Source organism: Ictalurus furcatus, chromosome 22 (assembly GCF_023375685.1).
Source record: "Ictalurus furcatus strain D&B chromosome 22, Billie_1.0, whole genome shotgun sequence".
In the NCBI taxonomy this organism is placed as follows: domain Eukaryota; kingdom Metazoa; phylum Chordata; class Actinopteri; order Siluriformes; family Ictaluridae; genus Ictalurus; species Ictalurus furcatus.
This window is the reverse complement of record NC_071276.1, coordinates 11,868,135-11,939,958: the sequence shown is the minus strand read 5'-3', so window position 1 is coordinate 11,939,958 and position 71,824 is coordinate 11,868,135. Positions and strand designations below refer to the sequence as shown.

The 71,824-nt window shown below is 36.8% G+C and overlaps 5 protein-coding genes across 6 annotated transcripts; 3 read left to right on the top strand and 2 right to left on the bottom strand.

Annotated features, from left to right (window-relative positions):
- Nucleotides 1-2,357: 2,357 nt before the first annotated feature.
- si:dkey-245n4.2 (uncharacterized) lies at nt 2,358-12,211 on the top strand. Its single transcript, XM_053610242.1, has 6 exons — nt 2,358-2,697; nt 2,891-3,051; nt 6,383-6,844; nt 7,197-7,301; nt 11,237-11,327; nt 11,546-12,211. Exons 2-6 carry the CDS (start codon nt 2,994-2,996, stop codon nt 11,751-11,753), a joined length of 924 nt encoding a protein of 307 aa, XP_053466217.1. The 5' UTR covers nt 2,358-2,697; nt 2,891-2,993; the 3' UTR covers nt 11,754-12,211.
- A 7,269-nt stretch (nt 12,212-19,480) lies between these two features.
- On the bottom strand, nt 19,481-24,858 carry aqp3a (aquaporin 3a). The gene is made up of 6 exons (XM_053610243.1): nt 24,686-24,858; nt 22,126-22,252; nt 21,796-21,933; nt 21,608-21,711; nt 20,802-21,019; nt 19,481-20,721 (listed from the first exon to the last, which is right to left on the bottom strand). Exons 1-6 carry the CDS (start codon nt 24,791-24,793, stop codon nt 20,544-20,546), a joined length of 873 nt encoding a protein of 290 aa, XP_053466218.1. The 5' UTR covers nt 24,794-24,858; the 3' UTR covers nt 19,481-20,543.
- Nucleotides 24,859-40,849: 15,991 nt separating this feature from the next.
- Nucleotides 40,850-52,290, top strand: polk (polymerase (DNA directed) kappa). Of its 2 annotated transcripts, none has more exons than XM_053610160.1 (15): nt 40,850-41,062; nt 44,664-44,817; nt 45,669-45,788; nt 46,166-46,318; nt 47,334-47,465; nt 47,572-47,722; nt 47,896-48,093; nt 48,180-48,304; nt 48,392-48,558; nt 49,060-49,092; nt 49,279-49,375; nt 49,539-49,710; nt 50,560-51,720; nt 51,855-51,894; nt 52,073-52,290. In XM_053610160.1, exons 1-15 carry the CDS (start codon nt 41,013-41,015, stop codon nt 52,173-52,175), a joined length of 2,856 nt encoding a protein of 951 aa, XP_053466135.1. In that variant the 5' UTR covers nt 40,850-41,012; the 3' UTR covers nt 52,176-52,290. The 2 variants fall into 2 exon arrangements, with proteins under 2 accessions (XP_053466135.1, XP_053466136.1); XM_053610161.1 differs by lacking the exon at nt 40,850-41,062 and adding an exon at nt 44,458-44,544.
- A 120-nt stretch (nt 52,291-52,410) lies between these two features.
- Nucleotides 52,411-59,779, top strand: ankdd1b (ankyrin repeat and death domain containing 1B). The gene is made up of 15 exons (XM_053610164.1): nt 52,411-53,166; nt 53,654-53,754; nt 54,404-54,502; nt 54,609-54,707; nt 54,802-54,906; nt 55,714-55,818; nt 56,053-56,151; nt 56,350-56,448; nt 56,585-56,683; nt 57,124-57,222; nt 57,705-57,803; nt 57,893-57,988; nt 58,336-58,537; nt 59,295-59,426; nt 59,601-59,779. The coding sequence occupies exons 1-15, from the start codon at nt 52,995-52,997 to the stop codon at nt 59,654-59,656; spliced, it is 1,662 nt and encodes a 553-aa protein (XP_053466139.1). The 5' UTR covers nt 52,411-52,994; the 3' UTR covers nt 59,657-59,779.
- A 1,289-nt stretch (nt 59,780-61,068) lies between these two features.
- On the bottom strand, nt 61,069-69,382 carry poc5 (POC5 centriolar protein homolog (Chlamydomonas)). Its single transcript, XM_053610162.1, has 13 exons — nt 69,259-69,382; nt 68,779-68,862; nt 68,492-68,639; nt 68,243-68,347; nt 67,974-68,149; nt 67,297-67,473; nt 66,983-67,087; nt 65,345-65,524; nt 65,033-65,198; nt 63,405-63,553; nt 62,624-62,743; nt 62,311-62,496; nt 61,069-61,527 (listed from the first exon to the last, which is right to left on the bottom strand). The coding sequence occupies exons 2-13, from the start codon at nt 68,860-68,862 to the stop codon at nt 61,384-61,386; spliced, it is 1,740 nt and encodes a 579-aa protein (XP_053466137.1). The 5' UTR covers nt 69,259-69,382; the 3' UTR covers nt 61,069-61,383.
- Between the last annotated feature and the right edge of the window lie 2,442 nt (nt 69,383-71,824).

Genomic DNA, 71,824 nt, shown 5'->3' with positions numbered 1-71,824 from the left:
GGCATTCATTCTTTTCAGTATCACAAAGAGCTTAAAACTGTGAAAGGACAACAGCTTTGTACACTCACTCAAATGGTTCGCACTTTTACATTTATTAATATTGGCATTGGTGTATGAATATCATTACGTGGCAATCTGATCAATTGCTCACTACATTACTTTTTTAAACTAAGTAACAGTCTGAATGTAAACTGGATTTATTTTTCTTCACTAAAGTGCTCTGACTTATTGGCACCAGAACAATGGAAGGCCACAGCTTTTCTCCTTTAATTTAACATTGCAGCAACAAAAGTACAGCCTTCAAACTCTCCACCAGTGGATTACAGCAGTGACAAACACATTAACCAGATTACTATAAATAAATGTGTTGTCAAGTCTGATTTGTCCACTATCACGAAAAAGACTTTATTATTATTATTATTATTATTATTATTATTATTATTATTATTTAGATGCATAGCACCTCATTAATCTGACTTGTGATTTACTTTTCAGATTAGACACAATCTGCTGTTACTAAATAACAATAGTGTTGACTCACTCAGAGTAGCCTTTCAATAAAAACATTCACCGAGCTAATCATACATGATAAATCACTTAAATTTTGCACTTTTTGCACAATTGCAGAATTATTGGCAGCCTTAAAAAATAAGGTACAAATATTACACACATTTATTTTAGAGAAGCTACTTGCCTTTCCTCTAATAAAAATCATTCTTATTATATATCTCATTTCATATATATTTAAATATATGAAATACAGCAACTTCACAAAGTGTCTCTGGAAATACAATTGAAATCTTGCATTTAGGTTAGATAAAGCAGAAACATTTTGGTATCATTTTGTTTGGCTAGATACAAGGAAAAGTCTCCAAACTCACAGTAAAATACAGTGATGGGTCTTCAAGGCTTTGGGACTGTTTTTGCATCTGAAGGTCCAGAGCATCTGTATGGCATGATGCTTTGCAATGCAAAAATGTGATGAGGTACATTGTGGAAATGTGCAATATTAGCATTCTATGAATTCTATGAATCTTTGGAGCAATATTTATAGTTAAAATAACACCTCGAAGTGCATTATGTTTCAATCGATCATTTTCCACAGGCTTTGTTTATTCCAGGGATGGCTAAGACTCTTTTAGGGGAGTCTGGGCATGCACACCCCAAAATTTTTTAAAGCCACCAAAACATCTTCCTAGTCATGTATATTTTAGAGTAAAATCTATAGAAATTAGGTTATTTTTGGTCAATAATTTGTGTTAGAGACTGATCTAATATGACATATTTATTTCAATTATATCAAAATAAAGAAATTAAAGTCCACTTTGTCCCCATACATCCAACACCAACAAAAGGCAAAAATGGTTGTACTATGTCAAAATACTTTTTGGATTTTATTTAGAGTGAGTCAGTGAGTGAGAGAGTCGGCAATCAAAACAACACTACTGCACATTTATGGGGTTTCGTAATTCTAAATAAATAATAAATAGATCCACAAATAAATGTAGTGAGATTTACAAAAATTAAACAAATTCACAAATGCATTTGGAATTATGAAACAATTCTAACCCCATACCTGTGTGTGAGTCTACAGCAAGTGTGTGAGTGAGCAGTGATAACTGTAACCGTGATAAGGTCAGCATAATTAATAAAACCAATATAAAATGTTTAAACAGTAAACCGTGTCGTATGTTGATTCGCTGACCAACAGAACGGCTCGATTAAAGTGTACAGGTTGAATATGCGATGTAGTCAAACCGTTGATGGAAAAAAAAAGAAATCAAAAAGAAAATATATTTGGTGATATACTGATTTGCTTAGGGGAGCAATTAATATTTTGTGGGACACTAAACCCCACCAAATAGGCCTAGCGACGTTCCTGGTTTATTCAATTAATTTGTGGGGAGAATTTATAAATTATTCATTTTTAAGATGTGGTAAATGTCAGTTTTTTATTTATTTAGTTTTACATTTTAATCGAATCAAATCGTTACATTCATATTATTTATACATGCATATATCCTCTAGAAATCAGGGAAATCAGTGGGTAAAAGAAAAAAAATAAATTATATATATATATATATATATATATATATATATATATATATGTATATATATATATATATATATGTATATATATATATATATATATATATATATATATATATATGTGTGTGTGTGTGTGTGTGTGTGTGTATATACATATACATACATATACATATATATACATATACATATATATACATATACATATATATATATATATATATATATATATATATGTACATGAAACACTAAATCTGGCAAACGGAAAATATAATGCAAAAAAAAAAAAAAAACTTTCCGAATGTGATGCGGTTACTCAACGCTGTTGTTGTAGCTGATACTGTAAAGTAGTTCTTGTAGGAGTTGTAGTTGTTGTTATGGACTGTAGGGGCGCTGTTGTCTCTATTCCAAATACTGCGCCAGAAACACTCCGTTATATTTTATTTTTTTTTCACTTTACAGTTGAAGACTTTTTTAATTACCACAGCAACATGCATGGATTACGCTTTGCTCAGTTGAGATATCTGAACAGGGAGTCCACAGGCGTTTTTGCCTGTTTGAATGACTCATGCTTCTTTTACTTAAAAGGTCTGTTTTGGTGAACAGGTTTTTTTTTTTGATTGAATGCGCTCTTTTCCCACACACTGAAAGGTAGTTTATCGCCTCCTATTATGTCTTGTTAATTAGTATTCTCTACAGAGTCCTGCGCTTTTGCTGTCACCAGCCATAAATCGCTTATCTTTCTCCTCTCTCCTCTTTCTCCTCCTCTAGAAAATGTTGCTTAGTCCTTTTAAACCAGAGCGTCTTTTTCTTTTTTTTTTTTTCTTCTTCTTTTTTTTTTTAGTGAATTCCTCTGCGCGCAAATGAGACACTGAACGTGTTGTTGAACCACAGCAACACATCGGAAAGTTCTGTGCTTTGGATTTGGACTTGTTATCAGCGCTGTTATGGACGGACACTGGATCAGGATCTGCGCCTTCACGCTCACCACAATTTTCCTTCAAGGTATAAACAACAACAACAACAACTAACTGTATAAGAGATGAGTTGAACTTGTTGAATGCATGTTGTAATCCTCAGGATCCCAACCCTGGTCCTGGAGAACCCCCTGTCCTGAACATAATTTCACAGCGCTTTTGGGGTTGAAGTGGTTGTGTTAGTGCAGGGAAAACACTAAAATGTGCAGGACATGGTACTCCATGACCAGGACTGGGAACCTGTGCTGTAATCAGTTATTTTATTCTGCATTGAACTGATCACCAACTCTGGAGGTCAAGGTGGGTAGATTTAGGAAGATTCCATGAAGGTTCTGATTGCATGAACAGGCTCAAGAGCACCACTGGGAGCAAATATTGTACAGCTGTACAGCATGTGTGTACAGTACAGTGATATTCCTTCCTTTGCATATCTGAATCTGGTAGACTGAGCCACTATACATTGTAGTAGCTATAGAGCAGTGAGGGTTAAGGACCTTCTCATGGGCCCAACAGTGGCAAACCAGTTGTGCTAGGATTTTAACACAGCTTTCTGATTACTTGGCTAGAACCATAATCACAATGCCACCTCCAGCATACATCACCATTGTAACTTAATCTGAAAAATCTGACCTGCCTGGGGCAGTTTAATCCAGTATACAAACAGAGACTGTATTTTAGCATAGCACTATTCAAACAAAATGTGCCATTTGTCCTCTCATGTCAATTCTCAAGCAAAGCACTGCTGATACTTGGTCCTTGTAATTAATTGGACATTCTGCTGTTTCATTTAGAATCACTGACAATGACTTTATTGCTTTTGCTAAAAACCTGTAAGTCAAAAAGCTAACCGAATATTGATAATTGTTTTTTTTTTTAAATTTCCACAGTAGATAATACAACAACTTATTGTAAGAATGTGGCAAATAGTTTCATATATCATTTATAGTGAATTTGATCCTGAGCTTCGGTTACTGTCTGCATGTTCTTCCCACGTCTGCATGGGTTTTTGTACCATCATCCAAAAAACACATACCAGAACTGGCTACACATATCTGACAGAGACCTTATGGACTGACATTCTAGTTAAAATGGGTGCGCATCAGCTACATATGATATAAATGCTATAAATGCTATAAATGAGTCATTCCACCGAATATGTGCCATTTCCATCCCCAGAACATTATATGTATAAATATTCATGAAAATGAATTGAAAAAGTGTCCTACACATTAATCTAATTGTAAATTTAAAATATATAATTTAAAACATTAATAAAAACTACCTAGAAGCACTTTAAAAATAGCATTTGTTACCTGTCCACACTATCTAAATATAATGAATAAAATCCTTCTTCTTTTTTTGCATTGTGTAACTCCATATCTCATCTAAGTGTTAAATATTTTTTTTTTCATAAGAAATCCATAATATTTTGGTTAAAATATACATTTTAGTCATGTCCCCCTCAGTCCTGTTACCCTAACACAATTCCCCCTCTGAAAAATATGGAACATTTCACAAGTCACATGTTCAACAGGAAGTTGTATCATCTGGATCTTCTGAAGGTCATGGGAAGACCAACAGTAAGTTCTCTCATTTTCTTTTATTTATATTTGACGATATTGTAACTGTGACGGAGAAGGTTAATCTCAGCGTACAGTCTTGTTACCTAAATTATTTCTTAGATGATATTTGTTTATTTTTAAAATCCTAATTTTTGGTAAATCACTAGAATGTGCTCAGTGTGCTCATGCTATTAGCATGTAAACCATGTGGCATTATTTGATGTATTTGCTAATTCTATGCTAAAAACTCAGTCGTGTTACTTTCAGTCCTGTTACTTGTATAAAGAGACGGCTTCTTAGAAAAGGTCTGGCAAGTTTGTTTTTTTTATAAATTTAATGTAATTCTAACTACAACACTATTATATGTACTGTAGTTTGCAGCTGGATCATTTAGTGTTTTGTAGACAAGCAAAAATATTTTCAAACTGATCTTAGGTACTGGTAGCCAATGCAGAGATCTGAGTACTTGCATAATATCGTCAACTTGTTGTCGCCTTTGTCTTTCGTACCTTTTGTAGAAGATGATGGAGAGAACCCGTACTATGCAGGAGCCAGGAACACCCACTCATGGCATGCTGCAGGGGAAGGAGCGAAACTCACCCACTGCCCTCTCTATCTCCCCTCTCTCTGTCACTCCCTCCATCACTCTCTCCCTCCATCTCTATCTCTCCCTTCCCCTCTCTCCTTCTTTCTCTTTTTTCCACCTCCTTTGCTGTGAAGAACTATAAGCACATAGCACATTCTTTCAATACAGAAATCTCACACATACATGCACACACCCGCACACATGCACACACAGCCATGCACACTCACGCACACACAAAAATACACGTATGCACACTCACACACATGCACACTCCCACGCATCTACGTGTACATACACATTCCATGTTACCCAATGCTTATTCCTGTTACTAAATTTGTTTTTTTTTTCTAAAAAAAAAAAAAAGTTTGGATCTCCATTGAAAGGAAAAAAATGGTTTTGCATAAAAATAAAATACAACTTGTGTGCATATACAGTGTTTTTTTAGTCACAAATATCAATAATTTGAACATGTAACCAATCACTTCTTTAAAATAAATCCTTTCTTGAGGGGAAAACAAAGGAATTAGTTTACATTCTTTTAAATATGCTTTTTAAATGATATTAGTTTTGGTAACAGGACTGATAAAAATGCAACCATCTTCCACTTAGAAACCTTGAAATGAAATAAAGTTACTTGAGATTGACCAGTACACATTTTGAATAGTTAAATATGTGTTATTAGCTTCAGTGTTGAAAAAAAGATAAAAAATGAAGTTGAATTTGGAAGAAATAGAACAAGCAAATGGCACCCGTTCGGTGGAATGGCCCTTTAGAAACGTGCTCTGGGGCTTGTCATATGTAAAAATGTTGAAGAAATTAAGTAGGTCAGTGAAGCTGAGAGATGGGAGACTGAGGACATGCATGCTCTCACCAAAGATAATCTAAAAGATATACAAGATTTCTTTTTTACTGTTACAGTAAAGAAGTTGTGCTATGAATGAATAAATGTGATCAGTATGACAAAAAAATACACTTACTGGCCAGTTAAAGAGAAATACATCTATACCTGCTCATTCATGCAATTATACAATGAATTATCCATTTTTTAATGAATTAATGATGGAATATAAGGGATTATGTACAACATGTTTAGTTTTCTTATATATTTTTTCCTATATGCCATATTTTGCATCAAGTAGCCAAGTGGTAAAATTTCAGTTTTTCTTTTAAAGCTGCTTCCTTCCAAGCCTTATTCTGTCTTCCCCCTTTAGACTTAGCAGCTCTGAACCTGAGGAACGAGCTGTTGGGAAAGTGTGTGCAGGTGCAGGATGGAGAAGCCAATGAAAAGGTGACTTTGGAGGAGTGTAAACCAGGCTCACTCTTTCAGGAATGGCAGTGGAACCCTGAGACACGCTTCTTGATGAACCCACACACAGGAAAATGCTTGACAGCTCTCAAAATCCAAGATCAGGGAACTGTGGGCCCCTTAGCATGCAGAGCTGAAGATGATGAGACTCAGGCTTGGAGTTGCTCAAAAAAGGGCCACCTCACATTGTACGGCAAGGGCTTCCATTTGAGTGTGCGCTATGACTCGTCCGATATCTTTCTTTCCACCGAGCGAGGGAAGAATGCCAAGTGGAAAACACTGAATAAGCGAATGCCATGTGAGGAGCCACCGAATGAGCCTGAGAAGATAGAACCAAAAATTATTGCTAAAATTCACCTGTGGCAGCGTAAGCATGTCTTGTCAGTGTGCCATTGTCCTCATTTACGTGGAAGTTTTAGACTTTGCCATCATTACACCTAGCTGAAGCATAGTATTTCATCCATTTTATTAAACAAAAAGCTCAATTTTTAACATATTAGAGATCATCAGTAGGTTATGATTTTGCTTTCTATTCAATACATTGGTTGATAAATTGGTGGTTTTGCTGTAATTATTTTAACGCCCATTTTAATGATGCCTCATCAATTATTCCTGATTTAATAGCCTAAAATATATTTGTGATCTTGATTGTTTTTAACAGTCATTTTAGTCATTGTACTGGTGTTATCTGCAATGCTGTCTTGTGTCATCTCGTTTAGCTCAAGTAAATGTGGACCTTGATGCACCGAAACCCACTCAGTCAAACAGCAGCACTGATGATGGGGAATCTGGTGCATTTGGGAACCCTCTCAGCATAGAGAATGGTGAGTATACTGTACAAAACATTTACAGACAAACATACTTTTACCTCTGTAATTCAGTAATGTTTTATGGCTTTCGAGTTTTAGCAGTGAAGTTTGGCAAAATCAGATTACCTGTGTCATATTTTACTATTTATGATGTAGGATTTTATAATACAAACACAAATAACATTGTCAGTGTCACTGTAGAGATGAAACCATCAGAAAAAAAAAAAAATGAAGTTCTGAGTTGAAGTTGAAAGAGCAGTAAGAAGTAACTGACTTTGAACATCGCTAATCACATTGAGGGCTGTTAACAGATAGGCCTTTAATGCTAGCATGAAAAACAAAGTGAAGTTTAGGAGTCAAAAGACTATTAAAAAGAAGGAACAAGAAAAAGGATACGATATTCAAAAGCGTTCATTGTTTTCTCAAAGAAAAACTTGTAAACGGTCTAAACTGCTTAGCTAATATCATTATTTGAAGACTAGAGTTGCAGTCCAGTCAGGCTTGCTAGCTTGCAGATATTTTTTACCACAGCTAGTATCAGGGATGCTAACTGTCACACTTTCAGGCTGTATCTCACACTCTCAGCTACCAGAGATGCAGGTATTTTTATTTTTTCTGAAAGCTTGCTATGAAGATTCACAGGGCATCTGGTTGAGACTAGAGGTATGTATTGGGACAGGGGTCTCACAAGATGCAACACAAATGTTGTGCAAGTGGTAGTTTTTTACTTTCATGTGGACGTGAGTGAGAAGATTGCTGGACATGCATTTACAGCATCCTTAGTAACTTCCTAGTCAGGGTTGTGGTGGTTTAAATCAGACTACTAGCTTGTTCATATTTTGGGAAATAGGACCACTTCAATTCATTACAAAATGTCATGACCATTCCTGTGAGCAGGAATAACTGCAAGGTCCTCAATTGAGAACTTGAGGAACTGTCAGAGGTAGAATTTAGACACTACACTGACATTGTTGTAATGTTTTCCAGTGTTTCTGCGTCTGTATTGCAGCACGGCGGGTGGGGTGGTGGTGCTGGGCTTTCAGAGGAGTTTGGCAGGAGGCAGGTGTGTGTGTGTGGGGGGGGATTTTTGTTTGGGAACCCATATTTATCACAATTTATCTTGTCATTATGGCTGTATGCACAAAGCTTCAGTAAACTCCTCTATATGTTCCTGTGTTTTGTGGCTGCCTGTGCCTGAAATTAGAAACGGGGGAGAACAAAAATGATTTGTGACAACATTCCTATTGATGCTCACATGGGGGCAGCAGAGGACAAAAGCTAAGAACATAAAAGAAGCTGCTCAGGAGGATTCAGTCAACTAATTCATTATCTGGATAATGTGGGTTATTTTGTTACATGAATAATAATAATAATAATAATAATAATAATAATAATAATAACATTATTATTATTATTAATAATAATAATAATAATAAGAAATGTAATACAGTTGCACACAGCTTTAAACACTTTTTCGACTGCTTTCATTTTTAAAATGTAAATAAAATACTTTAGTGAAGTCAGTGGTTAAATGCTGTGGATATACATTTGAACATTTGATATCATTTTGATATTGAACTCACAAACAATGGACCTTTAAAACATATAGGACCTGGACTAGTCAGGAATTACTTAAGGGGGACTGAGGAAATGTGCTAAATAAAATCACAGTTGATAGTATGATAAGTGTGACACACTTGTGTATTTTGGGTAGATGCCAGACAGCAGTAGAACCATGGATTACCATCCACCATTATTATCTTATTAATAAACTTTCCAGTGAATGTTGGAAATACCTGTATGACTGTTCCACTGAAAATTATTTTTAAAAAACCCAAAACACCCCAACATGCTATTTATATGACGGAAATTACATCTAGCCTTATAAAACCAGATCTACCAGGAAAAATATTTGCAGTGGGTTAAACCTGTTTCATTGCATTTCTCATTTGGTTGATGTTTTTATCCAAAGTGACTTAAAATTGAGCTTAAAAAGTTTGGCAGCTTTGGTGATGCTGTGATTTCAACTCACGACCATCTGAGCTACACATCAAAACTGAGCCACCACTTCCCCAATGGGTTCTCACCATAGTGGCTTGTAGCGATTAAATGTGAACAAGTTTTTTGTTTGACCGTTTATGAATATCATTACTGTGAGCAGAATTACTGTGCAGAACAATGTTATCTGATGGATGTAATGTATGTGTATGTTATGTTAACCACCCACGAATAAGCATTTCTACCTGCCATAAAATATTTCAGGATCCCCCTACAGCTATGTCTTTGTGACCTAATTATAGTTAGGTTTTAGATTAAGAGATATCTTGAATCTTGTTTTAATCACATTTTAATGATCCTTATAATAACATATACATAAAAACACTCCCATTGGCATCCATGAACCAAGTGAGCCCACCCCACACACACCTCATAAATCCCAGTTTACCCCTCCACAAAAACATGTCGCCTAGAATGCTGTGAAAAAGTATTTGAGTTTTCTGTTTTCTGATTTCTTCGGTTTTTGTGTACTCAGTTGTTTCAGAAATTAGAACAAAATCTAAGATAAAACAAAGGCAGCCTGAGTAAACACAAAATACACTTTTTAAATGATAATGTTATTTATTGAAGCAAAAAAAGTTATCCAATACCAACTGGGCCCGTGTGAAAATGTATGTGTTCCAGTAGTTACTAATTCCCCAAATCTATGAAACTGCATTCATAATGGAGTTCAGCGGGACTAGACACAAGCAGGCCTGATTACTGCAAACCCTGTTCAATCAAATCAACATTTAAATAGAACTTTTTCAACAGTATGAAGTTGGTTAAAAGGTCTTACCCAGTAACACACTGTGCCAAAGTTGAAAGAAATTCCAGAAATGATGAGGAAGATGGTGATTGAAGTACATCAGTCTGGGAAGGGTTACAAAGCTATTTCAAAGGCTCTAGGACTCAAAAGAACCACTGGTGCAACTGGATTATGCAGCAAGACAATGATCCAAAGCATTGGAGTAAATAATAGTCCTAGAAGTGAAGGACTGATCTCCAGTTATCGGAAGCATTTGGTTGCACTTATTGCTGCTTGTGGCACAACCAGATTTTAAGTTTAAGGGGGCAATTAGTTTTCACAAGGGTGATAGGTGTTGGATAACTTATTTTTTTTGCATCAATTAAAAAATAAAAACTGTATTGTTTGTTTACTCAGGTTGCTGTTGTTTTATGTTGTATTTCGTTTGATGATCTAAAACTATTTAGTTTGTCACACCCTCTTCATCTCTCTCCACTGGCTTCCTGTAGCTGCCCACATCAAATTAAAGGCCTTGATGTTCACGTACAAGATCAGCACCCCCCTACCTCAACACTCTCCTTGAGGTTTATGTTCCCTCACGCACCCTTATGATCAGTTAACGACCGACGCCTGGTAGTGCCTACTCAGTGTGGCTCAAGGTCCCTTTCCGGAACCTTCGGACTGACTGTCCCTCAGTGGTGGAATGAACTTCCAACTTCAGTCCGGACCGCACAATCTGACACTATCTTCAAAAAACGGCTAAAGGCCCACCTCTTCCGTGTGCACTTAACTAACCCCTAACTTGCCCTTCCCCCCTTATATATTTAAAAAAAAAAAAAACATTCTGCACTTACATTGGCTCTTATCCCTCTTGTCTGTACATTTTGCTTCTCTTTGTACACTTTGCATGGTAGGTACTTTTTTTCTCTGCTTTGTTCTCTGCTTTGTTTTTTGCTCCGTATTGTTCTCCGCTTGATATATTGCGTTGCTTCTGTTTCCTCATTTGTAAGTCGATTTGGATAAAAGCGTCTGCTAAATTAATAAATGTAAAAGGGTAAATGTATGAGATGTACACAAAAACAGGAGAAATCAGGAAATACTTTTTCACAGCACTGTACAAATGCCAAATTATAGATAAACAACTATGTGTATGTGTCTTTAAAAGGAATGGAATGGAAGGTGACCATGCTGGTACTGAGCTCTCTTGCCCTCATTATTGGGACGGTCATCCTTTTCCTGAACATCTATCAAAATAGGTGAGGTTACTTCCTTCGTCATTCTTATTTCACGTAATGTGTGACTGATGTGTTGACAATTATTTTGAGTTTTTTTCAGCAGCACGAGTTTGTTGTTGAGCATGAGTAGCCGTTATGCAATACCTTATTTACAATGACAGGAATGTCAGGTTTAAAACGGTACAGGGTATTCCTGTTATTCAAGCCCTTCCTTTTAATTTCATTGACTTGTTTGCCAGGCAAAAGAAGACTGTTGTGGTTCTTAAGTCATACACATCCATTGGCGAAACCAGTCTACCTGGCTCCCCAGTTTCCAGCGAAAGATCTCCTCTGACCAAACATCCTATGAAACCTCCCCGGTCTCCGTCCATTCAGCGTGGGGAGATCCTGGTTGAATGGAAGGATGGCACTGTTACGCCACTATTCGACACCTACCAAACCTCCTAAAGAGCCGGATTGGTGCCTTACTGCAACACAAATGCTGCCATACAGTACTCCTACTTCTGTTATATGAAACCTCATCTGCCGCTTTTCACACTAATGCATTGTGCTGCACTTAAGCATGTAGTGTTTTTCTCTTTTTTATGTAGCCACTGCACTATTTATTCTTTCATGCATATTTCATGCAGAAATTGTAAACAATCATAACGACTGGCCTCGTCACTTAGAAAAAGCATTGCCCCTCATCCTCCTTCCCAAGATGGTAGAATCAGTATCAGTTGATGTTTGGGTGGAGGTGCATATGTGCCCGTGTGACCTGTGTGTGTTTGTGTGTGTGAGAAAAAGTGTGCGGATTTGCAGATCACAAGAGAACAGGTTGAGCTACAGTATAATTAGGCAGTATTTCAGGGAAATCAACAAAACTGTCACGAGACAGTGTTTCCATGAAAGACTTCATGTCTAGGAACAAAGTGTAAGATTTTGTGATGCTACATGCTTTGACTATGCCAGAAAATGGAAACAGATTGTTAACAGTTACTTAAAAAAACAACAACAACGTATGTCATGTGCAGTGTGTCCATGAGGGTGCTTGTGTACTTGTGTACATGAATGTGTCCATGTACTCAAGTACACAAGAATGTGTGTCCATGTACACAAGTCTGAGCACAACCTGAAGCATAATTTACTAATCAACAGTGACAAGTTAGGTTTAATGCAATGAGTTACATTCCTGCAGGTGCTCATACCTGCACTAGTCCCAACCTGCCATATTAGAAGCAAACTCTTTTGTCTCAATTATAAGTTAAACCTGGGTGGTGTAGCCACTCTGTTCAGGCATTAGCATGTAGCCCTTTTGTTAGTGTAAGAAGCCTATAATTTATTTACCAGCAAATCAAAGCAATAACCAATATCTCATATATTTTAGAATGTATCCATCCATCCATGCATTTTCTATACCGCTTATCCTTCAGGGTTGCGGGGAACCTGGAGCATATCCCAGGGAGCATGGGGCACAAGGTGGGGTACACCCTGGGTAGGGTCCCAGTCCATCGCAGGGCACAATCACATACACATTCACACATCCATTCATACACTACGGACATTTTGGACACAATCAGCATACCATGCATGTCTATGCATGGGGAGGAAACTGGAGTACCCAGAGGAAGCCCCTGCAGCACGGGGAGAACGTGCAAGCTCCACACACACAGGGCTGTGGCAGGAATTTGAACCCCCAACCCTGGAGGTGTGAGGTGAACATGCGAACCACTAAGCCACCGTGCACCCATATTTTAGAATGTAATAAATATTAATGATAGGCCTCCATGTCAGCTATATTTTTATTAGCGTGTATTATCTCCAACAATCTCACTATATTAGACATGTTCTTGCTTGACTGCTGTTCAAGCATCCTTTTTTTATCTTATAAAAATACATTCAATCCATAATATGTTATTGTAGCCTTTTTATGCCTTTTTCCTCCTCTCTTATACCAATCTTCATACATACATACAGACCTTTCCATCGAAATACATGATTACAGCCTTGTCTTTGGAGGCCAATTTGAAAAGTTATAGCTAATTTTAATTTGGATTTTCATCAATATGTATTTTTACTTGCTCTGTAAAATTCTTAGAAAGACATTAAGCAGTTGAATCATTTGATCAAAACTAGTACTAGTATTGAGTTTTAGTGTTATAGGAAAAAAGGGCATAAGTGCTGCTATGTTTTAACCTTAACTACTTTCCTTGAAAACAAAATAATGAATGTTTTCAGAGTGCAGGATAAGATTTTACCTGATTATTTATGCACTCCACCTCCTCACTCTGTGTCTGGACATAATCCAGTGCTTCTGAAAAGATGCTTATTTTCAGTGAGAACAGACCATCACCTCACCTTGCCTGGTTTTATTTATAGGCATGTATTTATAGTAAAGGTATTTATCTAATTCTATCTAATTTCATGTAACTCTGTCTGTTTATCTAGTTCCTTCATCACAGCACAGTTGCTTAATCATTATTATATTGAACTGTGGTTGGAAGCAGCTGGGCTTGTCAGAAAACGTGATACATTTTTCAAGTGGCTTTAATATATAATTGCCATGAAACTTATAGGATAGACAGCTAACAGACAGTTTTGATCCTCTAGAGATTATGAGTACGATTAAGATAAAAGATAAGATAAAAAACTACAGTGGTGCTTGAAAGTTTGTGAACCCTTTAGAATTGTCTATATTTCTGCATAAATATGACCTAAAACATCGTCAGATTTTCACACAAGCCCTAAAAGTAGATAAAGAGAACCCAGTTAATCAAATGAGACAAAAATATTATACTAGTTCATTATACTTGTTCATTTATTTATTGAGGAAAATGATACGATATGACATATCTGTGAGTAGCAAAAGGATGTGAACCTTTGCATTCAGTATCTGGTGTGACCCCCTTGTAACTGCAGCTAAATGTTTCCGGTAACTGTTGATCAGTCCTGCACATCGGCTTGGGGGAATTTTAGCCCATTCCATTTAGTTGCTTGGAAGTTACTCTGGGTTCCTTTGTGACCTTGTGGACTATTACATGTCTTGCTCTTGGAATGATCTTTGTGGTTGATCACTCCTGGGGAGGATAACACTTTCCTTCATTTGTACACAATCTATCTGACTGTGGATTGGTGGAGTCTAAACTCTTTAAAGATGTTTTTGTAACTTTTCCAGTCTGATGAGCATCAACAACTCTTTTTCTGAGGTCCTCAGAAATCTCCTTTGTTCATGTCATGATACACTTCAGACTTCAGATCCCTGTTCCTTAAATAAAACAGCATGCTCACTCACACCTGATTGTCATCACACTGATTGAAAACACCTGACTCAAATTTCACCTTCAAATTCAACTGCTAATCCTAGAGGTTCACATACTTATGCCACTCACAGATATGTAATATTTGATCATTTTCCTCAATGAATAAATGACCAAGTATAATATTTTTTGTTTAATTGTATTCTCTTTGTCTAGTTTTAGGACTTTGTGAAAATCTGATGATTTTAGGTCATATTTATGCAGATATATAAACAATTCTAAAGGTTTCAGAAACTTTCAAGCACCACTGTACATAAATGATAGTTTACTTGTGATTTGTTTGTAATGTTTAACCCTGTTTTGATCTTGATATATATATCTGTATGTTTGAGAGCTTTGAGGTGAATAAAGTTGGACTAATGAAATGACAGAATGAAAGCTCTGCAGATGATTGTGGTCTGTTTGTTTACTGTTTCCAAGAGCTTTCTGGAATTAGACAGTGGCGTGTGAAGACCAGTCTCTTCCATTCCAGAGTGGAATCCCAGCTCCATGTGCTAAATTCATATAGAACATAACAGGATTGAAGTAGGAAAGAGGCATGTAAAGACACACCTGTAGCTTGCAGTCAGGGAATGTCTTGATGTTTGCAAGTCTGAACAAAGACCCAGATTTCTGAGTGAGATCAGTTGCAAACGTTCGTGCGAGAAGAGTTTCCTTTACAAACCTGTTTTGCTACTATTTATTTTTTGCAGTACTGCTCTATTAAATAAAAAAAAAGACACAAACAGCTTCACAAGCTATAGGGATTATACAAAATGGGACAGGGATTTGACAAAATGAAACAAAATTACGAAGTTTACTTTACTCTTGGTTTACAAATTTTTATAGTATTACAGTGCAAAGAAACTGGCAATCACAGTGACTTACACTGTCAGTGTAAACATAATTTGCAGACTAATAACCCAAACTAAACAATAATAGTTACTGTCTACAAATCTTCCGTCTATATTGGAAGCTTTCTTGGCATTAATGGTAGATTGGTGGATTGGCAGTGGAGATGCGGCAACCTAAGTGAGGATCTGCTCTCCCACAGGGCAAAATGTCCTGATAAGAGAACATAACAGATCGTCTCCACCCAAATAATTGGGGCTGTTTGGATCCAAGCCTTATAGGGTAGAGACTGTCCTAGTTCTGTATACATATCTGCTGCCATGACGTACTTGATTTTCTTTTTTACCCTGGAGACTAGTGGTATAGATATCATATGGGGTCTTTAGACACTGGCAATGCATTTTGTCAAAACTGAGGTCGTCTGATGCTGATCTGCAAAGCACATCACAGTTGGTTGGGTTTGTTAGTTACTTTGGGCCGGAACATCTGATAATGCTTCCTTTCAATTATGTCTCCTCTTTAACATAAATATAGTACAGAGGTGAAGATATAATCAGAGCTTAAAGCCTAAAATAGGTTTAGGAAATTGTTTGTTTCAAGCAATGTGCTTTGAGGATTCCAGAGAAAAGGGACACTAATGGATGGCATGCTGGTTTTCAAATTCTCAAAGCGGAAGTGGCTTATAGAGAAGAGCTAACAAGGAAAAAAAAGACATACAAAGCAGCGATTCATTGTGGAAGCAGCACTTGTACTGAGGAAGGGTAAAATGAAAAATATGTTATAGGAATAATTTGGATTTAATGCTAGTAATCCTACAGTTTGTTTGTCAAGACCACAGTATTCATGAAAAATGGACAGATTAGATTATAACAACAACAACAACAACAACAATAATAATAATAATAATAATAATAATACTAATAATAAAAATCTATATCATATAAGCACAATATTTGTTTTGCTCATATCAGATTTATACATGGACTAATAATTTCTGCAAAAAGAAGGTTCTTCCTTTATTTAGCAAAACAACATTATTTTTGTGTTAGATGAAATCTAGCTTTTCCTTTGTAATTCTTCTATTGCATAACTAGTCTTTTCCCTACTTTTTATTCTTTTCTTCAAATGTGTGTCCAAGAAACCAGCTATCTGATAAGGAAATGACTTTTCTCCAGCCAAACCTACATCTACTGTTACAGTAGATTATGACTTTTTTTTTTTTTTACATGAGTAGTCAGTGTTTTATAGAACCTTTGCAAGTGACTCATTAAAAAAAAGGAAGACCACAAAAGGTGACAGAAGTTAATATACATTTTGTACCACATGGTTCTGATGAGCCATATTTATACAGGAGGCCAACTTCTTTGGATGGTAGTGGAAAAAAAAACCCAGTGGTATTCTGTACTCTAAACTCTCCATCTGGAGGTAAAATGATGAAAGGAGTTTTACAGCCTGGCATTCATGACTTTGGAAACATGTTTCAGGACTTTATCTCACTACAGATTTCCAGGTCTGTGTTTTTCACATATGGGCAGCATATGGCTGACCAACACCCTCTAGGTGTCCACGGCTACAGTCTTGGCATGAGAGTTTACTACTGGAGGATGGTCCACTAAAATGCCTTTTATGGTGCAAAGTAAGCAAGCATCATAAATCTTGACATTTGGTTCTTATGTCTTCAATTTCCCAAGGCAACACAACACAAACATTATGTCAACAAGACTCAAATATGATAGCTTCGGTGTGAGCATTTTGGGCTTTCAGCTGAAAGACAGTTTTAGGGCACTTGCACCAGGTGAGGCTCATCCTACAGAACCACTTTTCTACTTTATATCCTTAAATATACATTTTCCTTTTTCTACCAAATTAAACTCTCAAAAATCAGTAGTGACAATGGCCACAATCACTCAATTAAGTAACTGACTGAAGATAAAGATGTATGCCAAATTCACAGTGTGATAATTATGCAACCTGATAAAACTTTTCATTATATGCCAGTTTTCATTATATCACAGTATAATGCAGTTATGAGAGGAAAAAAAAAACACTCGGTGTGGTATAAATTCTATACATAGCATGTATGAAGGGACCACACCTTAAATGTGTTAATTCATCTTCAGTCCGTGCTTTATCTTGTCATGGTTGTGTTGGATCCGGAGCTTATCTCAGAAACACTTGGCATGAGACAAGAGTACATCCTTCATGGGATGCCAGAGTATTCCAGGGCACCATGCATAAATGCATTTACACACTCATTCACACCTAGGGACAGTTTAGAGCAATTTATTTGCATGTTTTAGGAACCCACAGAACGTCAGACATTCCCTGTGTTAACTGTGCTCTGATGTCATTGACACCACATGTTTGGTGAGCATGTATAGATCCTCATTCAGAGTCTACTCTGACTTGTGCCCTGCAACTTGAACAACTCTGTAGATGCCAACGCCTATGCCTAACAATAACTGATAAGCATAGAAGTCTGACTTCATTTCTAGGTGAATTATTAACTTGGCAGCTGAAATCGATTTAGGAGCTGAGACCACAGGAGCTCATGTTCAGCAGAGGCTTGCAGTTGGAGTGCAATGTTGAGCTCTGATGTCAGTAATATCTGAAAATGGATCTGGGTTGCTCCCCTCTAAGGGGCTGGGTAGTTTGCCACTAACAGACACTAATCTAGCCATATCAGCCACTCCTTCAACAGCAGCAGCCTGAGTAGGAACAGACACCAAATGTGCATTTGTGCTATAGAATGCCACAGTGCAAGAACTTTATTAAGAGCTTTAAAGGTTGTTTTTTTTTTTTTTTTTTTTTGACAGACAGCTCACCTGTACCCAAACTCTGTGACACATGTTATAATGAATATGATGGGTCACTATCAGGTCCAGCTGTGCCACCTGCCTGCTGTTGATGCACTGATGATGCTCTACTGAGAACATACAATATTACATTGCATGTGGCAAGTCCTGGAAATAAATTAGCCATTTCACTGCCAGCAGTAAAATAATCACTTTAAACTGCCAAAGTTGATCCAAGAACACCTATCTCCTATCAGTGAGACATCTAGGCCAGGATTCTTGGTTTCTTCACCAAACAGGTTTACATGCTAGGGCATTAGCACTGTTCATGGTGGAAAGCCTCTGATATTCTTTTATTGTAGTACCATATGTAGTCAATATTTTCCCAAACACACAAATGCTTCAAACCTGGATTTTCACACTTCAATAAAGATAATATGCCTTTTATATATAAAAAAATCCTTATAAGATAAAGTTCATGAAAAACAGATGTCCACAGGAATCCATGGAAGGCATGTGGACAGATTGCTGCCCTGAAGATCTTAGATGAAAGATAACAGGCATGAACATCAGGCTTCATTATGGAAACAGTAACCCTGTGAAATTGTAAAACTTCACATTTACCTGGAACTACTGATGCATGCAGTGGAAACGGGGTGCACACTACTGCATGTACAATGGGAAAGGGAAAAAAAAGGTAGCCATGCAAGTCGAATTACATAGTATGAGGAAGCATTTTAAAGTAATAATGAAACAGTACCTAGGTAAGAAGTTGTAGTGAAAAATTAGACAGATTGTTTCTGAAGCGTGAACAAAAAAACGTTAATAATAGGAATAATAAATCCCAAAGTCTGTCATTATTGGGTCAAATAACCTCTGTAGCAAGTAGAATCCAATTCATGATCTTTGCATTACTTCTCAAAGATTAAATTTTGTCCTCATTAGTCCCAAAAACATCATGTGTACAAGCTTGCCAATACTGATGGGGGTGAATTCAGAGCGTTGCTGATCTTAATAGTGGAAATTACAACATTAATTTTATATGAATCTTAAGGCATGTTATTTAACTCAATTTACCAATGCTCCCATACTCCAATACCAATGCTCCAATACTCTCACTGAAATAATGCATGCATAATTCATGACTGATAATTCTAATCCTGCTTATTTATTTAATACTACATGTTTACATCTGATAGAAAACATGACAAAATTGCTATGTAACAACTAATAAATCAACAAAAGAATTAACAAAGGTTTAAGGTTTTTATTTACATGTTTAAAATGGCATTAAGTATACAATATACAAAATGTGGATGAATGCAGAAGCAAACCTCTCTGGCTTCAATATTAAAAGTAATTTGCATAATAGTGCCCATAATAAACCTAGAAATGTATAATAGTCTGATAATACATTTAAATGTACAAGGCCATGCAAATTTAAATGCTTGCTCAATATGGGGAAAAATGCAGTAAGAAAAGCCGTGGACCACAGTCAGTATAAATGCTGGTAAAAATCTAAATAGAGTAAAAATGCAGTGCTCTGGCAGGACAATTTTTTACTTTGTTTTTTTTCTCTTATTAACAGTAAACCAAGTAAACAGGCATTTAAATGTATATGGCTTTGCCAACTATATAGCAGTAGTGCCCAAAGAAATCACATTTACTGTAGAAAGAAAAACTAAAAACATAGCTTATGGTGAATTCTTCACCTATGTTTATTAAATGTATATTAACATTACTAATATACTAATAAGCTATTTTAGTTCTAATGGAATAGCTAAGACTTCTCCTCAAAAAGTTCATCACTGACCTATAGGTTTCTTGCCTTAAAGAATGCTGACTGTAAAAAAATGATATAAAAAAATGTAAGCCAAATGTAAGCAAGTGTGCATACATGTACTATTGCACACACAGCCATAACTGACTTAAGTACAAAAGTATCTCTGAATTTTTAAAAATGGCACAAAACATATTGAAAATGCAATGTTTGTTGTGCTCTTCCATAATTTGAAATTTGTTTCCATTATTTATTTCCTTTCTAGAATTAATATAATTCGTCATGAAGAAAGAGAACTTAGTCTTGAAGATGTGCAGAGTGTAGAGCACAGGGTATAAAAGACATACAGAAATGGTAGCACTTTTGGGAAATGTAATTAATTTGAAGAAATACAGCCTTGTTCTTCATTACTCTCTATATGCAAATTCCCTACACGATAGGTGAGAATACCTCTTGAAAGTGTATCATTGTTCATAACCTATTGAATCTTGAGTAAAATGGTGGTAGAGCTAGTTGATATGTTGATCAATCTAGCTTAGGGAACTGAAGAATCCATATCATTCAGCTTGACATTCGATTCTTCTGCTGCCTTTTGCTTGTCCCGTGTATCCCCTTCTGTATGCCAGCCCACCATCAATTGGTACAAAATCACTCCAATGATGGTACCCAGGAATGGGGCAAAGATGGGCACTAGGAACCAGTAGTTCTTATGACTGTTGGAGAGAAACAGTTTCATCACATCAACAGATTCATCACAAGGTTGTCAGATGGTTTGGTGTTGAGGTTAACTTACGTGAAGACTATGCTGCCCCAGCCTGCAATGGCAGTGAAAAGACGAGGTCCCAGGTCTCTGGCTGGATTTACAGCATAGCCACAATTGAAGCCCATAGACAACCCAATGACTAGTACAGTGAAACCCACAGTGAAGGCCTCAAGTCCTTGTGGGATGGGGTTGTTGAAAGGGTCTATAATCGCCAGGACACACACAATCAGTGCAGCTGTGCCTATCACCTATAAATTATGTGGAAAAGAATAACAATAAAGAGGCAGTGAGATAAAGGTACAGTGTCAGATCCATTTGCTTTAGCCGCACTTGGTTTGAGTGACTTGACAGACAAAGAGGGACAGTACATAGCTACATACACCTAGATTTTAGATTATAGTCATACTCATTGTTGGTTATTGGGTGAAACTTTTTTGTGGAAATTGTTCTTATTATCTATTAACTTGCCAGCCATCATTTGACGTGTTGGCTGTTGTGATGAAGCTGTAAATGCATGCCCAATGATACATTAAAATTACTATAGTCAGAAATGGTGTGAAGTTGTTTTATAGAGCTGAAGGCATGACTTCCATGTGACCAGCAGAAAAAAATTGGAGAGTTGGGGTCAGTGGTATGTTTACAACTTGGCAGATGCAACTTTGAACTTTTTGGTTTATGCATCTGCCAAGTTGTAAACATACCAGTGACCTCAACTCTGAACTCAAAAGAATTTGGAGAAATTGGGAGTTATATGAAACCATGAACTTAGACATCACATAAGCATACTGTTTATAGAACATCAACTGATATTGTAATGCAGTCATGTAATTACTAACCTGATCAAAAAAGCCATTGGCGGTGCTAACGTGGTCATTGGGGTAAGTGGCGAAGATTCCCATTGGTAGTTCATTTACTTTTTTATAGTATGTCTGGATAGCATCTTAAATATGGGAAAACAATGATTTTAAAAATATGAACAGCATTTTTGAATTCTATTACACTGCATCAATCTTGTGATACTTACCATAATACATGCCAAAGATGATACCAGCCCCAAAAAATCCACCAAGTGTCTGGAAGAGAAAGTACACTGGAAACTTTCTCCATTTCTCCCTTCCGAGAAGGCAGAGGGCAAAAGTTACAGCTGGGTTCAGATGACCTCCTGTGGAGTTGGTGGCAAAAGGCCTTATATTTAGGAAAAGTGAATGATAAAAACACTTCAGATGCAATAAGAGCATTTTTTAAAAACTATTTGCTTTGATTCCTAAGAACATCTCTGTCTCTAAAATTATTATTTTCTTCATATCTACACAGTGGGCAAATTAGCATTCAATATCATAAGAATTTGTGGTACCTGAGACTTGGCCGCACACCAAGATTCCAAGTGTGGCTCCAAAGCCAAAGGCTAAGTTTACAGCGAGGAAGATGCCATGAGTTCCTGAACTGAGCATTAACTGAGCCACTGAACCACAGCCAAACATCTGCAGAGGGAAAATAGAATGGTTTAAGCACCAAAACAAGATAAACTTGATACAAAGAGTATTTTTATACTAGAACTATTCAAATAGAATGAAGATATCATCAGAAGGGTGTAGGTCAAGATGGTAGATATGGTTGAAACTTCGGGAGTCAGTCTTTTTAATTTGTCATTGAATTTCAATCTAACTGCATCACTTGTTTGATCCTGTAGCTCTTGACAGATCTAGACTACCTTAAGTAGTATGCCAGAAGAGTGTCTGGTTTGTAAGAGTAGTAAGTGGACATTAGGTTGGTTGTAAACCTAGCCAGCGCACAGCCAGTTCTCTGAGAAACACCAGGTATGGAATCATAGTTCATATGGTCTGCATAAATTGTTCCATTCTTTAGGTGGTCTGGATCACATTAATTTCACTCCAATCTTGGCATCTGCTGGACACATTTGTCCTTAAACATTAGTAGTCAAAATGCCTTTCAGTTATTTTCTGACAGAAATAGTAGTCAGGGCACAACCACACACACACACTCACACACTACAGAAAATATAGAGATACCAATCAGCCTACAACACGTCTTTAGAGTGGGGGAGGAAACCGAAGTACTAGGAGAAAACCCTGAAGCATGGGGAGACCATGCAAGCTCCACGCAATCAAACCACCAGCCCCGGAGGTATGAGGCAATCATGCTAGCCACTAAGTCACTGTATCCCCATATACTGTGTGTGTGTGTGTATATATATATATATATATATATATATATATATATATATATATATATATATATATATATATATATATATAAACTGTCCATTGTGTTTGTGTGTGTGTGTGTGTGTGTGATATATAGAGAGAGAGAACTATAAGAAACCATTTAAGTCAGTTGATGTTTCCTGTTATTTTGAAATCGCTCTGATATTGCACACCTGCATCACTTCAGTCACCCTAGTAATGGGGTTAATATTTTGTTAAACATTACACATTCAAATGATTCATTTTACCATCATTAGTAAAATTATTTGCTCTGTCAGCTGTGGTTTGGTAGTGTGCAAATGTCGTACTTCCAATTTAAATATCTATGTTCAATGTTATATTATTCATACATTTTACGCTTCTTATTTTAAAAAAAAATTGTTTGTAATCTTGAAGAGTTCCAAGTAGTTTCACTGATATATTATACAAAACTGAGACCATGGTAAAGGGTGGAGTGTCATGATTTCATGATTTCATGAGTGTCATGACACTTGAGCAATATGCTTTGTCCTTGTTGTGTTACATCTCCTGTACATTTTTTTGCAGGCCCTGTCAAGACCAACAGAATCACAGTGTGCATTGTTTTCTATTTTTTCTGTTTTTTTTTTGTTGTTGTTTTTTATTGTGAATGTTTCATTCTTTGAATCTTTGTCTCTGACACAACATGTACCAGATTTAGAGTCATGTTTCAATTCTCTCCTTCTAGAGGTAGGAACCTATAGCAGTGTCTCCAGCCACTGCCACACATTCCTAAATCTCCCCTCCGTGTCTTATAGTTTCAATGGGTTAACCAAAAGTCTTTGTATATTACAAATATACTAACAAGAAAGACTGCATTTTAGGAATGCTGTGGTTCCAAGTCACCTAAAGCTCTTTCCCACAGTCAGATTTAGACACCACTTAAAAGCAGACATGGTTAACCATGAAATTTATTATTCTGGGACAAGGCTTGACCTCTGTCAAAAAACTTATTGTGTTGGGGCACTCCCTTTACTCATGGATGTATGCAATTGGTTCAATGTATGTGTCTTTACACAGGTAGTTTAATAAGGAACTGCTTTCCACGGTGTGCAAATGCCAAACAATATATTAATAAAAAATAGAAATAAAGAAAATTTAACAGGCCATCACTCTAATAAACTCTAGAATAAACTCTCTCTCTCTCTCTCTCTCTCTCTCTCTCTCTCTCTCTCTGTATATATGTACACACACACACACACACACGTATATATATATATATATATATATATATATATATATATATATAGAGAGAGAGAGAGAGAGAGAGAGAGAGCGAGAGAGCGAGAGAGAGAGAGAGAGAGAGAACAGAAAAAAATAACATTTTACAAATTAAAGTGTTTTTTCAAATCTATCAACCAGTCAAGGCAAACAGTGTCAAAACTAGTTACAGCTATTTGTACACTGTATACGTATCTGCTCATAAAAGCATTAATTAGGTAAACATTATTTACTGGCCTTTCAATACTATATATAACCACAGGCTAATGAAAATAGCAGCAATGGAGCAAATACACTGAGGTATATTTTAAAGTCTTTCCACAAATGCTATTAAAGGCAAATGATGTCAGAACTAGAGAAATTATACAAATATTAACTTTATTAGTTAATGAAAATTTTTTAGCTTTTTTAATTAATAAAAGAGAGTGCAAAGAAGAGGAGGACACTTACTACCAGGATTAGTGTGCCCAAGCATTCAGCCAAAGCCTGGCGCAGTAGCTTATTACGAATTTGGAAGGTGCGAGCAATCCTATCCAGCAGAATCTTTTGCCTACCCATCTTCCTTTTGAGTTCTCGACTCCAAGTGAATGCTGCACTTTACGTCCCTCAGTAGAATGATTTCAGTTTGGTCCAACATCCTTCTATTATACTTGTGTAAGCCTATGCCCAACCCTCCCTCATGTTTCATGGCCAGCCTCTACACACACCCCCTGCTTAGTCCTACTAATCCACTTGTCCAGAATGGCTGCTTTCTTTTTCCAATGTGGACATGAAATCAGCCCCACTGACTCATCGTCTTTCTGATATTGACTGTAATTTTGTGTAGAAAAGAGTCAAATAACCTCAGTCAGAATTAAATCCTTTTAATGACAAAAGCTTTTGGTCTCAAGTCCCATCAGTACAGGGTATGAAGCGACAAAAGTGCATTTCCTCATTTGAGTTGGCCTAATATAGTTGCAAAAGCATCCCCTTAGAGCTGGTCCTGAAGACAGAAGTCTGTCTAGTCAGCAAAAGTCCATCCATCAATTTTTTGTACCATTTATCCTTACTGGGTCACAGGGAACCTGGAGCATGGGGCACAAGGTGGGAGACACCATGGATGGGGTGCCAATCCATCAGAGGGCACAATCACACACACTATGGACACTTTTTGGACATGCCAATCAGCCTACATTGCATGTCTTTGGACTGGTGGAGGAAACCAGAGTACCCAGAGGAAACCCCCAAAGCACGGGGAGAACATGCAAAGTCCGCACACACAGGGCAATGGTTGGGAAGAATCGAACCCCCAACCCTGGAGGTGTGAGGCAAACACGCTAACCACTAAGCCACAGTATGCCCGTCAGCAAATGTCAAATTTCTGAAATGAGGAAATTGCTAAAAAGACAAAATGTTAAGACAAAATGTTAAGTTCAAACACTGGGCTACAGGAGTTTAAGAAAAACATAAAGTTTCATAAAAAGATACAGCATAATATACAATTTTCCATTATTATTAAAAAAACAACAAAAGTCAGGTTAGACATTTCACCTGTAAGCTTTGGCGTGGAAGAATGTAATAATGCTGTTAATTCACCTGAAGGATATTTAATCTGTTATCACTTCTAATATAAAATCTGAGAACTTCAAAAGTACACACACACACACACACACGAAAACACATGTGCACACATGCACACACACATGCACACAAATGCACACAAACGCAATTTGCAGCTTCATACCTAACCACAGTTTCCTCTTGGCTTGTTACAGTTAAAGTTTACTCAGTTATTACAGTTATATTTTCAAGCACTGCTGTCTTAGAACAGAAGGGTCCATATTTAGATTTTCCCTCTTAGTGGACCCTTTAAAGTTCTCTGTAGAACCTTATGTAGAACAGAGACTTTCTTTAGAAAGATAGAACCATAATCCATCCAAAGGACCCTTGAGGAACCATTTTAAAAGTGTATTCATGCTGCAGTAAGCCAAAAGCATTTGTCCATTTTATCTGGGCTCATCAATAGGTCTTATTATCCGTTCTTATAGCCATGATTTTAAAATTAGGATCCATAATTTTGCAATGGTGGATATCAACTGCTATTAAAGTTGCAATAGTTATTATTGAATTATTATAGTTATAAGCTTGAATGACTGGTCACTTGAACTGATCACTTGACTACAATGAACTTGAACATTAATGGAAACAAGAATTTAATTCCAGTTTTAGCAAAACCAGGCAAAATGCGGTTACTGTGAGAGACGAATCTAAAACGTATCACAATGTAATTTGTCTGTCTTCTGTATGTGGAAATGTCAGGAAAAAAAAGCTAAGTAATAAATATAATAGTACATATTTGCCTAATGTAGCTACTATTTAAATAACTGAATTATGTAAATTGTTTGAAAATGGAATTTGGCACCTTGAATATTTCTTTGGAGCACGCTAGTGCAGTAATGCTACAGAATGCGAGTTGCTGTCTGTGAAAAAGTTTACAATGTTGCTCCATGCAGTGAAATGTTAGGATTAAAAACAAGCACCCACAAAAACATAACTGATAATGTCATAATCAAAAATGCATAAAACAACAGACTTAAGCAAATGATCAACACAGGGTTACCGCTACGGTTTCAGGGTCTCCGGCTTAATCCTGATAGTGGGTTAATGTCTGTGTGGATTGTCACAAGTTCACCCCATGTCCATGTAGGTTTCCTCCTGGTTCTCTCTGGAAACCCACTGGTTCTCTGGTTTCCTCCCACCTCCCAAAAACATGCATGTAGGTGGATTGGGTATGATAAATTGCCCATAGGTGTGTGTGTGTGTGTGTGTGTGTGTGTGTGTGTGTATAAATAAATAAGTAAGTAAATAAATAAATAATTTTGCCAACGAGGAGAGGATGCCTTAAAGCATTTTAGTTTTGTTTGTTATGTTAAGAAGACTTACTAAGGCATGTGTTTATTCCTCTCAATGGGCATGAACTGATTTTTTTCCCATGCAAGTTACAGCCAGCTGTACACTATATGCATATCTGTACATAACAGTATATTAATAAATTACTCAACTGCACTATATTGTGTATGTTCTTTATTTTTCAGTTCCCCCTATAATACTATCACCTATAATGTCTAGCTATTCCCCCTATAATGTCTATAACTTTAAGCTAATTAAAAAGATCAACTGTGGAGCAGACAACAAAAGTCAGGTTAGACATTTCACCTGTAAGTTTTGGTGAGGAAGAATGTAATGCAATGTTAATTCACATGCAGGATATTTAATTTGTTATTTACCATCCTGGAGTACACTCCTTAATCTACTATCCGTTGTCATGATAAACTCTCATATTCTGAGAACTTTGAAAGTGCACGCACACACACACACACACACACACATACACACACACACACACAGACAATTTGAAGCATAACCCCAATTCCGAAAAAGTTGGGACAGTATGGAAAATGCTAAAAAAAACAAAGAGGACTGATTTGTAAATGTACTTTGACTTGTATTTAAACAAAAAACGTATAAAGACAAGGTATTTGATGTTTTGCCTAATCAACTGCATAGTTGTTTTTAAGATGAACATTTTTTTTTTTTTAAATTGATGCATGCAACACGTTCCAAAAAGGTTGGGACAGGGGCAATTTAGGACTAATAGCGATGTGACTAGTTGAAATAAGAAGGTGATGTGAAACAGATGAGGTAATCGTTTAATATATAAGTAGTATATAAGGAGCCTCCAAAAAAGGCCTAGTCCTTCAAGAGCAAAAGACATTTTTGGCATGTCACCTTCTACACTGTACAATATAATTAAAAGATAATAATAATAATAAAATAATTAAACCACTTCTGAATGTGCGTGATCTCCGACGTCACTGTCTTAAAAACCGTCATGAGTCTGTAATGGATATTCTGAGCTCGGGAATACTTTGGTAAACCTTTGTCAATCAACACCATTCGCCGCTGCAAGTTAAGGCTTTACTATGCAAAGCACAAGCCATACATGAACACTGTCCAGAAGCGCCGCCGACTTCTCTGGGCTCGGTCTCATCTGAGATGGACAGTAGCACAGTGGAATCGTGTTTTGTGGTCCGACGAGTCAACATTTCAAATCGTTTCTGGACAAAAACTATTCCTCTTTGTTCTCCAGGCCAAAGAAGAAAAGGACCATCCAATCTGTTATCAGCGTCAGGTCCAAAAGCCAGCGTCTGTCATGGTATGGGGGTGTGTCAGTGCCCATGGCATGGGTAATGTGCACATCTATGAGGGCATCATTAATGCAGAAAGATATGTACAGATTTTGGAGCAACATATGCTGTTATTCAGAGCAAGACAAAGCCAAACCATATTCTGCCCGGATTACAAGCACATGGTTGTGTAAGCAGAGAGTACGGATGCTAGCATAGCCAGCCTGCAGTCCTGACCCGTCTCCAATTGAGAACGTGTGGCACATTATGAAGCGCAAAATAAGGCAACAAAGGTCCCGTACAGTTACGAAGTTGAAGAAATGCATAATTGATGAATGGACGAAAATTCTGCTTACTAAGCTTAAACAACTGTTATTTTCAGTGCCCAAACTCTTAATAAGTGTTATTAAAAGAAAAGGTGATGTTACACAGTGGTAAACAGTCTTCTGTTTTTGGAGTGTGTTGCGGTCATCATATTTGAAATTAGTGTATATTTTCAAATAAATTAAATTCACAAAGTAAAACATCAAATAATGTGTTTTCAATATAGTACCGGGTGAATTGAATTTTCAAATGACTCTTTTTGTTTGTTTTTTTGCATTTTCCATACTGTCCCAACTTTTTCAGAACTGGGGTTATATAATGAGCTTGGTACACTGAGATGGATTGGCATCCCATCCATTGTAAATGGTGCACTTATATAGCGCTTTTTTATCCAAAGCGCTTTACACTGTGTCTTATCCACCCATTCACACACACACACACACTCGCACACCAATGGTAGCAGAGCTGCCATGCAAGGCACTAACTTGCCATCGGGAGCAACATGGGGTTCAGTGTCTTGCCCAAGGACACTTCAGCATGTGGAGTCATGTGGACCGGGAATCGACCCGCCAAACCTATGATTAGTGGACAACCCGCTCTACCAACTGAGCCACAGCTGCCCCATTGTATTGCTCAGTGCTCCAGATGAGCAGATTAGATAATAAAAGATTAGATAATAAGATTAGCATGCCATGAGACCCTCTTTCCTTGATCAAGGTTTGGACAAGCCAAAAGATTCTACCTGAATAAATGATTGCAATGTATTTGAAGATTTTAATGTCAATGACCCATTTAGTTAAAGCTTTAATTTTTTTTTTTTTTTTTAAAGTTGCCTGGGGCCTTCCCTTTTCGTTTTTGTTTGGACTCACACAGAAGATGACAGAGGGTGGAAATTTGGATAATCTCCATACTCGTGTGTGAACATGAAATTGCTGGGGATGAATAACTTTTGGCAAGCTCTCAATAACCTTGCTCAACTTATATTGAATATTGAAAATGAGCACTGGAACAGCAAGGCCAATTTTATTGTTTTTGCTATACACTGAAAACATTTGGGTTTGAGATAAAAAAAAAAAAAAAAAAAATGAGATGATAGATCAGAATTTTTGCACTCATTTCCTGATATTTACATCTAGATGTGATCATGGCACCTTTGGTTTCAGACCACCCAATTCTTAGGTGAGCAAAAGTATTAGAACAGATAATCTTATAGTGAATTAAAGTAAACAACACTTAATATTTGGTTGCATATCCCTTGCTTGCAATAACTGCAATATACAATACTGCAATACAGCAACCCACAGACATCACCAAACTGTTGCATTTCTCTGTAAATGGTCAGAGAATGTTTCTGTAGGCTTCTGAATTCATACTGCTTCTACCACCATGAGTTACATCATCAATGAAGATTAGTGAGCCCATTTAAGAATCAGCCATGTAAGCCCAATCCACGACACTACACACGACACAGTGTTAGACCAATGAGCTCATATGTTTGGATCATTAGCAGATCCTTTCTTTCTTCCCGCTTTGGCCTTTTCATGACTTAATCTTAATCACACATAATGTGTGCTATAATCCTGGTTCCAGAACTTTTGTGGCTCATCTCTGCATATCTTTGTGGATTCCAATCTGGCTTTCTCATTCTTACTGCTGATGAGTATTTTGCATTTTGTTGTATGGTGTCTATATTTCTACACTCCAAATCTTCTTTGAGTGGTGGACTGTGATACCTTCACCCCTACCCTGTGAAGGTTGTTGTTGATGACACTGACTGTTGTTTTTGGGGTTTCCTTCACAGCTCTCACAATGTTTCTGCTATCAGCTGCTGTTGTTTTCCTTGGCTGACCTGTTCAATGGCTGGTTGTTAGTACACCAGTGGTTTCTTTCTTTTTTATTGGCTAATTATTGTAATACCCAATGGCTGTGCAATGATTTCCCCTCTTTTCTCAGTTTCAAATGGCTTGCATTTCTCCCATAGACAGCTCTACGGGCTTCATGTTGGTTTATCCTTTTTAAAAACAAATGCAGTCTGCACAAGCAGAATCCAGGGCTCTAGACATTCAGAACTATTAATCATTTAAACAGTCAATCTAACAAGGCACATATGGTTCCAATATTTTTGATCACTTGAAAAATGGGTAGGTTCAAGCAAAAGGTGCCATGTTATTTAACACATCTAGATCAGGAAATGAAAACTGAAATTATGAAAATCTCAAACCCAAATGTCTTCAGTGTATAGCAGATCCAATCGAATTGGCCTTGCCATTCTAATACTTCTGGAGGGGACTGTACACACACACACACACACACACACACACACACACACACACACACACACACACACACACACACACACAATATGGCTAAACCTACAGTTTGTGGACTGTAGTTATGTTCAATAAGCACAAATCACACCCATTGTGCTTGTTGAACATCCAGTTCCAGATTTAGTCCCCTTTGCTGTTATAATAACCTTCACTTTTCTGGGAAGGCTTTCCACTAGATTTTGGAGCATGGTTGTGGGGATTTGCCCATTCAGCCACAAGAGCATTAGTGAGATCAGGCAATGATGTCAGGTGAGGAAGCCCGGGGCATGCCAACATTCCAAAGGTGCTCATTCTCATCCCAAAGGTGTTCACTTGGGTTGAGGTACCACTCAATTTGTTCCACTCCAGACAGCAGCACAATGCATAAAATCATGCAGATACAGGTCAAGAGCTTCAGATAATGTTCACATTAAACATCAGAATGGAGATAAAGTGTGATCTCTGCAACTTTAACCATGGCATGATTGTTGGTTCCAGATGAGCTGTTTTGAAGAAGATAAAAAAAACAGAGTAGTACAGGAACTCTTAATATGTAGAAAATCACATACACCTAATTATTTATAATTCATTACAATAAATGTTTTCTAATGGCTGCTGGTATACCAGTGTTACTCAGAGATTTGATCTTGGTTTGTGAGTGCCTTTAATTCTAATACTATTGCCAACAGCAAAGGCCTGACAGTCTTCCCCTAATCCAGAAATGAGTGAGTAATAGAAACATGCTTGAGTACTTAAAATTCCCTGGGTGTAGAACTGTGCAAAGCTTACAATACATAAGACACTATGGTTTAAAAAGCCCCAAGACACATGTTCCTATAACATATGTGCTGTGCAGTCACTGTATATAATGGTAGTCAGTAAATTTGAATGCCTCATTATAATGGTAGTTACCTCACTGAGTATGAACCCCAGGGAAATCCCTGTCCAACATAAAAGCAAACAGTCTAGCAGCAAAAAGTTTGGGCTAATGACCAAGGCTGCATGACTGAAGTAAAATATATAGTATATCTTATGTCATCAATGTGTAAATTTCAGCTGAAAAAGATAGGCTATCCTTTGGTAAAGAAATGTTATATTATGAATCCCTAACAGATGTTTGCATAATCTGTCCCAAATTGACTGATACTGACCAATTTGACAAAAATACAGCAAACAACCTGGTTGTTTTAAACTGTGCTAAGAAATTTGGAACCAAAGCTGTTTCTTTGTAGCTCACTTTTCCTTATTGTCATGGATTGGTAATGGAGGTGGATGAAAGTGCAGATAATTTATTCAACGAACTACACATAAAACATTCAAAAGGCTGAGCATAAGAACCATAAACATGAACTATAGACACATGGCAAACAGCATATGAAAGAGAAGCAATAACATAAGCACACACAGGACAACAGCAAAAGCTTGACAAATGTTGAGATGTTACAATAGACAGGACTTTTGTACAGTGCTTTTGTACAGGACATTTATACTGTACAAGCACTAATTAACCCACAATGTGATACAGATGCGCTTGATCTCTCGTGGTGTGTGACATGGCCATGTGCTGTGCAATGCTGATGGGCATTGTAGTTCTGTGCTTTTGGCACTAACCTGACACTTCCATCCTTTAATCCATTTTCCATACACTTATCCTACACAGGCCCGTGGGGCAGCCATGAGCCTATCCCAGGGAACTCGTGGTACAAGGCAAGTGACACTCTGGACAGGGTGCACACACACACACACACACACACACACACACTATTGACAATTTGAAATGCCAATTTGCCTACAACGCATGTCTTTGGACTGTAGGAGAAGAAACTGGAGTACCCAGAGGACACCCCAAAGCACAGAGAGAACATGTAAGCTCTGTGCACACAGGATTTGAACCCCCAACCCTGGAGGTGCAAGGTAAACATGCTAACTGCTAAGCCACCATGCCCCCAACGCTGACAGTTTATAGTCAATAAAATTATATTTATATTTAAAATTATATTCAATTTCTTTGCCTTTTTTTGCTTCTTTCCTCTTTTATTTACAAAAAATGTCATATGAATATCTTTCAAAAATATTTAATTATATATTTTTGTTTCCATAGTGCCTTTACAAAAGAAACCATTTGAAACAATACTGACAGATTATTCAGCCACCAAAATAGACAGAAAAACGAGACAGAAATACATATATCTATGATATATACGGTATGGCACTTAGATTAGATAAATACACGATGAATGTAAAAAACAAAGGCTGAAATATTATACATCATAGTATTATGTGAAGAGATGTGTTTTGACCTGAGCTATGAAAGAGGTTAGGCCATTAAATCATGCTTCTTTGTGCAAATGTAGATTGACAAGGAATGTGTGAGAGTTTGGAATAGGTTGGGTTGGGTTACAGTACCTGTTTATTATATTGTAGAGGCTTGCTTTGTCATGTAGAATCACTCCCCTTCCTACTGACTAAAAAAATCCCTTATTACTATAACAGGGAAGTATAGAAACTCTATATATGTGTAATATCACAGAAAGTCAATGATTTATAATTCACAATAATAAATGCTTTCTAATGGCGTCTGGTAAACCACTGGTACTCAGCAGTGTGATTTTGGTTTGTGAGTGCCTTTAAAGCCAATAACTATTACCAATGACAAATGATTTTCTCTTTTTTTTATAAGCATTATAAGGCACAACAAGTGGAGCCTATATGTCATAAGGGAATGACAGTCTGACTGTTCTTAAATCACAAATGAGTGAGAGGTAGAAACATGCTTAAGAATACTTCAAAAATGAAAACAATGTAGAACGGTGCAAAGCTTGCATTACATGAGTTACTTGGGTTGCAAGTTTATAACCTTGCTGGTACATTGTACACAGATTCTGGCTCTTATTTCATTCCTCTAACCGTTTAGATTAGTGAAAGAGGGCAAGTTCCTCTTGTAAACCAATCATTTAATGCTGACTTGCTCTTCTCTAACTGAAGAAAATGCACTCCTTGTTAATAGAGAATGTGACAACCCCAACTGACAAAAAAAAGAACAATCACAGAACCAGAAACATAAGTACAACATATAAAGACTTGTTATTAGCACTTTAAAATAAAGACGTACATTTTCCTCAGGGGGAAATAAAATGAGGGTTTGCTACATGAAAAACCTGTTGACTAGCAGATATGGGAATAACTAAAAAAAAAAATTGGGGAGAGGCTGCTAGAGGCAAAAAAACACAAAAAATGTAAGCAGTACAGACGTTCTGTCTGTATAGGACAGGTGTGGCTTTATGGGATGAAATTGCTGAGATACATTTTACAGGTAGAGGAGGAGACAAAGAGGGTGAGGTGAGGTGAAAATGGAGACAATCACTAAGTCTTGGCAAACAAAAAAAATCCCTCCTTACCCACTAGCTATTTTCCTGAGAGGATTTTTCTTACAGGGGACATACATTGTTAATGCGTTTGAATAAAAATATTTTGAATCAAATAATGACTTTGAAAGCTTTTGCTTTTGATTACAAGCTCTGTATTTCTGGATATCTGCATCTGACTCAATTTCTGCATGAAATTGAGTCATGCAGACTCAAAGCCACCAGTCTGCTAATAGAGTTTGTACAAAGCATTAAGTTTTGACAGGCTTGTAATTAACTTCTCTCCAGTCAGTGTAGTTGCTTTATTTATTAATTGTAAATTTACTCTGACTGGTTTGGAGATAGGTATGTACAATATGTACAGCAATTTATTAATGCGAAAATGCTGTGTGTATAGGTATGTGCAATTCTCAGTCCTGATTCCTGCTAAATAAGCAACAAGCTTGCTAAATCCAGAGAACAGCTTGCTACAAATGATGTCAGTATAAAGAAAGAAAATCTAGACATAACATTCACTTAATACATTTCTGAAAAATATATTAAATCATTATTTTTGAAATGTGTGATATACAGTACTTAGAATTCCTTCAATAAAGTAGTTTTTGGCTTTGTTAAAGTAATGTTGGTGTTTTAATACTAAGGGCCCATAAAGAGGGATAATCCAGAGAAAAGTCATGGAACAGATATAATACACACAGAGAGAAATAAAAATACATTATAATGGATACAAACACAATAATGGATAATAATGGTAAAGCAGTAGTGGTTATGTCACTGATAAATAACAATGACTAGTGTGAGTGTGTGTGTGTGTGTGTGTGTGTCTTGAGGATATGTGTGTGAGTGAATGTTTTAGTCTACATTCTCTGGTATGGCTGTGGTTATGTACAGTACAAGTGGTGTTCAAATAGAGCCGAATTTTGTTTTTGTTCAAGGTTTATGGGTTAGAATAATAATAATTTTCTTGTGGTAATGTGGTAATTAAGCACTTTTCAATGTCTTGAAAGATGGTTATCCAAACAGAAATGAAAGTAATAAAATATATGAATAATATAAAAGTACAAAAGTTATTTTTTCAGCTGTTAATGAAAAAGTCTTCACAATAGTAAACGGTAATCACAAGATGATGATCATTCAACCCTGTCACCTATATAAATAGACAAAGTCTGTATTGCCGAAGTACAATTTGCACAATGGGGAAAACTACAGAAATACAGAAATTTTGTGTTCCTCGGTTTCAATGAACAGAACAGGGAAGTGAATGTCTGTGTCCTAAACATCCATGATCAAGCAGGATCTTTGGTAAGAGGCCTCAAAGAAAAAGAGGCAATTTCAATTAAAAAAAAAGAAAAGAAAGAAAATTCTGATAGATTTTCTGTAATAGTTTAAAAGGCTTTCACATCCTGTGCTATTTATACTGCGGAAGCACAGCCTGACAGCAACCTTAATTAAATTAAGACATTTCCTGATCAAGGCTTGTGTAACTGAGAGGGTAAATATGTAGTCATATCTGCAGGCCCCTCCCAGAAACAGAGCTTTTCAGTATAGAAGGTACACTGAAAGGGCGGTAGAGGCCTCTAAATATGACTTCCTTCAGGGAAAACAACCACAAAATCCACAGGGCAGGTCTGGAGGTCTGGAATGAATTGTCTGTCTGTACACCACTACTTGCTATAGGTTATCACACACTATCTCTGTAAGCCAAGCCTGGGAGTGGTCAGAATCAAAGAGCAGTGTGTGATACGTTAGCCTGACTAATAATGGGATAATGCATAAAATATAATTATAATGCGTATAATACATAGAATATGAAAATTTGAAGAGGGCGTTCTGTGTATTTCTGTATTACAAAATTTTACAACACCATTTAAATAACTGCCCTAAGGTGACAAATATCATCACATGATCAGTACATCACAGTATTCAATGCAAGCATACAACATCTGCCTTATTATAATGATAATGAGTCTTTATTGATCACATATACATTAGAGCACAGAGAAATTCTTTTCTTCGCATACCCCAGCATGTCAGGAAGCTGGGGTCAGAGCGCAGGTTCAGCCATGATACAGCGCCCCTGGAGCAGAGAGGGTTAAGGGCCTTGCTCAAGGGCCCAACAGTGGCAGCTTGGCAGTGCTGGAGCTTGAACCCCCGAAATTCCAATCAGTAATCCAGAGCCTTAACCACCAAGCCCCTATTATAGATTTAAATTAGAGTGCTTATCTGGTAATTTTCAGAAACACTCTCTTATGCTTGAATTTCTGCCTCTAAGGCTAAATCTAAAGCAAGCTGTCTCCTCCTTGCCATAGTTATTTTAATGTATATAAATCTAATCTTTATTATTAATATTAATAAATCTAATCCAGATCTTACTCTATACAACGGTTCAGTGGTTTTTGTGTTATAAAAAAAGACAGATAGAGCATTTTTTTTTTTTAACAGAGACAACACTGCACAGTTTCACACCTTTTTTTGTTAACACTTTCCTGCACAAAAGAAGACTTGTGAAGAGTGGTGAAATATGACTCTAAGCAAGGCTCCTGGTTAGGGTTGTCACATTTTTCTCTACATATAGATTTATCATTTTCAATTGCTTGCTTATTATTCTTTCAATAAATTGCTTTTTTGAGTATGTGATAAAACTCCTGTGTGTGTGTGTGTGTGTGTGTGTGTGTGTGTATGTGTGTGTGTGTGTGTGTGCGTGTGCGTGCACGCACCTTAATCCACTTGATCTATGGTGCGTAATTCACATGAGTAGAGACAAAAGTTTAGACATCTTAATCCTTTAAAATACCTGTGAATTATAATGCATGTTAATTCCAAAACATGCACAGTGGTATTTTTTTTGTTAATCTATGTCAGTAAAGTACAGGACTGAAAGTTTTAGGTAAATATTCCATGGTGGATGCTGTCATGCCCCAGCAACCCCCAGCAACCCAACCCATTTCTAATGCAATCAGAAATGACTATCTGCTTAAGATACTCATACTTAAGTTTCTTCCAACACACTTAGCATTGCTTGACTCTATAATCTACTTTTATTGAAGAGAAATTATTTATAATCACTCTATCCGGTGTCATCCAGATGAAGAAGGATTTCCTTTTGAGTCTAGTTCAGCTCAAGGTTTCTTCCTCCTGTCATCTAAGGGAGTTTATCTTTGCCATTGTCACCTCTGGCTTGATCATTAGAGATCAATCTAAATGTATATCTGGATTTCTGTAAAGCTGCTTTGTGTCAGTGTCCATTGTTAAAATCGCTATATAAATAAAATTTTACTTAATTGAAAATTTCACAGGAATGTATTCTTGGTGACAGATTATCCTGTCACTATAACAGAATAACTTTGGTTGGCATGTACAGTGTTTAGTGTGGCAATTATGCACACTCAATCCCCTGAATACCCCCAGAATGACATTTTCATTTTCCCTTTCTCTTATTCTCCCAGGGGTCTACTTCCTTCTGTATACATCCTGAGGTTTTTTTTGTTTTGTTTTGTTTTGTTGGTTCTGCTGCATGAAACTAAATAATAAATGACAATTTGATCAATAATGAGAAAGAAAATGTTTACATTAAATGCAATCATTGTTGGCAGAAGACCAATAGAACATTAAGATCTGACCCTACTTAGTGTTTCTATATGGATAGTTTACCCATTTCTCATTTTACCCTTTGTCCATTTTGTCACTGTCACTGAATATAGTTGCAATATTTTCACTTCCAATTACACAGAAAACATTATGCAATATTTACCAAAACTATGATCATTATCTCGTAACTACTCATGACTTGTCAATCACTTATTTTTTCCATCTGTAATGTTGACTCAGCCATGAATTAGCATCTTTTTGCTACCACGGTATCCATTTATGGAGTGTACCTTTTTGAAAATAGCACCCTACTGTTAGTCAAAATAGTACAGGTAGTTACCAAAATACTTATGGAGGTAGACCAATCCAAAACGTGATCGAGAGCATAGTAAAAAAAAATAAAAATAAAAACAAGGCAAAGTCCAGAAAAACAGAAATCAGAATTGGCAACAAAACCAATGCAAGGCAAAAACATCATACACAGAAATCTAGAAAGCAAAATCACAGCTCAGAATTCACAAGGACGCAGGCAAAGGTCCATGTGTTTATTCTACTGTTTAATCAGGAAATGGGAAATACAACAGAAGAAGAGTTTCACACTGTATATGTGCCTTTTATATATATGCTTAAAGAATTTACCCTTTAAGTGTGCTTGACTTTCATAAAGCACTCATTTAGAGTCTCATTGGGTTCTGAGAACAACCAGTTAATAAGTTCCACAAACGTGGATTTCCTTATTTAACTGCTATTATTAAATAGCAATTGCGGTATTGTTGTGTTTAGTCTTTGGCAGTACGAGTAATTAAACTGCACTAAAACATGAGAATTTACAGTGTAGTGGCAATGTTGATTCTATGTACAGTTTAAAAAATGTAATTGCTTGGCATCATTCTATAAATATTTGCTTTTTTTTAATTACATGATGATTGTTAATTGTGTACAGTTTCATCCACCTGAACTGTGCTGCCTAATTCACATCTCTAGGGTCAAGCCGGTCTTGTTTGGCTAAAAAATAGTTTCAGTACATGTAGGTGTTTTTGATAATTCGGTGAGAACAATCTGCTACTATCACAATATGACAGCTCAGCAGTTAAGACTATGTGCTACTACTTAAGGTTTGAACTACAAAGAGTCCAAATCCTGTTACCTCCAAAATGCAGCTCATGAGAAAGACCCTTAAATTTCATCTGTTCAACTGTAAGTTGCTTTGGATAAAAGAATCAGCCAAATGAGTAAATGTCAATTAATTTTAATACCATAATTTTAATACCATCTCAGTATGGCTATTGCTCAAGGATTAAAGAACACAGTCATGTTCTGAACATGAGACTGTAAACCAGTAACAGGGCTGTTTAACCTGTAAATAGGCCTCTTTCCTTCTCACAATGCAGTTCATGCTAAGACTAGGAACATGATTTAATATAACACCTAATATTACAGAACGTTAGGTTTTGACTTCATGAACTCAACGTCTACATTACACATTTGTTGCATGAACGTAGTAAGGATTTGTGAAATCTGTACGTTCAGTATCGTTACAGTAAAGAATTAGTCAGCAAAAATGTATAGTAGTTATGTAATATTTCCAAAACTACGTGTTTGGATCATTTTTTCCCATGAGATTCTTGTCCTAAGTAATTTGGTTGTCAAAATGGTTTCTGCAGACTGCCTGAGGTTCTAGACATATCATTATTATTTATTATCAACTCTGGTACAGTTATAAGCCTATCTGACTTAGTCACACTAATGTGTTTCTTATAGAAAGTTGTTAGATTCTTAACCTAAATTGCAGTGATTTTAATAATTAAAAGCTATCAATACTTTGATTTTATATATATATATATATATATATATATATATATATATATATATATATATATATATATATATGTGTGTGTGTGTGTGTGTGTGTGTGTGTATATATATATATATATATATATATATATATATATATATATATATATATATAGTTGATTTTCCTAATATGAGAAGAAGAATATCCAATAAAATAATTAGATTATATTCATAAAATAAATATTTGGTTCTTTTACAAGGGTCTGCGGAAAACAAGTTTGATCACTACTATATTTTCCACCCAAGGAAGGAAGGTGTGAGTGGGTGTGCAGATGAACCTGTTTATATTATCAAGATAATTCTGACACACTATGAAACTAATACAGGTTCAAACAAGCACTGAAAAACATGTGACTGACAGAGAGAAGCCAGCTGAGGTGAATAATGACAGGTTTTTACAACAAAAAAGAAAAACCCACTGGAAATATTGAGCTCTATAATAACAGTCATAGAAAATGAAACTAGAAAGTACATTTTGAAACTCTTACAGCCAGCTTTAAGAAAGCATTATGAATACAAGACTTTAATATAAGATTGATTATATTAAAAAAAAAAAAAATACCCTTTGATGTTGTGTACTCCAAAAACTCACTCTGGGAACTGGCTTGGCTAGATACACATAAATCCAATGCAATAAACACATGACACATTATAAACAAGAAGTGTGTCTAAAACAAAACCAAACCAAAAAAAAAAACAAAACAAAAAAAATCACAAGAAGTGTAACAAGTAATACAGGTAACAAGAGTAACAAAACAAAGTTGATAGATAAACAGTTTAATGTGTCAAAATGAAAACAAAAGACAGAAAGAGGCATAAAAGCAGACAGCTTGATTCAGATTCAAATCTATCCAAAAAAGGCTATTCTATAGTTGCTTTAAAAGTTAAAAGTTAAAAACAGTTAAAAGCCTCTTATCAACATGCCAAAAGGCAATAGATAATAAGATCCAGTAAATACCAAACTGATAGTGATAGTAGATACAATGTGGAACATTATATGATGGAATGTCTTATTTTATTGTATGAGAGTCAATTAACTGGATCCACATGAGCTGCATTTTGTTCTTTGGAAGCAACAAGAAGGTGTCAAATTATACAGCAGGTCACCACAGAAAAATTACATCTGGTTTAGACTCCTGTATTAGATAAAGGACCATGTGACCAAAAATACATGCAAGTGAAGAAAAAGAAGGATTTGAACTTGAGTTTGTCTTTTATCAGGTACAACTCTTTCAATATTTACTAAACTGTCTGTATCAGCACTTTATATATATATATATATATACAGCTCTGTTATTAATAGTGTTAAAGCCATATCAGCCCAATGTTTCACAATGTTCAAGTATAGCTCCTTTGAACATGTTCCCATTTTGACTATTCCAAACACACCTTGCTCAATGCATTAGATTCTTAACAGCTTCTCTCTGTGTTTAAAATGAGGAAATACACTAACATTTTCAGTGCATTGGAACTCCAGGACCATAGCTCGGAAATTACTGCAATGGACAATAAACAGTATTATTTAAAGAAAAGATTGCCAGCTAGGGGATTAAGATAAGTTTAAATTCTTTTAATACTTTTAATGCCTTAAAAAATTTAGTAACAGCAGATTTCAAACGTAGTCATCTCACATGCACACAAAGCTCTCACTGGCACAAATTTCACCTCACTCACATCAAAGGTTTTCTGATTAAGGGGTAAAAAGTAGCTATGCGTGGGCATTTTACTTGAATACACCATATAAAAATATTGAATGTACACTCAACAGCCGCTTGAATAGGAACACCAGTTTCTATTTGACTTCATGTGAAAACTGTAATGAAATTCCTGGTTACGCAATTGCACTATTTGACCATGTAGTACACAGTTATAGAAGGGAATTACTTATAATTGCACTATCTGTTGTTACCCAGATGAGGATGGATACCGTTCTGAGTTTGGTTTCTTTCACGGTTTCTTTCTCATATCGTTTCAGGGAGTTTTTCCTCGCCACCATCGCCTCTGGCTTGCTTATTAGGGATAAATTCATTAATTTAAAATGTATATCCTAAATTGATGTTTTTCTGTAAAGCTGCTTTGGGACATTGTTAAAAACGATATACAAATAAAACTGAATTGAATTGAATGGAACTGTACACCTGATCATTCGTACAATTATTAGCCAATCACGTAGCAGCTATGCAATGCATAAAATCATGTAGAGACACGTCAAGAGCTTCAGTTACTGTTCACAGCAAACATCCAAATGGGGAAACGTGATCTCAGTGACTTCATCTAAGTGACTGGTTGTTCACGCCAGATGAACTGGTTTGAGTAATTTCAAAAACTGTTAATCACCTGGGATTTTCATGCACAGCAGCCTCAGTCCCAGAGTTTACAGAGAATGGTGTGAAAAACAAAAACATCCAGTGAGAAACAGTTCTGTGGTCAAAAAAGTGTTGTTGATGAGAAAGGTCAGAGGAAAATGGCCAGACTCGTTCAAACTGAAAAGAAGTCTACAGTGACTCAAATAGCCACTTTTTTACAACTGTGGTGAGCAGAAAAGGCATCCCAGAAGGCACAACATACTAAACCTAGGCAATAGCTAATCTGAATGTTACTGAAGCTCTTGACCTACATCTGCATGATTTTATACATTGATACATTGTGTTGCTGCCATATAATTGGTCAATTGCATAACTGCATGAATGTGCAGGGGTACAGGTGTTCCTATTAAGAGAGAGAGCTAGAAAGAGAGAGAGAGAGAGAGAGAGAGAGAGAGAGAGAGAGAGAGAGAGAGAGAGAGAGAAAGAGTACTTTATTGATCCCCAAAGGGAAATTTGGTAAAGTGGCCAAAAAAGTGTATGTGTTTGTGAGAATTAGTAATGTGACTTTGATAAGTAAATCCAGTGTATGTGAGAGTTAGAGTTTGAGGTGGCATAAACAGCACTTCATTGTCGCAGGCTGCCTCATTCGTGTGGTGTGGCATAGATGCAGATTCACTACAGCATAGGACACAGAATTGAAATCAGGAAGAGAGAATGCTTTATGGTACAATTTGTCATTTTAGCCAGCAAATGAACTCATCAAAAACTGAACTGAAGTCTTTCATTAGAGAATATAGGGTTGTAAAAGAGGATGTCTGCCAGCTTATATAGGTCAATTGAGGTTTCTGTGATTGGAACTCACATGAGGACATATAGAATAGGTAGATTATTTTCACAAGAAAACCCACAAGAATACCCTAAACTCTTCACTAAAATGTAGGTGTGTTATACTGTTGGGGGAAAAAAAAACGATGCATATTTTCAGGGCTGAGGAGGAAAGAAAACAAAAAAACATGCACCAGCACACACATCACTATGGGGAGGGATGACAACATCCAGACAAACAGACAAACAAACAGACTGTTTCACTTCTTTTGAGACAGAATTAAAAGTCAACACACTCTTTGATAGTACTTTGCACTCACTGTATCTTTAAAGAAAAATAACTACCTATTACTATGAGAATGTACTAACTTAAGACTGCACTAAAGGATGGTACATTTTGCCCTTAAGATGTTGAGTTTATCTTTAAACACATAGTTGGCTCTTTCTTCTTGGCTCCTGCAGTTCTGTGCTAACAGAGTTCTGTTTAACAGAAGACCATTTGAGCAGATTTATGGGTGAGATATCAAAATCAAAGGAGAAAACACATCTGACCACAAGGAATCAAAGAGATTTAGAAACAGGTGAGGTCATGCTGTGCCAGTGCACAAAACCACAGACTGTAAGACGGCTAGAGTATCCATGGCTATTATCCATTGAAATAATTCTGGACAAATCCACCATGGAAAAACAAAGTGAGAATTACATTACAATTTATATACAGTGAGTATATGGATAAATGAACAACTAAAATGGAAAAATAGGACTCTTGATAAACTTAATAAATCTGAAAGCCAGTGAAACATTTTAAAACTGTAACTTAAAATACATCCAATACTGTGTGATGTAATATGTTTGCTATACACGTTGTACTCAGTAATATAAAAAGTTAACGGTTGTTGTGAAAAAAAATAATAAATAAATAAATAAATAAATAAATAAATAAATAAATAAAAATAAAACCTCTTTCCCATCTCATCTGAAGGCAATGGCGCCACCTATGGGTACTCGTGTTAAAATTCAGGAATAGAAAATAAATACTATTTCCAGCATAAAGTTGGAAATATTGTAAAGCTCTAAAACTATTATTACAGTTCAGCTGTTTAAGATAAATTATAAAATCATTTTAATAGAATATATTTATTACACATCTAAGTTGGTGTTAAACAGCATTGCCATTACAAACGGTTCCTTAAGTTCTCGAAGTTGTGTTGCTTTTAGGTTTAGTGTACAAGTATTACATATGTTGTGTAATTAATGAATAATTAATAAAACATTTCAGTTAACTGATCTCAATATAAAATATAAAGTCTGTTGCCTATTCATATAACAACAGATAATGATAATATAACTTTGAAAGGGTTTCAGTTTAAAGCTACAGTATAATCCCAAATAAACACTACACTAAATGAAAACATGCTGCTGTTTCGCTCCGGTACTGCAGGTGGCAGCATGGCAACGTGTTGTCGTTTATCGACGAGGAAATTTGAAAATGGCGGCGAAGACAATTGAAGTGTCAAAATTTTTTCAGCTGTTTTTCGGCTGTTGTTCGGCTGTTTCAGCTAACCAGTAACGGTTAGCATCTAATTTATTATTTTTTTTAAAATTTAGTTTCGTGTTAGCTGTTTATATCTCGCTGATTCGGAACAATTTTTTTTTTAATAAATATTTGTCTTTGTTTATATTTTCTCTAGAGCAAGAGCATCAGCTGTTGTGCTGAAGATGGAGCCCAATGACAGCAGGGGACAGGACACCATCCTCTCCAGGGTGGCCCTGAATGATAACAAGGCAGGCATGCAAGGTCTCGACAAGGACAAAATCAACAAGATTATTCTCGAAACATCCAAGGTTTGCTGAACTTTTGCGCTTGTATAGATTCAGTATGTAAACCTGATTCATGGTGCACAGATGTCGTCTTTGTTCAAGATTTAGACAGGATCACTTTACACTACATGCAGTGCAGAAGCCATTATTTCATATTAAATCTATAGCACTTATCTTCAGTGCCCACTTTCTCAGGTAAAAATACTATGTGGGTACACTTTGTAGGTATACAAGTACTGTTTGTCCTAATTTCAGCCCTACTCTACTCTATACATCAATTAAATCCATGCTGAAAAAACAAACAAACAATACAAACCCTCATAGAATTTGTAATGGTTATAATGGGAATTGTATTAGTTTTAATGGAAACTCTAATGGTCAGTGTGGGTCTCTACTGGTAATTTCTTGCCATTTATTGGAGGCATGTAATGTCTAGTGGATACCATTAAGGACCAATAATGGTAATGGTTTAATGGTTAGCTGATGGTTTATAATGGTATTTGTAGTGGAAACCATCAGAATTTCTGTGATGTTTCTGTTTTTTTTCTGCCCCCCCCCCCCCCCCCTTTTTTTTTATCTGGGGGAAAAACATTTGAGTATTGACATGGTAGTGTGTGTGGTGCTGCTGTGAGTGTAATCAGGTGCAGCAGTGTTTCCTGGTGTTTTCTTACACTGTGTTTTACCTACAATGCTGCTGCACTTTGTAGGCATATGGCAGTCAGTAACAGTATACCACCGAAGCGTACCTGTGTGGTTACAGTAGGTCAGTGTAGGGTTACTTTGAAAAATACTTACTGAGTGTATATACGGAAATGGAATATACTGCAACATGCTAACTACATTGTAGGTGATCTAATATTGTGTCTGGTTTGCAGGGATCCAGATTCTATGAGAACGAACTGAAAAGGGAGCGTCAGGTGAACCAGCGCATCGAGAAGATGATGCGGTATAAAGCTAAGGTTACCGAACAGCAGGTACAGAAAGCGCAAGCAGAGGTAATTTTTATTATTGTATTCTACATTTGAGGCAACTTTCTTTGAATTGTCCCTTAGATGAATAGACAAATTGAGATTTGTCCTATTTGAATAATTAATTAATTCATCTGCAGTTTATCCTGGTAAGGGTCATGGTTGATCACAGCCTATCCCAGGAATACTGGGAGCAGACAGGAATATACCCTGGATGGGACCACACACACACATACACACATTCACACACACAACTAGAGGTAGTTTACTTGGAGGGAACCCATGTGGACATGGGAAGCTCATGAGTCAGTAACTCACTCAGGATCGAATTCGAGTTGTAAGGAAGCAAAGCTGCTGCCCGTCCTGTTATATTTATATAACAGTTATAATTTTCTTTCTTGTAGGTGGAAAAGCTGACTGCTGATCTGGAAAGGAGTTGTGAGCTGGACAGGGTGATTGTACATGTTGATATGGATGCATTCTATGCTGCTGTGGAGATGAGAGACTGTCCAGAGCTGAAGAAGAAGCCCATGGCTGTGGGATCCATGAGCATGTTGGTGAGGATCCTGGTCATATATTATTATGTCTTCTCTTGACATCACCTTTTTAAATCTATTCAGGAGTAGGTAATTTTATCCATAAACGGACAGTGTGATTGCAGGTTTTTGTTCCAACTATGCACAAACACACTCGATTCCAGCTGTATAATCAATTAAAACTAGAGGTCGACTGATAGTGGATTTTACAGATGCCAGTAACTAAGTAGGGCAGTACCTGCTGATAACCGATTAATCAACTGATAGTTTTTAAAACTGATACTGAATGAAAACATAACACTCAAAGTAAAATACTGCTGAACTCTATTACAAAAATAAACAGTGCTGACTATACCAGGAAAACTTACTCTACTTGTGCAATGAAATAAATATTATGTACTAACTATTAACAAATAGGTTTTGTAAAATAAATAAAATATATACATCCAAACTGACACATTAAATAACAAATAAAAAACGAGAAATCCAAAATGAATGAAAAACACAAAAAAATCTGTCACTGATAATTTTTGGTTTGCGTCTCGAGGCCGCTCTCGTACTCTATAATGGCAGCAGACCCTTCTCAGCCCTCCCGCAACAGACGCAACCGGGAAAAACTATCGGTGTGGATTTTTGTGGTTAGTTCCAGCCCTCGGTTATCTGTGCTGATTAATCGGCAAAACCGATCAAACGGTCAACCTCTGCTTCAAACTGTGCGTTTTTCACATTACACGTATTCCTTATGGTTGCAACAGAAGCTTACTGGACCTTCTGCAGTATTGAGTATGGAGTATACTCAAGACATAAAGCTCCTAGGATTGCTATTCTGTTCCACTATATATGTGTTTATGGGTAGGATGTTACAGTTCAGTTGACTTATAATGATGTTAAATCTGCTGTTTGCTTATGGTGCAGATATATGGATTGGAGGAACTGGTCTGAAATGTTTATCAGAACTAGGCTTTAGCGTTTATATTAAAAATCATGTCCTGCATATGTCTTTAAATGTTTAATCAAACATGTTTAACTTTATCAGTCCACTTCAAACTACCATGCCAGGAGGTATGGTGTCCGTGCTGCCATGCCAGGCTTCATTGCTAAGAAGCTCTGCCCGGATTTGGTCATCGTTCCACCCAACTTTGACAAATACAGAGCAGTGAGTGAACAGGTAATGGTCAGTTGTCTCAATTAACATGTCCCAAGCCCCTCTGCATAAATGTTTAATACATCTTGCTGTGAGTTTTCCTTATATTTCTGTGTTCTTTGTCTTGAAGGTGCGAGAGGTATTTGCAGACTATGATCCTCAGTTTTTGCCCATGAGTTTAGATGAAGCTTATCTGGACATCACTGAGCATCTGGAGCAGAGGCAGCACTGGCCTGAGTCAATGAGAACACATCAAATCTGTGAAGTGAAGACCACAGGAGGTACTTTAACTATTAAATATTAATACATAAGTTATAGACATTCACACTTGTGCATTATTGCACAAAAAATTAGAAACATTGTAGTCATTATAAAATTTCAAATTGTATATACAGTATCCTCATGCCTTTGAAATTGAGTTAGAATATTTTCCCCCCTAATATTTCAATGGAAGAGATGAGTGAACACGAGATCAGTGTTGGAGCAGAGACAGATACCCTGTCCCCTGTGCTGTTTGAGGACAGCCCAAGTTCCTCCCCTGTTGTCTCAGGGGCTGATGCGAAGGTGGAGGTATTTGGGACAAGTCCTGAAGAAGCTGTGAGGGAGATGCGCTTTCGTATCGAGCAGAAAACAACACTGACTGCAAGTGCTGGTAATACAAAGAGTTTATTCATCTGTAGTGGACACAATATGATTTATAAAACAGTCCTGATGGATTTTGTTTCATTATTCGAATAGGTATCGCACCGAACATGATGCTCGCAAAAGTGTGCAGTGATAAGAACAAGCCCAATGGTCAATACAGAATTCTTCCTGAGAGAAAAGCCGTGATGGATTTCATCCAACAGCTGCCCGTTCGGAAGGTTTTTGCCCTCCAATGATTACAGACACACATGTCAAGTACTGCCAGGATGGTGACTATGAAAATGCTAAATGTGTTTGTTTTGCAGGTCTCTGGTGTCGGGAAAGTGACTGAGAAGATGCTAGCTGCATTAGGTATCATCAGTTGTTCCCAGCTTGGGCAGCAGATGGCGATGCTGTCATTGCTCTTCTCTGAAACAACCTGGCACCATTTCCTCCAAATTTCACTCGGACTCGGCTCTACTTGCATAGACAGGTGTGTAGCACTGACTTACTCTGGTCTGTCTGAACTACAGTATGATCTCTTTTTATATAAATAAACGCAGCCAAGACTTACTCGTAGTAATTTAAAATCGGAAATATACTTCTTGACCACTTGCTCTTTTTAGCCAATGTGTAAAAATTTGAATATAAGGAAAATGAATTGGGCCTTAAAAAGAAAATTAAAGAGCCGATGTGGACTTAGGTGACTAAGTGCCTTTGTTGCACAAAAGTTTAAAAACAAATATTTACTCACATTCATTTACTTACTAACATATTCATTTCATTTACATATGCATTCACTCATTCATTTACACACATTCACTCATATACTGATATTCATTCAATCACATACATTCCCTCACATGTTCACCAACTTGTGTATTCGTTGACATACACATTTCATTAATTCACTCGCATGTTCTGCTGATTTAAAGCCCTCCTTTGGCAAGATTTTTTTTTTTAACGTTTATTATTTCTGTATTTGTGTCCGCAGAGATTCTGAGAGAAAAAGCATGAGCACAGAAAGGTAACTTGCTCCTTTACAGAACAAGCTGTTACATATTTTGGACATCTAAATGTCTTCAGGGTTATGAAATTGAAGCCAGCATCTGAAAACAAAATGAAATGGAAATGCACTGCTTTTAAGATCTGTAAAGGCAATGTCAAGCCCCATGTTTTGAACTAGAATAAAGCATGATGCTTTCTATGGCAGGACATTTGCTGAGATGAGCGATGCACAGGAGCAGTATTCACTGTGCAGGGAGCTCTGTCACGATTTGGCAAAGGATCTACAGAGGGAGGGCCTCAAGGTACCGCTTCACATTAATCAGATTTATATAGTGCCTTTGAGAGGCTGGTAATGCTAAAGAACACTCTGTGAGTGCTATATATTTTTAGATAAGCTGTCAGTGTTTAAATTTGCTAGATTCACAACACAGCAATACGCTTAATACACTTTTATTACACGCACAGGGTAAAACTGTCACTTTGAAACTGAAGAATGTCAACTTTGAGGTGAAGACCAAAGCTTTCACACTGCAGTGTGCTGTGTGCACTGAAGAGGAGATTTTTGCTGCTGCTAAAGACCTTTTGAAAGCTGAGATTGATCATGTCAGTCCTCTACCCCTGAGGCTGAGATTAATGGGTACGCAGTTTTTTTTTGTTGTTGTTGTTGTTTTTTCCAGTGATGTGTCTTCGGTTATTACTCAGTTGATATTTGATGAATCCACATATGATGGAAAGACCTTTCCTAGTTACCACGATCATATAATGGAGTTGTGACTGCTTTATGGTTTTGCTCTTGTTATTTACTCAAGTGACAAATTATTTTCATATGCCCATTAACACCTCTGGTTAATGTTATAAAATTACATGAGTAGGTTGCCTAACGGCTTTGTTGACAGGATCCAGTTTTTCCTGTCATTAGATAGAGCAAGTAATTACCATCAGTGGGATGATTACCAGCACTAGAAAATGTTTCTCCATCACCACTTTGTTGTTTACCTTTCACTCCCAGAGCGAAATGCAGTTACAGTACAGCAGTGGAAAAAATGCTAAGTCAGCATTTCATTCTTAAAAAAGCAGTACTCTGCTGATAGATTTTTACTGAAGAGATCTACCACTGTAAGAACAATTCAATGAAGGTTTTGCTTTTCATTGTGGAACATTTTTTGGCATGTCAATAATGAAATGTAATACTGTCTGTGTGTTGTATTTCATGTTTTCATCTTAACTGGAATTTGCACAGTAAAATGCAACGCAGTGGCACGGATAGCTTGTAAACATGGCTTATATTCACTTCAGACACATGTTCAGCATTTAATTCATAAAACACAATCCCCTCTTCATTGTTTTTGCATTTCATTAATTTTTATTTTCTATTGCTTTTCTATTTGCCATGGAATCTTCTCCATACTTGTAATGCTACTAAAACGCTTTCATTTAATCTTTTCTTTCAAACTTTGAGAGTTTTTTTTCTCTCTCTCTTTACTAGGTGTTCGTGTCTCAAGCTTCATCAGTATTGATGATAAACAGCCCCGGCAGAAAAGCATTGTGGGGTTTCTGAAGATGGCATCAGATTATAGCAGTTCAGCTCAGCCATCCAAATCAGAAATGGTCAGTGTGATGGGTTCTAGTGTCAGTTCTACATGGGAGCAGTATCCTGAGCCCAGAAGTCCTTCATTTACAGGGGAGACATCTAAACCATTCAGTAAGTGGCGGACAGAATCTGGCTGTGCATCTGAACCTCAGCAACAGACCTTTTTCCAAAAGGCCCATGCAAAAAGGCTGCAAAAGCAATATGAACAAGAAGAAACATCTGGACCATACACAGACAAAATATCTAAATGTTTACCCACAGACTCAACAAATAACTCTGCCTTTATTGTTAGAACCCACAAAGCAACAGTCAAAACAGACGAAACGCAGAGATGCACATGGATAAGTCATCCAGATACACATGAACTCGCAGCCAAATCTGATTCAAATTTCCCCACAACAAACCCAGTGTCATATGCAGCCCAAACAAAAACAAAGTCTGCAAATATGCTGCAGTGTTTTACATGTCCGGTGTGCTTCAGTCAAATAGAAACTAAAGACCTCTCATCATTCAACCAACATATAGACAAGTGTCTTCACAGTAAACTAGACAATAAGAGCACATCCATGGATGGATGTCAGTACTTGTGTGAGGACAAGAATTTATTGGACAAGCAAGGTGATGCAGAAAAAGATCATCATAAAGCCATAGATTTAAGCTCCGTAAGCAGGAAATCAGTATTGAAAAGAAACGATGAAGGGCCTCACACCAGCTCCTCCACACCACTTTTTGAAATCGGTGCACACTCTGGTTTTAATACACCATTTTTTAAACGCTTTGAAAGTACAAGAGAAAAGGGCTCTCTCGTGCCTCATGAAACCACGAGTGATTCTGGATCTGTGTCCTTCCACCAGACAGCTAGTTCAGTTGAAGTTATTAGTGAGCCACTGGACATGAAGGTCTCCACCTTGACATGTCCAGTGTGCAATCAGGCTCAGGATACTGATGACCTCATTCTCTTCAACCATCATGTGGACATGTGTCTTAACCAGGAAGTGCTTTTGGAGTTTAGAGAAGCCGTTCCTCCAATGGCTCAATCCAATTCTAAAGTCAAAGGTCAGTGTCTTGGACGGATACGTTATAATACTGAGTAATATACTGTAAATTCAGTATTGGAATGTGTTAGGCTATGTGTTGATAAATACAGTACAATTTTCTTGCGCTGTTTGAATATGTCGATTATTTTGCAGATCATGAGCAATACTCTACTGCAAGAGGAAAGAGCAAAAGGTCAGGTCTTTTTACTTAATTGTACAGCCATGTTGGCTACTGTATTAATGATATGTTAAATAAGATGGGACATTTGAGTATACTTTTCTTTCTGTATGAAAATCAGTACGTGTGTGTGTGTGTGTGTGTGTGTGTGTGTGTGTGTGTGTGTGTGTGTTTGCTTGCATTTTAATTGCAGACGAGGATTGTCACCACCTCCTCCACCAAAGAAAGCCAAAGCCATCAGCACAAGACACACCATTGATAAATTCTTCAAGGGAAACAGCAATCATAAATTTTAACATGGTTCATTTTATCTCTTGGGGTCTGTGTCTGTTACTCCGGCTTGCAGGTACAGACCAAGCAGTGTGACTGTCAATGAAGTAATGAATTAAAAAAAAAAAAAAAAAAAAAAAACCATCATTAATCAAACTGGATTGCTGAACTTCCACTCTGGATGGGGGGAAAAAAGTGATGTAAAAAAATATGGTGAAAATATGAAGCGCTATCAAATCTGATTATGTTTGTAATACAATGTTTGCACTTTTGCCTTGCGTGCTGTGCTATGAGAAGTATTTTATTATTAATTGAACACAAACAAAGCACTTTATTAGCCCATATACTATATGAAAAAATCTAGAAAGATCAAAGCCATAAAGTATCCGTTAGGCTTTGTGATTTTTAACTAAAGATTTGAAATTAAATATTTTAATATATCACATTTAATATTTTACAGTTTTGTATTTAAAATATATCGAGAAAAATTTAAATGTTCTTTTCATGATGCCTGTTTGCACTAATACTCTCATAGCCCATTTTCACATTTGAAGATAAATACTTCCATTTATTTTCATGTATGAATATTGTAGTATGTGTATTTATTTAATATTAGATATTCTCACTCACTCTCTGCCCTATTTCCCACTTCTATCCTGAATTGGCATGAGCAAAAGCATTCCCTGATCCTATCAGTATAGTCAGCAATTGATGAACATTACCTGTATGTACTCTGGGTAAGTGTAAATTTCCTTGGGTGTAGCCTTCTACAGCAAATATACCGAACCTCTTCATAAACCGCTTTCTGTTTAAAAGTGAAGAGCTTCTGTGCTATACAAAGCACCATGGAGGATAGAGTTTTAGCTTTGAAAGACAGAATAATGAAACATCCTATGCTGAAAAAGGAAAACTTGAATCCTAAAGCATGGATTAATTCAGAGCATGTTAAAGATTTCACGGATATCCTCCTCCAGAAAGAGCCAGAGGCAGACGCAGATTTCGACAATGTGGAGATGTGTAAGTACACACTGGAATGCAGAATTAGTTTAATTATTTAGGAGGTTATTTTGATACACTTTAAACAGTTATTTCTTTATAGTTGAAGGAATTGTCATTTTGACAGGATGTAGATTTGGTATATGCCATAGGTAACATAAAATGTTTCAGCTGTAACATTATTTCTGGATTATGTATTCTTAGTTATCTGATTAGTACTAATATAATGTACCTCAGTAATAAGACATTGGTGTGAAGTGGACTTTGCCTCATTCTTCATCTGCCTGGATTTTTCCATATACGGCTGATAAATAAAGGAGATTTGTGTTCAGCTCCCATGAGTGAATCATTAATAGTCACACAAGACTGCCTCCAAGCCATCTGTGAAGTAAACGCCCAAAACAAATACTGTTTTTGTGTACTCTTGTCAGTATGTATTATATTTATTCATGAAGACCACCCAAACAGCTAAGGCTCAGTTTATTAGTCGTTTGCTTCTTTGCTCTAGTGCTAGAGACTGAAAAAGAATACATCGAAGCAGCAAAAAGGAACGATGTGGAAACCATGAAGCTTTTAGGACGGGCTGTGAATGTTAATGCTAAAAACGTGGTATGTCAATAACATGATTTTCTTGTATTCTATGCAGCTCATGTACAAAATCACCAATCAATAGGCAGCACGCCACTCCACTACTTAATAACTGACACACTTGTACCTTCACATTTCCTAACAAAATATGCAGACTATTAACAAGCTACTGTAGCTATCCAGATAGTGTAGCTAATTTTAACTGGACAGAAGACTACCTATCTAGCACCCCATATATAGGGTACTAGACAGAAATGTTTTTCTAAGAGTATAGGTACATTTGCAAGCGTTATATTACAGAAAGAAAAAAAAAAAAAAAAATTAGCTTATGCAATTTAGAAGTAAATAATGTTATCTGATAGCAGTAGGTGGCCCATACACTCTTAAGGTTAAATCTTTGGTTTGTTCCCTCTGGGAGAATAATGACTTTATAGAAACCTACAATAAAGTGATTTCCTATCAAAGAGTATTCAAATTAGAATTTTAGGAATTTAGGAAGCAATGACCCTGTATCTATCAAAGGAACCTTTGAATAAGCTTTTTTTTTCCTGAGTGAAGGTTCAGAAAAAGCTTTTAAGGAAAATTCAGCTTGTTGAAACCTTATAGATTGACTTTCACTGTATATTAATGTGAAAGAAGAATTTTCTAAGTCAATTTCATCACATCTTAGCACCATCGAACTCCACTTCACTATGCTGTAGCCTGCAAAAACAAAGAAGCGGTTGATCTCCTTCTTAGAAGAAGAGCAAAGCTAGACTTACAGGACAAGGTATGGCATACAATGTGACATTCAAATGAGACCAAATACTTAGAATGCACTGAGTTTGAGGACATACTGCATCCAATTTTATTTCATCCTATATCTTCCCATACAGTATGGAGTCACTGCTACTCACCTCGCTGCATGGTTTGGCAGTTTGGAAATCCTGAAGCTACTTGTACAGGGTGGTGCTGATCAGAGGGTTGTGAACATGGTGAAGTTGTGATCATCTTACTAAATCTAGATTCATTATCCGTATCATGTCTCCTTTAGAGAAATATTTTTAAAGCATGTCATTCTGCCCTCAGGAAGGGATGAACATTATGCACTGTGCTGCTGTAAACGATCACACCGACATCATAGCGTACATTGTTGATGACCTTCAGATGAGAGAACTTGACAAAGAAGACCACGTATGACCATGTTTTATTCTCTTATTTCTATACAGAAGCTACAATTTCTGAAAGATTATTTTTTTTTAAATAACACACAAAATAAGAAACAGTTGTAAACTTTTTTTGGCTACAGTGTCCCGTTTCCATGATCTTTTAAGGCAAATACTATTTCAGCAGTACAAATTCTTTTTTGTTTATTTATTTATTTAATAAATAATGTAATATTTATTGTAATATTTAATGTAAGAGAAAGAACATAAAGCATAAAAGGAGTATTCAAAATAACAGTTACCCATATTGGAGAATACAATACTGTATATACTGTCTATCAGCTAGAAAATAAGTAAATTATTTATTAATAAAGAGTTAGACAGTTTCTTAGATGCAAAGTCCTAATGCAAATTCCTACATATTCATGCTTTACCTGCCAAAATGTTTGAGTGTCAGTTTTGGTTTTCTTTATAACTGGTCCTGTGCTGTCATTTGTTGGTGGGTTTTGTAAATCTTTTGTTTCTTAACTAAGCCACATGTCCATTTTGCATTAATTGCAAGTTCTAAGCTGTGCGGAAACATAATGCATTTAGTTTTAAGGCTGGTTCCGATGCACAGTAATTATTATTTAGTTACTTACACGATTAAATCCATTTCATTAGGAATGGTAGTACCACTTATATTAAAAATATATTAGTACCGTTTTCTATTTTCTTTAAAAAATATGCTTTCTCTGGCATTACAGACTTAAAAGTATCGCTTGAATTTAGGGTATTGTATTAACATATGCAAAATCCTTGATGTAGCATATCATTTTTTTTTTATGTGTGTTAGCATGGAAACAGGCCATTTGCTGTGGCAGCAGAACATGGCTGTGTGCGGATGTTGCAGATGCTGATGGAGGAGCCTTACAAAATGGCCACCATGGAGGAAAATCAGGTCCGTGTCACATTGCCTACAAAATATTTGGATTTTTGTTCCTTAACCCAGTTCCTAGTCCTGATTAATTGTGCAGAACATTATCCAGAAACATTTAAGGTTCTCTGCTCATGACCATTAGGTTGTGTTCTGCCTTTCAGCACAGGAAAAGTGCTTTCAGTACAAGTGTACATAAAAAGACAAGACTGTCAAGGAAATTGCCTCACAGCAATGTGTTTGTCTTCCTTTCGGCAGAAAGGAGACACACCTTTGCATCTTGCTGCTAAGAATGGCCATCTCGGTGCTGTGCAGCTACTGCTTGATTACTTTGAGGTCCGCAATGAAGTCAATCATGTAAGTATGGAGGAATTTAAAGCTAATCATCTGAACATGACTTAAGTGAAATGTCATAAAATGTCATAAAATTACTGTAGTATTGGACTACCTTAGTGTCCTATATACAGTAATAAGAGAGCATCCATATCTCTACAGTATAACACACATACTGAATGGCATCTTTACAGTGTATACTCATATGCCATTTGTTTTTAGGCTGGGGAAACACCACTGTATTTAGCTGCTGATGGAGCTCATGAGGACTGTGTTTTGGCTCTGCTAGAAGCTGATTGTGACCCAAACATTCCCACTACAGTATGTACAAAATCCCTTTGGAAGCAGAAAAAGCCCATAGACTTTATGTTTTTGTCAGTACATTAGTGAGTTGATTCCACAAATTAACCTGATTGTGTTTTCACTGTAATCTTGCTTTCTTACTATTTGCTTTCAGAACAGGATAAGCCCTCTCCATTCTGTATGTGAAAAGGGCTACATGCCAGTGGTGAAGCTCCTTGTTGATCATGGTGCTCAGATGAATATTCAAAACCAAGTAAATCCCTAAAACCTTTGCTTAATTATTACTTAAATTAATGCAATTTAGGTTTGTCATGGCATTTGTTGTATACTGCATATAGATTAAATAAGACCAATATACTCAATGATGTACATATACACTATATGGCCAAAAGTATATGGACACCTGACCATAATTCCCAGATTTGCCCATACCAAACCCCTAGGTATTAACACAATTTCTTTGAACAAAAGATCAAAAGGTTACATAATAAAGACAAGTTTTCACAGCCTTCTTTGTTCATATTTACCAAGGGTGCCAATATTAGTGGAGGGCACAGTAATATTCAATTGTACTAAGTATAAATCTCCTAAAATGACACTTATATTCTTGTCATTAAAAATATGGAAAATGTTTAATTGATATTTGATATTTGATTTGATATTAGCTCTCAAAATATTCTGTACTGTTTCTAGCATTTACAGACACCATTTCACTTAGCAGTGAAGAACTGTCACACTACAGTGATTGAATCTCTGCTGGAATCTCGCTGTGACACCGATATCACAGATCACGTAGGTTACTATTGCCCAAATTCCCTCTTAGGGACAAGGGCATTTGATTTATCCTTCCTAGTATACATCTTTTAATCCTTCCTTCCATAAACATTCTTCCCAACTTTTCTTTTCCGTCCTCCCTCCCTCACTGTCCTTACTTAAGTACTTAAGTAAGACTACTTCATTACTTACTAATTTTCTCTCTCAATATTCTTCCTTCCCATCAAACTTCCTTCAAACACTGTTCTTTAAAATGCTCCTCTCTTCCTTTCACCCTCCTTCCTTCCTGCCTAACTTTCCCTCTTCTTTTCTTCCTTCCAAACTTCCTTTCATTTAAACTTCCTTCCTTCCTTCCTTCCTTCAGAACTTCTTTCTAAACGCCCTTCCTTTCTTCCTAACCACCTTTTGTTTAACTTATAAGATTCCTTCCTTCTGGATTTTGTATACTTCTGTATTCTGTAAAATTATTTGATGTTACTTTATTCCTTCATCACCTTTAGCTGGGCCAGACAGCACTCCATATAGCAGCAGAATTGGGCAAGGTGGATGTGATTGAGATTATTCTGAAAGCTGGTGTGAATTTGGCAATTAAAGACAGGGTAAGTCATACCTGAATCCTTATTGGGATACCACCAATTTCCAAATGAAGGTATAACATTTTAATGAAGCTATTTGTTTTAAACTCCAGCATGGTAAAACAGCCTTGGGAGTGGCAGCCAGAGCCGATGTAGTGATCATTGTAGACATGATCATCAAAGCTGAAAGATACTTCAGTTGGATAAAGGTAAGTACTCAAAATGTGTAGCTGACTCTGAACAGAAACCATCCTTTGTACCCATTTCATAATATCTTGTAATGACATTTGATATTAAATTAGCATGAGCAATTATTCTAATTTCACACCATGTATGACCAAAATGTATCGTACCAAAATGTCAGCGCAGCAGATTTATCTTGCTAGTGAGATTCTCAATACAGTTTGATAAGCAATTAACTAACTAACAGAGACACCAGACATCAGACTATCCAATACAGTGTTATCCCCAGACAATGTGCCTAGCTGTGTTATTTCAGCACCTGTGTTTTTTGTTAGCATCTGGCCTATCTCAAAATTGAACCTTATTGTATTAGTCCAATGCAGAAACTAATGAAGACCTTCATCCTGAGTTTTCGCTAACATTTAAACCGGACCACCGCGCTGAGACGAAACAGACACGCAATATGCTGTGGAATTTGGCCTACAGGCTTCTCAGCAAGAACGAGTGGAAGAAGCTGGCAGACCATTGGGCTTTTACTGAGGAGCAGATTGCTGCCATTGAGGAGCAGTGGACGGGTGAGGAAGTGTAATTTATTTAGTTTTACTCAGTGCTGTAATTCTGTATATACAGTATTGCACAGATATGTATAGCACAAGGAAATCTTTTTTTTGCATATAGTCTGAGTGCATGGTATCCACAAGATCGGGAGAATCTTTTTTCAAAATTCTAACTTTATCTGCTATATACCTCCTGCTCAAACTGTGTTTGGATTTTGGAGAGTAATAAAATATTTCGGTATTGTAAGGTATTGTAAGATTTCAGATATTTTTGGCACCTAACTGACTTTCATTATTGAATGAATCACTAAGATAGTGTGTAAAATTATTGTATTCTTACACCAAGTTTCACTTCCCTTAGTCCTGCAAGCCAGAATTTGATAGAGATTCTTTGCTATCTTTGCTAGAGATTCTGTTGTTTTGTAAATAAATGGGGCCAAGAACCAACTGAGGCAATTTGATGACATAGCAGATGACCAACCACAGCCCATCAGCAAACACACAGGATTGTTGTTTACTCACAAACAGCTTCACACAAACTTCTGTAATAACTTTAAAGTTCATACTAGTGACTATATTGTGCTCCAGAAAGTTCATTGCATCACAAAAGTGTTTTCCTGCACATAAGTGCATACATATTGACGTGCAGTGAGCAAATCAGATTGCCATCTTCAAGATCCTGAAGGCTGTGCCCAGAAAAGTGTACAACAGATCAAATGCTCCAAGTAGACTGACTGTACTATAATACTTAAGAGACCTGGTGGTGTGTATTTAGGTCCTAACAGTCACCAAGAGCATGGAAACAGAATGCTACTCATTTGGCTCCATGGACTGTTAGTTGCTCAGAGATGCCCAGCCAAGGAGATCTACCAGGGACTAATTGCTATTGGCAATGTAAAAATGGCAGGTGAGATTAAGTTTTTCATTCAATACACTTTGTTCTTTTGAAAATTGAACCATTTAATCCATCTCATACAAATTAGTAGTTACTTCAAGTATAATAAATTTGTTTATTAAATAAGTTTATTTGATTGGGGTACCTGGCAACTTGTATATAATCCTGCTCTGTCTGTTCCGACAGAAAAACTAAGAATGGAGGGAGAAGACAACAGTAAACGGAAATGTAAAATTTCATGAAGGCCTGATAACTGAATGCAAAAAATACTTTATTTCACTCATCTGTCTTGAGAAGCAACATCAGTCCTCAAATTTACTTCATGCACCATGACATTCCATTAATAAACATACCTGTTTCTTCAATTGACAACATGCATTCATTTTACAAACACAAAAACTTTACAGAATTGTGCAGATATGTGGTTAATGTGGTTATAGTCAAAATTATTCACCCCCCACTGAAATCAGGTTTATTGTCAAAATTTACAGACTTTCAGCTGTTTGCAGTGAACAACTCAAACAAAAGTAGTCAAAATAGTTCAACACAACGAATGCTTCAAGTAGTTTCCCCAAATTCAACTTAAAATGCAATTTATAATGACTTCTCCAGTTTCAAAATTATTCAATCCCTTCATGGCATGCATCTTTAGTACTTAGTAGAGCACCCTTTTGCTGTTATGGCCTGCTGCAAATGAGATGCATAGCTTTTGGCAGCGTTCCTGGGGAATCTTAGCCCATTCCTCATGAGCAATGGCCTCCAGTTCAGTAATATTCTTGGGTTATCGTGCTACAACTGCCTTCTTCAAATCTCACCAGAGATTTTCTATGGGGTTCAAGTCAGGTCACTGTGATGGCCCTGTAGAATCTTCCAGGACTTCTTCTGCAACCAAGCATTGGTGGAATTTGAGGTATGCTTGGGATCATTGTCCTGTTGGAAGGTCCAATGATGCCCAAACTTCAGCTTCTTCAAAGACAGCATGATGTTTTCTCCTAGGATTTCCTGATACTTCAATGAATCTTAACTTCCACACGCTGCAGGTTTCCAGTGCCAGAGGATGCAAAGCAGCCCCAGAGCATCGCAGAGCCACCACCATGCTTGACTGTGGACAGTGTTCTTTCTTCATTCTTCTTCCTCCAGACATACCGCTGATCCATTGTGCTGAAAAGTTCCAGGTTTGTTTCATTGCACCACAGAACAGAATCCCCAAACTTCTGTGGCTTATTTATGATTTTGAGTCGACTTTTCTTGTGCCTTTGGATCAGTAGTGGTGTACGTCTTGGAGTTCTGGCATGGAAACCTTCTATGTTTAGTACACACCTTACTGTGCTCACTGAAACCTCAGTGCCTGTTTCCACCAAGTCTTGCTGCAGGTCTTTTGCAGTCACTCGAGGGTTTTTCCACATCATGCCTTCTCAGAAATCTGGTTGCAGCCATTGATAGCTTCCTTTTTCTGCCCCATCCAGGTATTAGAAAAATCATTATAAGGTGCATTTTCAGTTGAATTTGGGAAAATCATTTGAAGCATTTGTTGTATTGAACTATTTCAATTGCTTTTGTTTGATTTGTTCATTGCAAACAGCTGAAAGTCTGTAAATTTTGACAATAAACCTGATTTGCAAGGGGGGTTGAAATAAAATATAAATTTTATATATATATATATAAAAATTTTAATTTTGCAACTGTGACTTACCAGGTGACACTGCTAAAAATAATCACACATCATCAAAAACAAGAAAAAAAAAAAAAAACACCATGAATTAAATAAAAGGCATATCTAAAATTTATTATTATAAAAATACTTTAAAAACATACAAAATGTTTAATAAACCATTATAAACATTAAAAATGCAATGTAAACCTGAATGGACAATTTAAAACCTTCAAAACGAAGCCTTGATTCTCAAATAAGAGGTTTTAGCTATGACTTAGCAAATGTATTTCACTGTATGTCACTTCTGTGTGTGTGTTAGTCCACTACTTTAATGGAGTGGATGTGAAATGCGGAGGATGGTTGTCCCCTGGGCTGGCTGGAGCTTTTAGTGCTGGACACAGTGTGACTCTGTAGAGTAGAGCGAGGAAACTTGGCCGCTGTTGCCTGACCGAGGGTAACCTGGAACAGAGCAGAGAGCTTAGAAAAAATTATTATGAAACTGCTGAAGTGGCTTTTGTTTTATGGAACTCACTTTCTGTAGGAGCTGTAAAATAAATAAATAAATAAATAAATAAATAGATCAATGAATTTGAACAAAATCATTATAAATATATTTTTAAAATAACAAAGCAGTATTAAATATTTGCTTACATTTACCTCTCTTTTATACTTACTATTAATTGTCTATTTATTTTGTGCCTATTTAACAGTGTACTATTTCAACTGGTCAGCCAAATTTTGTTTAGATTTTTATAAATACTCTAAAGTACATTGAGCTCCCTTTTTAATATATTTTTTTAATGTTTGCAATGTAACTGGTGATAATGATGAAATATGACAGGAAACAGGATGATCTCCTCAGACAAGACATTAATAGTATTTTAATGTTTAATTGAATGTTTAATTTAACAAACAAAACAATACCATAGACTGGTAGGCAGAGTCCAAAAATTATTACCATGATTAAATTTCAGTGGCTGATCCCACTGATGGCCAGCGATGGCCTCAAAAGACAGTGTTCACTCAGTAATATTTGTACATGGACATGTGCTTAAAATACCAAAACAAGCATACTTCATATCTTTAGGGCATACTAATGAAGCAAATTATAGACACCAAATATGGGCTGATAGATAAGGGGAAATTGTGTAAATTTAATTTTCTGTTATTGCCTTAAGCAATTTTATCTGCTTAATTAGATTTATTTATATGTTGTATTATTATCACGACTATATTTGATACCTGAGTGACAGGGTGGTGTCTCTCCACAACGATGGAGCTCATGGGTGGAAACACACCCATGACATGCAGGTTGCTGGGGTTACGGCCTGTCTTGGCCAGTTCTGAGCGTCCCGTGATGCGTGCAGTCACTGTCTTTGAAGCTTTCTGTTGACCAGCTGTTACTGTCCGTACACTCGTGTGTGGGAACTGCCATAAAAACAAACCAAACTGAGCCGTTATCATCATTTCCTGCCTTGATTGATCACATGCCGATAAACTGACTTAGTATGCATCTGCAAAGTGTATACTCAGTGGTGATGCTATTTTTTTTTACCTGTCGAAGGGAACTTGTGATGCCTCCAGGTGCTAAAGCGGTGTTCACTACTGTAGGGGAAGGCAGTGCATCTGTCTGACTGACTGCTGTACTATAGCCGGGCTGAGAGCTAAACTGATCCTGCAACAGAGGAATAAAATGTTATATAATGATCTCATCTTACAATGATTCCTATCTGTTGATATCCATAAGATTAAAGTTAACAATACAATCTTTAATGACCCTTTGTTAACTAAAACACAACATTCTAATACCAGTTTTGATTTGATTGCTTCATTTCAGTAAAACTTACTCACTGTTAGAGACCAGTGACTGTTATGTTTTAAGTACGGTCACCTTCAGGCCTTTACATTGATAATCAAATAGGGGGCCAGTGGCCAAAAATATCTGCATACTTAACACCTTAGCATATTTAACAAAATAAATATTTTCAAAATAAATTGCATTCTTAGAGGCTAATAGCACACACGTACATTTTTTTCATTTCATATGCTGTCCACTGACTACATATCTTGTCTCTAGATAAAATTTTCTAGGTGTTCTAGTGTGTGTGTAAACCCTGATCTGCAAAACATCGATTGACCTATTTATCTGGTCTGTAGATTTAGATTCTACTCACTAATGAGGACACTTGCACTAGATCTGCTTTTAATCAGAAATCAAATTGAAAAGAAATCATTTTCCCACAAGCCCAAAGAAAATATAATACCATATGTACTCAATATTGGGAAAGAAAAGTGTGCCCCATTTAAGAAATGCCTCCACAGTGTTCACGTCTTACTGCTTCTGTGTCATCTGTATTAGTGCGGGAATGGACGGGCTGCACTGGAGTCTCCATGCTGATTGGGCTTAGGCGTGCTGAAGATGCAGTAAAGATTGGTCGACTGGCCATTGAGCTAGAACTGGGTTCGTCTCCTGATGGTGGCTCATCTGAAGGAAGAATATTTTACCGTGTTTATTCAGTTATGATGATTCACACCCATTAAAGCGCACCTATTATGGTTTTGAAACGTGCCTAATTTTGTTTTTAAAGGTCTCATACAATAGATGTACATGCATCCAAGGTCAAAAAACAATTTAATGTGCTCATAATTTAAATTGTAGTATTACCTTTTTTCCCCAGTGTCACAAACGACTCGTTAAATGATCCGTTCTAAAGGATTCATTATAAACTCTTCCGTTCAGAGAGCATACTCTGCTCTATTGGTCAGATGTCCCTGTCTATTGTGATTGATCTACCGCTGTCAGCGTGTGTGGAAAAGGAAACGCCCACTACCATAACGAGTTTCAGCTCCATCTGTTCACGAGCAGCCGATGACGTAGGTTTATACAGGAAGTAAAGTCTGGATTTACTAATGACTCATTTCAGCTGTTCAGAATCAATTCCTTCTTTTGGGAGTCAATAACCCCGTTTGTCATGCGATCTGATTTTTGAAACTTTGCAGATGTTTTTACATTCACATACAGCTCTAACACACACACACACACACACACACACACACACACACACACACACTACATGAAAGGTAATACTTGGAAAAAACATAATAGGTGCACTTTAACAGAAATGAAATCCTCTCCACATTTACCCCAGCACATACTGTACTTCAGGTGGCTTTTCAAAAAAACAGTGAAGGTGAAATGTCACACCCTTCCTAAATGAAGTCAAATCTGACTGTTTTATTATCATTTTATTATATGTATTATCAGTTACACAATGCCTAAATAATGGATATCTATTCATGACCGAGTATGTGATACATGGCATCAAAAGACACATTCTTGCATTAAATCACAGATATGAATAACACTAGTGATGTAGAACTACCCATAGACTACAATACTGCGTTTTTCCTGAAATGATTTCACTGAGGAAGGATGGCAGATTCTGCAGATCTATTACAGTCTACATAACAGTCTGGACAATAGCATATTTGTTGCTATACTAACATTGAACTGTGCCTTATACCCCCCCCCCCCCCCAAGTTCCTTATTCTCTTCATGTGATGCAACTAATTTTGATCAATTTAAACACAAGGCCAAACTATAGGATCCTTAAATCTACCAGTGTGCAGTGTTCCATAATAATATATCTCACAGAACCTGAATTAGCACTGCAATAAAGCCAGCTTAGAAGGTCAAAATACTCACCTGGAAACCTCAGAATTTTGTCATGCCCATGCTATCTGAAAATCAACTCACTGCTCACCTGTACTGAGAGCCCCAAATACATTGTACTATATTTTCAGTTGTTGTTTTGTCCTACATTACATTGCCTCTGTCCCTCGTCTCTCCAGACCATCCAACATATTAGCTGCAAAGTGTCTGGAACTGCAAAGCTGTACATTCGACTCGTACGGCCCAGTGCCACAGTTCCTGTACACTTTTTAGAGGGAAAGGTTGGCCTACCTCGCTCCTGTCTGCCCGGATCTGCAGTGTGGAACATGCTGAGCGCTTCGATGTTAAGAGCGCAGACACCACGCATGAACGCCTTCTTCATGGAGTCTTCATAGCGCTCTCTCTCTCTCTGCAACCTCTGGATCTCAGCTTGGGCTTTCTGTAGGGCCTCCACATGCTGAAACACACACAGATGCAGCCAAACTTCAGATATTCAACTGAACTTTGAATATTTTATTAAAACAACCAACATTATAAATACCAACTTCTTAACTGCCAACTTTTATCCCTAAACATGGCTAAATGGTTTCCAGGTCCTTTTACCTCTGCCAGTTTAGCCTCGTAGTCAGCAGAGAGCTGCAGACAGACCTCCTCAGCGCGAGTGCGGCATGCCCGCTCTGCCCTCTCCCTCCAGCCCCTTTGGATAAGCGAGTGCCAGGCCGCCCACACCTTCTTCTTTAACTGTAGCTGGTGGTGCTGCTCTGCCAACCTGCTCGCCTGAGCCTGATGCACACAGACGAAAGCACATATACATACAAGATAATGAAAATCAGTTGCAAGGTCATCATTACTTATTTCACTTTTGTGCAGGACTATATTATTATTATTTAAAAAATAATAGGACCGCAAGAGGAAAACAGATGTGGATGGGTTCCCTTTTGAATCTGGTTCCTCTCATGGCATCTGGTCAAGCTGCTTTAGGACAATGTCCATTTAAATTAAATTTAGTTGACTTCTGCAAGCCCCAGATTCTGAGGAATGACACGTTTCAGGTGAACAAAATGACAGTGTACAGTATATCATGTAGTAGTAGTACGCAAACAAGGCAGGACTTGGGGTTTAATGTTAAAGATGTTTTGCCAATCAACTGTGGGGCATCATAGTTTCTGCTGAATAAAGGGGAGTTCATGATTCTGTTTTGTTCCAGTGTTGGAAAGTAAAAGTGGACCGTAAAGAACAGCTTTCAAATTTGCATTACAAAAAAGTGTCACATCATATTATCAATATTTATTAATATAATTCAACAACTGCCCTTAGAGTTTTGAGTAAACAGCTTCTTTTTTTTTTTTCTCTCAATACAGGGAAAAGTGTCAAAACTCATGTTCACACTACCGGTAATCATACACGCGCGCACACACACACACACTCTACAGAAGCAGTGGGTTAAGATTAGACTGGAAAATGCTAATGGAAAATGTTTTAAAATATATACAGAGTACTGTGCAAAATTTTTAGGCACCCTATTTGTTTAGTACAAACCTTGTTATAGATTTTTATTTTATGACTTCTACATTATCAAGTTAGTACAAAAAACCATTTTAGATTTCCAAACATTAGTTTTCCAGCACAAAATTAAATGTTACAGAAAAAATGTTGGTATGTCAGTAAAAAAAGCAGCATATTAAGTGGTAAGAGACACTTTTCACAAAAAAACATAATGAAGGCTGCTGGATTTTGCTGCAAAAATAAGAAGCAAGTGCGACAGTCAAAGTCTTCAGAAGAACCATGACTGGTTCTGTAAGATGCTCAGTAACACTTACAGCTCATTTCCTTATTTTATATATTACACACACACACACACACACACACACACACACACACGATATATATATATATATATATATATATATATATATATATATATATATATATATATATATATATATATATATACATACATATACATATATATATATACACACACACACACACCTTGAAGTTACATAAGAGTTTGACCATTAGAATATTTCCACATTTTGTGCATTTTTCCACATTTAGCTCAGAAACACTCTCAAATCAGAGGTCAAAAAGTAAGCAATCATTCAAAGAAAAGCCATAAAAAAGCCAAAACCTGTCAAAGCCATGCAGAAATATCTATATAAAGCTGAGCTGAATAAATAATGGTTTGTGGAAAGGTGCTGGCCCTTAGTCAGTGTGCTACTGTGCTGTCACTCAGCTCACCTCCTCTTTGGCAGCACAGTGCTGGAGTCTCCACTGGGTGAAGCTCCTCATCAACTCCAGCCGCTCCCGCTGCCTGTCAACCGCCCGTGTCAGATTCATGATCACCTACAGGGCAAGGAAAGGACGTCACTGAGTGAATCTGAAGGTACCTGTATACATTTCTTTAGGAGATACTAATACTGTTGATATCAGTATATGCCCTAAAATTAATCATACTAGACTCTGTTTTCTCTTTGAATTTTGACAGCGTTTAATACCATTATAATGATCATTAATTAACTTGTATATCCATCCAAGTGGAAAGTATTACGTGCCTCATCTTTCCGCTGATTGGAGATCTGGTATGTATTGAGCAGGTCTTTGAGGCTGTCCATCTCTGCATGAATGCCTGCTATGTGAGCAGCATGTTTTTCCCTCTCCTTCGTCATCTCCAGTCTGTGCTGCTCCACAAAGGCCATTTTCCATTTCCTTAGCTCTGTCATCACATTACTCTACAGAAAGATGGTTATACGGGAGACTTCACAGCTATACATCGTATACACACTAGTGTTACATGCATGTGGTGAGGAGTACTGAAGTTACTCTTCGGTATTCAGATTTCAGGGTAAAATACAGCCTTATGGATCACTTATACCATTGAGTTTGGGCAGAGTTTGCAAAAAACAGTGGCGTGTCTCAGTTATACATGATTCTGAACTTGGATTAAAGTAGATTTTTCTTAAATATGAGCTCGAGCAAGGAGCAGCATTAAGTCGAGTGTCTTAAGCAGAGACACTGCTTAACTTGAGGACTGAAAATTATGAACCTGTCTAAACATCATTTCTGATCATGTTGATAGCAAATACTCAGTGCTTTTATTACTAGATAATTACAACATTCTTGTACAACGCACTAGACGAGTATATCTAATAAACTCCCAACTAACTGTAGGAATCAGCACAATACATTGCACCTGTAAGTCATGACATGACATTTGATAATAAATGTAAACCTTCAAGTTGTTGCTCCAGGTGTCCAAAATGTCCTCCATCTTGTTCAGGTTCTCCTCAGACACAAAAATCTCCGTCATCACGTTGATTACATGATCCGGACTGCTCTTCCCAGATCTGTTCGAGTCAGCACAGACGCGCTCTGATCCTCTGTCAGACCCGGATGCCACCTCCTCACCTGAAAACCATGCTAGTTTCACTTAAAAAAACAGCAAATGTAGTTAACGCTGACCTCTGTCATAGTGTTCGGTGACCATGGTGTTAGGTTTACCTTCAGAAATGCGACTCTGTGGTCGGGATCCTTCTAACTGTGGAGCACTGGTGGCTGAAAGATTCTCACATACAGGTGACAATCGTCTCCCATTTCCTCTGACATCTACAAGAGATAGCAAATAAAGTCAGGTAAATTATAAACCTAACAAACAAAACCAGCAGCACACATACTGTATACCAAGTGATTCTACTACCATTTAAATAGATCAGTAGTATACTAAGAATAATAGAGGGGTATAGTTCGAACCATCAGCTGACGCAAGAATTGCAGGATCCATTGCACTGGAATTCTGGGCAGCTTTTAAAGAAAATGCGCTGCTCATCAGCTGAGATGGGATACTTGGATCATACTTTGGAGTGACTACAGCAAAGCGAAGCAGATCTTCATACTCTTCCTAATGTGAGAAAAGATGGACAAAGAAACAGTGACAGACTCATTATAGATATCACGGTAGAAAAATGGCTCTAAAATGACTTTTGAACTCACAACATATGTGAGATCTTTTTTTTTTTTTTTTGAGGAAAATACTTCACTTGAAGTTCAGAAGACACTGAGCTGCCCCTGTCTGAGTCCTGAGGTAGGTGTGGACTGACCAGCTCCCCTTCATCCGAGGACATCTAGAAAAAAATATGAGCACTTTGACGGAATTCTCTCGAGTTTTAAAACTAGACTGGAATACATTGAAGTTAGCAGGCTGTCATTTTTAAGCTTAGCATCGCCGCAACTAATAAAATAATGTTGCTAGCTAGCTACCTAAACCGAAACTTTTTTTTTCTTTTTTACACATGACTAGTTTTCCCATGTCACTTTGTTTGTTTTTGATATAAAACACTAGCATATAGTTAGCTCGCAAACTGCACCTTTTACAATATCCACCATATCAAAACTCGTGGAACGAAAAACAATGGGTAGCATATATCCTTGCTAGCTAGCGACCTACTGGGTAATGGGAGATACGAAGTACGCCATGAAGCCAGACTTTTTCCACAACACCACCGAATAACTGTTATTACCTTAAACCCGAGTGACTTTAATTGTATTCGTCTTGTTGTGCGCCTGTTAGAAACTCTACAACACAAGAACAGTTTTGACAGACAACCGTTCAAACTGTTAAAAAATAAATAAATAAACAAGGCGTAATCGGATAGGTTTAAATTTTCGCATGCCATTCATAGACTATTTTGATTGGACAAGCCGTGGCCGTGGCAACAAAGACGCGGAAGTTACCGTTGGAGAGCAAGCTGCTGATTTAAACAGTGTGAGAAACGTGAAGCTGAAACGTCACCGGACTCGACGAGGAGGGTGTAAATGTATAACAAATAAACACATCGCACTACAGCACTGCTATAATTGAGGACTTATATGTTTTTGTTTCACCAAGTAGTTTTTATTTAATATATATATATATATGAAAACGAGTTTGTTTTCAATTCAATTCAATTCAATTCAATTCAATGTTATTTGTATAGCGCTTTTTACAACGGCCATTGTCTCAAAGCAGCTTTACAGAAATATATAAACACAGGATACAGATTTTAAGTGTGTGGATTAATCCAAATTGAGCAAGACGGTGGCAATGAAAAACTCCCTAAGATGTTAAGAGGAAGAAACATTGAGAGGAACCAGCTGTTTGTGTTTGTTTTCAGGAATAAGTCGTCAGCAGAGAAGTAAAAGTAAAATCAAATCATATCTAGGCATTACTAAGAATAGACATTTAGACATGATTATATTTGTGTAAAATAACATAGCTCAAAACCATGCAGGTAAATTAAGTGGGCATATATAAGTGGAGAGCATATAATGGCTTCTAACCTCCAGGGTCATTAGAATTGCCTTTAGAGACCGAACAAAAATCACACACAGAGTATTTCAAATTAAAATGCAGTCATATTGCATTTGAAGCATTGGAAGTACACAGTTGTATAGGTACACAGATGTTTTTGTATGATGGGGGGCAGTGGGGGCTCAAAGGTTAAGGCAAAGCAAAGTTGAATGGCTCTCTCTTTATTACTGTATTTCTGAAATGGGCAAAGTGCCTTAAAATTCCATAGGAGCCTGGCATGGAATCTCTGTATCTCTGCTAGACATAGGCAGGCAACAAGCTATCATTCTTTGCTCATGTTAGTTTATCCTATACAACATCAGGAGGATTCACCAACTTCTGTCCACAGAGGCAGCTCAGGTTCTGTTCAGTCCCTTGCCACATTGAAATTGGACTACTGCACCTCGTGCCTGGCAGGTCTTTCTCTGTCTACCATTAAAACACCCAAAATCTAAAAACAGACACGCCCCGGCTAGATGGATAAAACACCCAGTCTATGCCATGTTCCCTTCGATATCCCATCCCTCAAGATGCAAAAAAGGCATGCATTCTCTCCTGGCACCAAGATCCACTGGCTGTCCAAACAGCTGAGTCACTGGCTGTCCTCAAACAAAGACTGATGACCTGTACTAGCAATTAAGTAAGTACTAAATCTACACTTTTGGCTTTATCGCATTCTTAGACCAAGGACTTTTTGTACTAGTAGGACAAATATTTTCCATCGCTGTTTTGGATAGGTGTGTCTGTCACATTCTGTAAATGTAAATGTAACAGGTTTGAAATGTCACTGTGAAGTATAGAATGTCACCTTAAGTTTGTGGGGATGTGCATCAATTTGGAGTAAATACTCTACATAGCCCTAAAAATACTGTACATAGCTTTTCTATATAATGAATCAAATGTGTTAGAAATACGAACCAAAACAACACAATATATCACTGTACAATGACTTGCATACTGGTCTGTATACATACAGTTTTTTTTTTTTTTTTTTACTGATGATAAAGGTTATAATTGTTGGTAAAGTATTTTAGTATAGTGTTTATAATTGATAGTAAACTATTTTAGTATTGTGTTTATAATTAATGGTAAAGTATTTTAGTATAGTGTTTATAATTGATGGTAAAGATTTTAGTATAGTGTTTATAATTGATAGTAAACTATTTTAGTATTGTGTTTATAATTAATAGTAAAGTATTTTAGTATAGTGTTTATAATTGATGGTAAAGTATTTTAGTATAGTGTTTATAATTGATAGTAAAGTATTTTATACGGTGCCCTGTCAACAAGCAATAAATATATGTTGGGTGTTTTGTAGGGATGCATTGAAATGAAAATTCTTGGCCGAAGCCGAAACCGAATATAATGAAAAACTTGTCTGAAAGCCGAAGGCTGAATACCAAACACGTTTTTTCGCATTTTTTCCATTTATTTTGCCATTGTTTTCACCATTACATGAATTAAATAGTCAAAATGTGCTTTTTACTATTTTGTCTTGCTTTTCATAGAAAAAAAATCAATTACAAAACATACAATTTCAAAATATTTATTTAACACTGAACATTTTTTTTTCATTTCAGCTGGCATAGGCTACTAAGAAGGCACAATATAACTTTAAATAAATAAATTAGTAAAAAAAATATATTTTTATGTGGTCATATTTGAGCCCCCCTTGAATAGCCTATGTTAGGCTTATAACTGACTGCTGAAAGAATGTAACACTCTGTAGCCTACAACAAAAAAGTGCATTAAAAAAT

What these genes read in the sequence shown, in the direction of transcription:
- poc5 (XM_053610162.1), bottom strand. Translation starts at nt 68,862, where the DNA reads ATGTCCTCGGATGAAGGGGAGCTGGTCAGTCCACACCTACCTCAGGAC. An exon ending in ACTGTGCTGCCAAAGAGGAG is followed by an intron (nt 65,525 to 66,982) that starts GTGAGCTGAGTG and finishes TGTGTGCATCAG; the next exon opens with GCTCAGGCGAGCAGGTTGGC. An exon ending in TCCGGGCAGACAGGAGCGAG is followed by an intron (nt 63,554 to 65,032) that starts GTAGGCCAACCT and finishes TTCTTCCTTCAG; the next exon opens with ATGAGCCACCATCAGGAGAC.
- aqp3a (XM_053610243.1), bottom strand. Translation starts at nt 24,793, where the DNA reads ATGGGTAGGCAAAAGATTCTGCTGGATAGGATTGCTCGCACCTTCCAA. An exon ending in CATCTTTGGCATGTATTATG is followed by an intron (nt 21,712 to 21,795) that starts GTAAGTATCACA and finishes CCCATATTTAAG; the next exon opens with ATGCTATCCAGACATACTAT. An exon ending in TGGGGCAGCATAGTCTTCAC is followed by an intron (nt 20,722 to 20,801) that starts GTAAGTTAACCT and finishes TCTCTCCAACAG; the next exon opens with TCATAAGAACTACTGGTTCC.
- ankdd1b (XM_053610164.1), top strand. Translation starts at nt 52,995, where the DNA reads ATGGAGGATAGAGTTTTAGCTTTGAAAGACAGAATAATGAAACATCCT. An exon ending in ATGTTAATGCTAAAAACGTG is followed by an intron (nt 53,755 to 54,403) that starts GTATGTCAATAA and finishes ATCACATCTTAG; the next exon opens with CACCATCGAACTCCACTTCA. An exon ending in ACCCAAACATTCCCACTACA is followed by an intron (nt 56,449 to 56,584) that starts GTATGTACAAAA and finishes ATTTGCTTTCAG; the next exon opens with AACAGGATAAGCCCTCTCCA.
- si:dkey-245n4.2 (XM_053610242.1), top strand. Translation starts at nt 2,994, where the DNA reads ATGGACGGACACTGGATCAGGATCTGCGCCTTCACGCTCACCACAATT. An exon ending in CCCTCTCAGCATAGAGAATG is followed by an intron (nt 7,302 to 11,236) that starts GTGAGTATACTG and finishes TGTCTTTAAAAG; the next exon opens with GAATGGAATGGAAGGTGACC. An exon ending in CTGAACATCTATCAAAATAG is followed by an intron (nt 11,328 to 11,545) that starts GTGAGGTTACTT and finishes CTTGTTTGCCAG; the next exon opens with GCAAAAGAAGACTGTTGTGG.
- polk (XM_053610160.1), top strand. Translation starts at nt 41,013, where the DNA reads ATGCAAGTGAAGAAAAAGAAGGATTTGAACTTGAGTTTGTCTTTTATC. An exon ending in TGGGATCCATGAGCATGTTG is followed by an intron (nt 46,319 to 47,333) that starts GTGAGGATCCTG and finishes TAACTTTATCAG; the next exon opens with TCCACTTCAAACTACCATGC. An exon ending in AAAAGCATGAGCACAGAAAG is followed by an intron (nt 49,093 to 49,278) that starts GTAACTTGCTCC and finishes TTTCTATGGCAG; the next exon opens with GACATTTGCTGAGATGAGCG.